Genomic DNA, 72,089 nt, shown 5'->3' with positions numbered 1-72,089 from the left:
GTATGATCTATTTATGATCCGACACAGCCTCTGTCCTGACTCCTGCATGCTTTACGCTGGTTCCAAATGTGCGTACACCTGGTCAGAGCTGGCGTGAGATTTGTGCGTACCGTACGCTCACGCTCAGATTCATAAATGCCGATCCTTGCGGTGAATTTGGTGTACACCCATTTTTTCGGTGTACGCAAGTTTGATAAATGAGGGCCATTGAGAGCTAGTTGAAGAGACTGGGCTGGAAAATTCAAATCTCCTGCCAAATCCTGTGATTGGAGAACAGGGATCAGGTGAGGCGGGAGAAGGGGAGGGGCCTGCAACTCCAGCAGGAAGCAGCGAGCAAACTGGAGAGATGCAGGCAGAAGGCGGAGCTACCCTTGAAAAAGAACACCATAGCAATGATGCCTCCCTCCCCAATGCCCAGTCTGCCAAGAGGCTCTTATCAGAATCGTCCTCTGAGTCTCCAGTAGCCTCAGAGAAGAGGTCGAGAGCTGGCTGCTCCTCAAACAGTTCCTCTGTGGAGGAGCCCAGAGTCTTTCCCTCCGACTCACCAAATGAGGTCTCCTTTTTAACAATAGCTCTGCAATCAACCCCCAAGAACACACAATTAAATGCAAGATTGCAACAGAGGCCAACACCAAGAGCTCGACGGGGGAATGCAGCTCACCCTCCTCCCTTGAGGTGAAGGAAGAGCTCCATTCACACGAAGTGCAATAACTGCCTTGTTTTAAGATTTTTTTACACTGTCACACCCTTTCTGTCTTTTAAAATGTCATACTTGTTGTTTTTAACCATACTCATGACACTCACTTTCTCAACCATCAATGTGAGAAGTGTGAAGTCGAGAGTTAGAGCCCAGACTGTTTTAACCTTTCTTAACTCTTTCAAGTCAGATGTGTTTTTAATACAGGAGTGTGGCCTACCCTTTTTAAACCAATACAGAGAGTGGGAGGAATTGTGGCCGCGGACGTCAATTTGGACTGGATCAAACGAAAATCGAAATGATGGAGTGGCCATTTTAATCAAAAACCCCCATGTCTTGGTGAAGGGCAGCACTGTGGTGAGAGAGGGCCGAGCACTTTTAGCACAAATTACTTTTATGGGGAAGGATTTTAACCTCTTAAATATTTATGGCTTTACTGACAAAAATGACAGGTATGACTTTTTAGAAGACTTGCAGTCCCGCATGCTAGGTAGGGCACCATTAGTGGTAGGAGGAGATTTTAATTGCATTTTAAGCAGGACAGATAGGAAGGGGGCAGGGAATGGTTTTAGAGTAGACAAAACATCAGTTTTATTACAGGATATATGCAGGGATTTTAAACTGTCAGACTGTTTTAAAACCATGCATCCTAGAGAGGAGGGCTTCACTTGGTTCAGTAGTGATGGCACCAGAGCCTCTCGAATAGACCACTTTTTATCACGAGATTGCCCACCAACTGATGCTAGATTGGAACCTGTTTTCTTTTCAGACCACGCAATGCATTCCTGCACTCTGTCACTCTCTTCTGGTGTGACATCAGGGAAGGGTCTGTGGAAACTCAACTGCTCCCTTTTAGAAGAGTTAGTTAGTCAATATCAGGAGCAGTACCAAGAGTGGCAGACCCTCCAAGACTTTTACGATACACGTGCACACTGGTGGGAAATGGTGAAAGGTCGGACCTAGACTTTCTTTAGGCAGGCAGGTAAGAAGAAGAAAGATAGGGACGACAGACGCATGTTGGGATTGCAGAAACGCCTCCAACGGTATTTTAAACTAAACCAACAGGGAATAGATTTAAATGAAGAAATAAAACAAATCAAAAAAGAAATGTTGGTTTTAGCAGAAATTAAAAGTAAAGGTGTCATTTTAAGAAGCAAGGAACAAGAAATAGAGGAAGGGGAAAAGTGCACAAGATATTTTTTTAAGAAAATATTAAGTAAAGGGGGGGGGGGGGGGGGCATTTTAAGGCTAATAAAAGACGACGGGTGCACAGCAAATACAACACAAGAATTAATAGAGACTGTTGAACATTTGTATGAAAATCTATATCAGGAGAAAGTAGTACACAGTGACACCATAAATTAAGTTTTAAAATGTATAGACAAAACAATAAATGACAGCGTGCTTTTAACCCAAGATTTTACACTCCTAGAGACAAACAAGTGCTTGAAAAGTTTTAAGGTGGGGAAGTCCCCAGGGGAAGATGGGCTTCCCTTGGAATTTTATCGGACCTTTTGGGATATTTTAGCACCTGACTTGCTCACTGTTTTTATGGACTTTGAAAAACTTGACCGACTACCTGATAGTTTTAGAGTAGGGATAGTGACACTGCTTCACAAGGACAAAGACAAGACCGACTTGAAGAATTGGAGACCCATCACACTTTTAAATTTTGACTGTAAACTTTTCAGTAAAATTTTAGCATCACGAATGACTTTGTTTTTAGAAGGGCTGATTCACCCGGATCAAGCCTGTGCCATCCCGGGGAGGAAGATCACCGACAGCCTCATACTGATCCGGGACACCATCTGTTATGCGAGAGACAGAAATATCCGGCTAGTAGTCTTAAATTTAGATTTTGAGAAATCAGTGGGCAACGGCCAACTCCTTGCAATTCCCGTACTTACCAGCAAGGGGGTCCTCACAGCACAGTTGGTGCTGTATGGGGTGAGCCAGAACAGTCAAGTACCACCACGTGACTTTGCAAAACAACTGCTCACCCTCGCCGCCATCAAAGACGCCATATGGACCTCCAGGAACTTGCTGGTAAGAAAGCACATGCAGATCCCCCCGTGGCTGTGATCCGGATGGCCGCAGCAACGGCCCAAATGGCCGGAGCTGCAGGCGGCAGGCCAAGGACACAGCCACAGAGAAGAATCGCCTCTGTGCCCATTCGGACGAAGGAGTTGGAGCCACACGAAATAAGGTCAAAGCAGCGGCGGCCTGACTCTCCAGGTGAGGCAGGTGGGAAGGAGCAAAGGGGAGAGATCTCCTCTGAGCACCACGACAGGATCCCGAGAGACCATTTCTGTTTGGGGGTGCAGGATGAGTCCCCTTGTTTATAGACTCACTGCGCTCCTGCACAAGAAGGGACTTTGAAAAAAGAGCTATTTTCTTTTACCAATGCACTCCCTTTTAAAAGACTTTTAACATGAACACTCAACATGTATGCCACACAAATATATCTTATGTACACCTTTTAACAGATGACAAATTGTATCTGTATTGCCTCTTTTAAATAATTGTTTTATTGTTTAGATATGGTTTTACAGATGTCTTTGTTGTATTTTAAGAGGTTACTTGTGTTTTTGCTTGATGTTTCAATAAACATTTTCGAAAGAAAAAAATCTGTTCTTATCAGTTTAATATCTGATACGTCCCCTACCCGGGCACCATATATTAAATTGATTTTTGGAATAGGGAGATGGAATAGGGGCTTGCTCCGTCCACTCCACGCATCGACCTGGTATTGCAGTACCTCCAGGAACGGTGCACCCCCTCTACTTGTCAAAAATGAAAATAAAGTTGATATAGATAATATTACTTTAATTGATGTTGTCGACATCTGTATTTGTATATCAAGTATATTATCAAGAGCTGTGTGGCTGAGAAGAAGAATGGTGACATTTAAAGTCCTTGATGTACAGTACGACAAAATGCTCAAGACGGACTTCTCTGAAGTTACTCAAATTTCCAGACGATAAGTGCACCCAGGCGTTAATGGTGGTGACGATCGACATCTATAAAGGGCTTTTGTCCGCATCCTTCTTTCGCTTACGGCCATACCACCCTGAACACGCCCCTTTTTTTGTTGCAAACCAGGAAGTAGCTCAAAAAGTTTGGTGCATGTGTGTGAGGGAGTCTGTCTCATTTTGTTTGTTTTTTCAAGATTGTCATGAGAGTGAGTGATATAAGTTTGTTTTGTTTTTGTGACAAACTTTACAAGTTTTTTTTTTCTGAGGACGGAAAGAATGGCAATGACACGGAACGGACAAGGACAACGAGAAAAGGACAACGGACAAGGTATGGCAGTAAACAAAAGCAAGTACTCAAAAGAATTAACGGTGCGTGTGGAGATGGAAGGAAACGAAAACATAACTGTGATGGAACTGATGAAGAAGATTAAAGAGGTGTGTGGAGATCTGGTGGCATGCAGATGCACAGGAAATAGAAGCTTCGAAATCACGCTGAGAGAAGAAGGGGGAAAAAACAAACTAATGGATGGGTTAAAAATAAAGAACACGAACATAATAGGGAGAGAGCTAACCAATAATGAAATGGTGGTGTCTTTCTTGAGCCTGCCGGCATATATACCGGATGAACTCATAAAGGCTAAACTGGACATGTGGGGGGTGAAGGCAATGACACCAATCAAAAGAAGGATGTGGCCCGGCACTGATGTTGCAGATGGGACGAGGTATCTTAAGGTCCAGTTTAATGAAGAGGTACAGTCCCTGCCGTACTCAACCCGGTTCGACACAGCAACGGGCCCAGAGTATTTCCGTGTGATTCATGACAGGCAGGTGAGAGTGTGCAGGATCTGCATCCAGCCGGGCCACATCCTAAGAGACTGTCCTGAATTCAAGTGCTTTAAGTGCAAAGCACAAGGACATTACGCACGCGAGTTGCGGCGGTGGAGCTGGAGCCGGAGCAGAAGGAGCGGCTGGCAACCGAGAGGAGCGACAGCAGGCAGGAGAGAGAGGAGGAGACGGCAGCGGAGACGAGGAGCAGAGACAAGTGGAGGAGAGAGGAGACGAGGAGGCTGGAGGCGAGGAGGTCGGAGAGGAGGTCGGAGAGGAGGACTGGGAGGAGGCGAGAGCAGGAGCGGAGGAGACGGAGAGCATGGAGGAGGGAGAAGGACGGACGAGAGAGGAGGAGGGCACGGAGGAGGTGGTCAAGGAGACGCAGATGGACGAGGAAGGTGAGGGAGAACGCATCGGCAGCAGCATGGACAGCGGGATGAGGGAGCTGAGTACTGCGGCTCCAGCTGAGAGGAGAGGCGTCGGGGGAGAAGGGACAAGTGCGACGGGCACTTTCTCTGACATCACTGACAGCGACGGGGATAAGTGGAGCCAAATAACAGAGACAAGAAAAAGACCCCAAAGGAGGAAAGTGACGAGGGCTCAAACGAGATTGAAAAAGTGAGTGACTGATAATGGCATTTTGTTTATTTTTACTTTTAGTTTTTTCTATGATTCAGTTAATTTCATTTAATGGAAATGGGCTAAGGAGTACTCTAAGGAGACAGCATATCTTGAGAGTCTGCTCAGCCGATATTATCTGTTTGCAAGAGACACATTGGGATATGGAGTGTGTGAGGACAGTGGAGCAGGAGTGGATGGGAGAAGTGTATGTGAATAATGGGGGAGTGAAGGGTAGAGGGGTGGCCATATTAACAAAGAGGGGAGTGATTGAGAATGTGAGAAAGTGTGAGGATGATGGGGAGGGCAGAATCATTGGGATTACTTTTGAACACATGGGGAAAACGATCAAATTAATCAATATTTATGCACCAAACGAGGAGAAGGGGAGGAGGGATTTCTTTAAGAAACTGGGGGGGATGTGTGGTGAGGAGTGTGTTGTGGTGGGTGACTTTAATGTGTGGTGTGGGAGATTGGATGCGTCTGCGAGTGCGTGTTTTAGGAGTGATTCTTCGAGGGGTGTGTTGAATGATGTGATGAAAAAGAGAGGGATGAGTGATGTGTGGAGAGGAAGGAATCCAGAGGGGAGAGTTTTTTCTAGAGCACAAGTAGTCAGAGGTGAGTTAAAACAGAGTAGGATAGATTTAGTTTTGAGCACAAAGGACATAGCGGAGAGGATAGGTAGCATAGAATATAGCACAACTGCACTTAGTGATCACAAGATGGTAGGGTTTAGTATAGGGAGTGTAATGCAGAAGAGGGGGGGAGGGGTGTGGTGTCGAATGGTGAGGTGTTGAATGATGTGAAGTATAAAAGGAGAGTGAAAGAATGTTTAAAAAGGAGAATGGATGAGAGTATGTATGAGGAGGACATAGGGAGGTGGTGGGAGAGCGTGAAAGAGGAAATAAAGAGGATTAGTATAGGGTATAGCAGGCAGAGGGGCAGGTTAGAGAGGGAAAGAGAGAGGGTAAAGGGAGAGCTAGAAAGAGAAAGTAGGGAGTTAGACAGGGGAGCAGGGCATGATTTGGAGAAATATTTAAGACTGAAGGATGAATTAGGAGAGATAGAACAGAGAAAGTGTAATGGGGTAATAGTTAGGAGTAGGGCAAGACAAATAGTTGAGGGAGAGAGGTGCACAAAGTATTTTTTAGGGCTAGAGAAAGTGAAACAGAAGAGGAATTATATAGAGAAGGTGGTAGGGAAAGACGGGAAAATACAGATTTTGTAGACATAGCAGATAGGGTACAGGAGTTTTACAGGGAATTATTCAGGGGAGAAAAAACTGAGGATAGGGACATCGAAGAGGTATTAGATAAGGTGAGTGCTAGATTAACTGAGGGAGATAGGGACAGTTGTGAGGGTGAGATAGGGACAGGGGAGATAGAAGCAGCAATAGCAGGGTTAGGAAGGAACAAAAGTCCAGGGACAGATGGGTTAACGGGAGAATTTTATAGAGAGTTTAGAGAGGAATTAGTGCCAGTGTTAGATAGATTATTTAGACGTATAGAAGAGACAGGGGAGATGGTAGAGAGCATGACGATAGGATTAGTTAGTATCATATCGTCGCTGTCCGATAAAAAACACGTATCTCCACTTTTTACCATTTTGACTTTCTACTTCCAAATCAATATCCGCATTCTCCCCCAGCAACAGGCAGCATTCGGTGCCCAAGTGACCAATGGAAAGACGTTTTATTACGTCATGTATGTAACACGTATCTCCATTGGGTGTCAGAACTGCCCATCAATGCGCGTACCTCCCACCTCTCCCGCCTCTCCTGCCCTCTCTTTGTTGAGGAATAGCGTCTGTGGAAGTCCAGCGCAGCAAGAGTCCCAGCTAACGTTAATGGTGATTAGATGGCTAACATTAGCTAGAGTCCTGTTGATACTGATAATTATGTTTCGATCCAAAAAGAGTTTTGTTACTGCCAACATCTACTAACGTTGCCTGTATATCAGATGATTTGTCATGTCCATAAACAGACTGTATACCGTCAGTACTTGGCAGGCTTATTGTAGCATCTAGAGCTAGGCTAATGTTGTTGTCCTTCATCGACGTCTGATGTGTCTGTTGTGTGCACTGTTTTCTCCTTTTCAGGCTAGACATGTCTCTCAATCTAGAGGAGCTATGTAAAATAGCAAATGTAAAATACAGTAGAGCAGTTGAGGCCTTGAGGAGGGTCAGCAGCAGTGAAGAGGAAGGTTTGTGGAATAAATAGGGTTAAGTCAGCCACAGCAAAGGATGCAGAGTTTTTACAACATTGAATTATGTCAATATTGCATTCGCTGTTCTAAATCTGTGCCTCCTTATCTTTTCAAGATTCACAAAGTGAAAAAGATTCTTCACAGGACTATGTTCCTAATGAATCAGAAAATGATGGTAGGTATTATTATTAGTAATATTACATTTTTTGTTTAGAAACCTTCCCACTAAAAACTGTACCTCAAAAGGGATTTCACAGATCTCACAATGAACACAGAACAATATTTCACAGTTAATGTATGTAATGTATTTTAATGTATGTTAATGTGTTTTTTTCTTTATTTTTCTCTGAATCAGAAGGACAAGATGAGGTGGAGTCTTCAGGTGGTGAGGGCCGTCTGGGAAGGCGGAGGAAGAAGGCTGATCCTGAGACCTGGAAGATCAGTGTCCAGAAAAGGAGGAGAATGAGGGGTGAATCCTATCTCGGAAAGAGAGATAAAGAGCCTGCGTTGAAGGAGGCAAGGCATATGGGGGTGCCCTGCCAATCTGCAGCCTGCCAAAGGTCCTCTAAACTGCACTGCAGACAAGTTGTTGAGTCAAAGAGGGAGGAGATTTTTAAATACTTTTGGGAGAAATTAGACTGGAAGGAGAGAAACATTTTTGTCCAATCTTTAGTGGAGGTAAGCAGTGTGAAGACAGAAGCAGATGAGTCCAGGAGGTCAGCATCCATTTTTGTCACCTTGTTGTGGATGGTAGAAGACTTTGAGTGTGTCAACGCATGTTCCTGTCAACATTGGGAATAAAGCAGTGGTGTTTTTTGAAGTGGGTGGGGAGAAGAGGGAAGAGTCCTGAGCAGACTGAAAGCGTAAATGTGAGAGTGAGGGCAGGGACAGAAGAGAAAGAGTTCTTGAAGACCTTCCTTCTGGACCTGCCGAAAGTCCTCTCACACTACTGTAGGTCCTCCTCCACAAAGATGTACCTGGAACCTGTTTTCAAGTCGGTCAGCCACCTCCACACACAGTACAAGCGCTCTTGTGCAGAACAAGGTTTACAGCCTCTGTCAAGACAAGTTTTTTCCACTGTTTTTCATGACTTGAATCTTTCTCTTTTTCATCCAAAAAAAGATCAGTGTGATACCTGTTGCACATTTAAGGCTGGGAACCTTGACGCTGCCACATGGGAGGAGCATTGTATTAAAAAGGACACTGCACGAGCAATGAAGCAGAAGGACAAAGATGAGGCAGGTGAGAAGACCTTGTTGGTGTGCATGGATCTTCAAGGGCTCCTGCTCTGCCCTAAGCTGCAAGCCTCCGCCCTCTATTACAAGACCAAGCTCAGTGTCCATAACTTCACCATCTTTGACATGATATCACACAGTGCAACAAATTACCTGTGGCATGAGGGTGAAGCTGGTCTTTCTGCAAACGAGTTTGCTTCGTGTGTCGTGCATTATCTTGAAGCCCACCCATTGTATGATGAGTACATCCTGTGGAGCGATGGATGCGGCTACCAGAACCGAAACCTGCTGTTAAGCAATGCCCTCCTCAGGTTTGCTATGGAAAAGAAGAAGCCAGTGACACAGAAATACCTTGAAAGAGGCCACACCCAAATGGAGTGTGATTCTGTGCATAGTGTCATAGAGAGAAAACTGAGGCACAGAGAAATCTGCGTACCAGCTGAGTATGCAGCAGTGATCCGTGGTGCTCGCGCCAATCCCAGGCCATACGAGGTGAGGTACGTCAACCATGCCTTCTTCAAGGACTTCAAGCAGGTGAACCTCTGCAAGTCCATCCGACCAGGACAAACTGTAGGCGATCCTACAGTGCATCAACTCCGAGCAATCAGGTATTTTATCATACACATACATTCTCACACAAATGTTGCCTAATGTATTGGCTCTGAAAATGCCCACACACACACACACACACACACACACACACACACACACACACACACACACACACACACATTTAAAGAAATATGCTGAACCAGAGGGTTTGGGCAGAAGCAATAACTTACTGAACACACACCATGGATTTATCTCTAAACATAATCTCCGCCTTGTATTTATAACAAGAATGACATCACAATTTAGCATAAATACTTGAAAAAGGAATTCTGCACACCTTCTATGTTAATACACTGTGTAATCTCTGTCCACTGTCTGTCTTTTCTCATCCAATTCTTTCATCCATCTCTCATTCTATTAGGTACAACGTGGATGGCACTATGGCCTAGCCTGATGCATCAGCCGCTCACTTCATTACATTTCATATAGCGTCTGAACACGAGCCGTAGAGATTCGTTTGCTTCCGGGAGGCGGTTGCTTCCGTTTGCTTCGACTAATCGCTGCTGCTTGGCGGTGACGTATGCTATGCGCCGGAAGCCGGGTGGTTTAGCATTGTAGTCTTTTTGAGCATATTGAAAACATGTGTAGGCTATTGACATCCCACCGCCGTAAAACAACAACAAGAAGAAGAACATGTGTATTGACGAGTGTTGTCGTTTCTGTTCCTCAAATCTACGCATCAAAGGAACAATAACGCATTCAAAGATTATATTTGACAGTAAGACAGAAAGTCTGCTTTCAAAGTTCGGTTTGAATCTGATCAAAACACCGCTTCGCTCCAGTCGGATGTGCATGAAATGTTACCGAGTACTTGTCCGATTACAAAACGACACGGATATAATTATAATATATAACGTCTTTGCCCTCCAAAAAATTCGTCAAACATGCTTCTTGTTCTGGCTTTAAGTCTTTAATATCCTGAATAGTTTCAAGCACAGAGCGTATAGCTTCGCCGACATCCATCTCGTCAACTGTTTACCGCAGCTTGGGAACTACACCGGTATTTCAGTTTGGGCGCTTCAGTTCGACGTCATCGCCCGTCATCGCCCGTCATCGCCACATCTGCTCGCTGATTGGTCCGTCCGCTCTGGCGGACGGAGCAAACCGAAACGCATTGCTAGTTCCCTGACTATATGGTTGAGGCAAATTAAATTTGCCGGAACCAGTAGGCGGCGCTAGCCTGGCTAACTATGGCCTACAAGATTTGTCACTCAGATGACTGGGAACCCTACCCGTGCTCGTCTCTCAGGAGGAAGAGTGTCACCACAGTGACCCCGCTGTATGCATCCAGCCAGAAGATCAAAGAACTCAAGTTCAGGCACCTCCAAGAATTGAAGAAGGTTTTGCCACAAGACTTCCATGCCTTCTACGATGGACTTCAACATGAGTGATTGCCATCACCAGCTGCACACACACAAATGTACACAGTTGTGCCAAAGTGGTTACAGTTTCCCCTACCCTGGTCGTCAGGGCTCACTGCCCTGCATGTTTTAGATATAGCTGAGGTATACCTGATGAAGGTCGTTCATTCAACGTTGTTAAATAAATCAGTAGAAAGCGAGAGTTTATAAGCTTATAACTAGTGTGCGGTCTCCTTTCTCCTTACCTGTGTCTTTCTTGGTGGTCCAGCACCTAGTCTTTAGGTTTTTTGTGCGTGTAGCTGCCTCTGTTTTCCCTGCTCCAACACACCTGATTCAAATGGTCAGCTCGTCATGGAGCCCCTGCAGAAGCCTGATAACGAGCTGACCATTTGAATCAGGTGTGTTGGAGCAGGGAAAACAGAGGCAGCTACACGCTCCTTCCTTCCTTTCTCCTTACCTGTGTTGGAGCAGGGAAATATCTTGAAAAACAATTAGGGAGACTCCCGCACCCCATCTCGCTTTCTACTGATTTATTTATTTGTTTATGTGTTTGTTTGTTTATTAATTAATTAATTAGTGTGCGGTCTCCTTTCTCCTTACCTGTGTTGGAGCAGGGAAATGTTTTTAAAAAATGGAGGACAGTGAGTTAGTCAAGCAGCTAAACAATGTTACTTACTGTAAATAGTATTTTGTCATCTAAAAACATAACTTAATATTTATTCATTCTTAACTTCATTAACATAACTTACTAGAAAATTCCCCCGCCGGGAAATTTTGAAAGGGCCACGGGGGCTACTGCCGGAGTGTATATACATTACGATGAGATTCTTCGAGATTTCAAACGAGACGGAGTTGTTTTAGAGGCAAATACAGAGACTGCTTGCTGACTTAACTGTCAGAGCAGTCCGTTTTGAGTATTTTGACGTACTGTAATTCAAAAACTTTAGATGTCACCATTCTTCTTCTCAGCCACACAGCTCTCGACAACATACCTGAAACATGAATACGGATGTCTGACAACACAAACCAAGCTGATTAATTAAACAATAACTAGTAACTAGAAAATTCCCCTGCCGGGAAGTTTTGAGAGGGAGGCAGTGGGCCGCCGCCCGGGGGTGTGTCTGTAAAAGTTTAAAGTTTAAACGGAGTTTCTAGGTGAAAGTATGCCCCAGCAGAAGACGTTTGACTAAAAAAACTACATTTCCCACTACTAAATGTAGTTTTTAGTACATTCCTGTCCACCAATCAGAGCACACCACTCGTGTCTCCATTGTAAAGTTTAAATGGAGTTTCTAGGTGAAAGTATGCCCGAGCAGAAGACGTTTGACTAAAAAAACTACATTTCCCATTACTAAATGTAGTTTTTAGTACATTCCTGTCCACTTATCAGAGCACACCACTCGTGTCTCCATTTTAAAGTTTAAATGGAGTTTCTAGGTGAAAGTATGGCTGAGCTGAAGACGTTTGACTAAAAAAACTACATTTCCCACTACTAAATGTAGTTTTTAGTACATTCCTGTCCACCAATCAGAGCACACCACTCGTGTCTCCATTTGAAAGTTTAAATGGAGTTTCTAGGTGAAAATATGCCCTGAACTCAGCTGTCACTACCTAGTCACTACCTAGACACTACGCTAGTACTACCGAGTACTAGCGAGTACTACCGAGTACTACCAAGTACTACCGAGTACTACTGAGTCTCAAGTACTGAGAACTACTAGGTACAATGTATTGTCAAACAGTTGAGTGCTTCGCACTCAACTGTTTCCCGGTACATGTCACTGAACTCAGCTGTCACTCAAGTACTACCGAGTACTACCGAATACTACCAAGACTCAAGTACTGACAAGTAGTAGGTACTATGTATTGTTTGAAAAACTACAACTCTGCCAATCAGAGCGCACCTGCTATCACTTCTGAGTGAGACGGAGACAGATAGACTCCATTTTAAAGTTTAAATGTAGTTTCTAGGTGAAAGTATGGCTGAGTTGACGATGGACTACATTTCCCACGGACTGCACCTTCCTGTCCACCAATCAGAGCACACCTGCTGTCAGTTATGAAGATCAGTGCCCCACAGTGCTGTCACCATGGCAACGGCCCTTGCTGCGTGTGTATGACTGCTTTGGAGCCTCTCTCTGCTTCTTTCTATCGCTCCATTCCCCCTCTGCGGAGGGTCCGAACAAAAGCTTGCCACGCTCACACCGAAACTCCTATCGCCAAAATGTTTGCACCGTTAGCGCCACAAGACTCGGCTGAAGACACTGCTGACTTTTATTATTTCCCAGTGTCAGAAATGTGGTGAAATGGTGGTGATTTCAGCTTTCCTTTGAAAATCCTTTTCTCGATTTGTATTGGACTCAATGAGGAGAAACAACAGACGTGACCGCGCTTAGAGGCTCCTAATTCAAATTGAAAATATCACGTGTGTAGAGTGAAAATTGTGGCCGGGAGGAGTTTGAAAAGAGGAAAAGATCTGAAGTTTTTTGGGGTGCCCTCACACTCTAAGCGATGGTGTCATCCACTCTAGCCAGGAAGTTCCGCGCAATACACACCCATTATAATCTGATTTCTCCCAAAACGATCATGTTCATTGAACAGTGATTGATCAAAAACTATATGACCTATTGAAACATGGATTGACACACCAATACACAAGACTTGTGTCTACATTTTAAAGTTTAAATGGTGAAAGTATGCCTGAGTACGTTTGAAAAACTAAAATGACTGTTCCTTTTTTTTCGCCCGTCCCATTCATTTCAATGGGAAATTTTCGGTGTTTTTTTGCGAAAAATGTACATTACCCTTAGAAAAGTCATAGCTCCGGCCAAGCCACACAATTTGATACCTTTTTGTGTATGTGCGACCAAAACTGCGGGAGGAGTAGTCGACCGAAGAAAACACGGAAGAAACGGAAGAATAATAATAAGCCCGAGGAATAGTATATAGTGTGCTTTCAGGCACACTCAATTAGGTCCTGCAGCCTATATGGTCGTACTATATTTTCCTCCAAAGAACGCCAAGCTACTTGTGCCCCCGGATTTAACCAGGTATGAAGAGGTCGAAGAGTTGAGGACCAGAAATAAAATTGGAAGTTTGGAAACCCAAGACCACTAGAGAGTTTTTGCCTCTGCAAAATGGACATTTTAATCCGTGGACGTTTCCCCTTCCAGACATACCTAGACACTAGTTTATGTAGATTCTCCCAGTGTCCAGCAGGAGGTGCTAGGGGTAACATTGTACAACAGAAATTGACTCGTGGTAGGATGTTCATTTTAATTATAGAAGCTCTTGCACGAAATGAGTTAGGTATGGAGGACCAGCGCTCCAGATCAGATTCCACCTGCCTGAGGATACAGTTGTAATTAAAAGAGACTGCAGTTTGTATTGAAGGAAAGATTGATAGTCCCAAGTATTTAAAATTGTCAACCACTGGAATATTGTTTGGTAAAGGTGCTTGCCTCATGGTATCGTTAAGAGGAAGGAGAACCGACTTAGACCAATTTATTTTGTACCCCGATATATTCCCGAAATGATTAAATATAGACAAAATAAGTGGCGTAGAATTAATTCAATCCCCAAGATAAAGTAAAATGTCATCACAATAGAGAGAGATGAAGTGATCCGTTCCGTGAACCATAATAGGAGTATGGGGTGACTGACGCACTGCCTGGGCCAGAGGTTCCAGAGATAAAATGAACAAAAGTGGCGAAAGTACGCAGCCTTGCCTGGAGCTGCAGCCCACTGGAAATGACGACAAACAAGTTTTACCTGTCATTACCATGGTTGAAGGAGAAGCGTAAAGTGTTTTTATCATGTTAATGAAGTTGGTACCTAATCCCATCCCATGATAGATGGCGCTCTCTGTTCAACAAAGGGTTGAAGGCTGATATATTTCCATTGCTTTCAACCTTTTGTTGAACAGAGAGCGCCATCTGTTGGGCTCAGAAAATCAAGAAAATGCTTCACGAAGCTTCATTTGGACATCACTAGATAAAGGACAGCCCATAAGTAGTGCCATTCAAGACGGTCAAAAGCTTTCTCGGCGTCCAGAGATAACACCGCACAGGGCGTTTGGATCTCTGCAGAAGCTTCTATTATATGTAATAATCTGCGAACATTGTCTGAAGATAGGCGAGATTTTACGAAGCCAGTTTGGTCAGGGTGGATGAGTTTATTCATAAGGGGCTCAAGCCGTAATGCAAGCACTTTAGCAAACAACTTTATATCAGCATTACAAAAATGAAGTCTATTCTGGAAAATGACTGATGTCTTGCCGAAAAAAAAAAGAAGTCTTGCCTATCATAATTGGTAGTACGCCATATATCAATGACAGAAAAATCCTGAGCCCATTTTCTTAACAAACCAGACGTCGCTTTCTGATCACTGCCCTCTACTACAGCCAACCTGTCTACAGAGTGGTCCCATACTGCGTTAAAGTCTGCCCCAATAATTAAACGGTAATCTGTCATGCATAGTATCGGATAATCTCGAATGGAAAGCAGAGTCGAAAACGTTAGGCTCGTAGATAGACAAGAAGGCAATTTTCTTGTTTTCTATAATGGTTTTCATAACAGTGAATCTGCCTTCTGAGTCACTCGCAACACCTAAATTGGTGAACTGAAAATTGCGGCGGACAACAATTAAAACTCCTTTCGTTTTATTAAGGGCTGAAGCACTTGCCTTTACACAGTAATGTTTATTCTGCAGATTATGGACTTCCTGTGACGTCATGGCTGGAGTAGCAGCCTGATTCTTGAGCTCCCCGAGGAGAACTCTTAAAAACTAGCCAAACCTCAATTAAACATTTTATTTTCTGCACAAATTGCTCACATTAATCTACCGCAATGGCCAGCGGTCGAAAAGAGACAGAGAAGAAGGGCAAACTACCGAAAAAAGACGAACAACCGAATTCAAAGGAGGCGGAAGAAGAGAATATGGCGACAGTGTTAGCTGAGCTGCGCACGCTAAGAAAGGAACACGCCGAAGCCTCTAAAGAAACTAAAAACTCCTTAGCAAGAGTAGAATCCGCACTTGCTGAAGTGGATGAAAGGACGACGAAATTGGAACAACGAGTGACCGAATACGAACAGAGGTTGAGCGACGCAGAAGATAGAACGCAAAGAAACGAACGAGCCCTCCATTACATGTTGCAAAGAGATGCTAGCTTGTCAGCAAAATGTGACGATCTAGAGTCAAGAGCCAGACGGAATAATGTTCGAATATATGGGGTGAAAGAAGATGAAGACACTCATGGAGACATGCTGAGTTTCATAACTGATGTCATTCGAACCTCACTGTCACTACCAGAGGAGCCCAATTTGAATATAGTGAGGGCACACCGCTCACTGACTATGAGACCGAAAGACCCAGCCAGCCCCCCGAGGTCCATCATCGTTAGATTTCTGGACTATAGAATCAAAGAAATGGTAATCCAGGAAGCATGGAAACACCGCGGAGGAGTGTTATACAAGGGACAAAAGATTTTCTTTGACCAGGACTACACATCAGACGTCCAGAAGAAACGAAAGCAAGTAAGAGACGTGATGAAACTGCTTAAAGAAAAGAACATCAGAGCTCAGTCGCCTTTCCCCGCTAAGCTGAAAATTCACCTGGAAAATGGAACGAAGACCTTCGCGACTCTGGCAGATGCGGCCACAACACTCGGAGAGTTGGGCATCCAAGTTCAACTGGACGAACGGGAGACGCTCCGGGCAGAACTTTTGGAGAATAATTGGTCTGAGGCTTCAACATCCAACAGGAAGAACTTAATGACTAACGCAGATTTGAAGAGCATTGTTTATGGAGGCCGTTGATCAGACGAAACTGAACTGTGAGTAACGATTACAAAAAAAAAAAACGGTATATTGTCATTGTGTTTGGCTAGTATCACCATTTAAATTCACTCAATAAGGAATGAGGGGTTCCCCTCAATTGAGCTCCCACCCCCCCCCCCCCTTTTTCTTCCTTTCCTTTTCCCTCCGCGTTGGCAGTAGGCCATCTCATAGGCGACATTTCAGCGTAGGCTGTAGTTGCAAATGCACTGTGTGCGCATCCCCGGAGAGACTGGTCACAACTCTCCGTCCTTGTTGGGACTGTTCTTATGTTTGTTAGAACAGTCGGGCTTTTGGAAGTTTGTTCTTTTCTTGTTCTGTTTGTGTGTTCTTATTTTCCACAATGGTGGATGTTATATTCAGTTTTTACAAATAAGCAGTCACAGAAGGTGCTTTGTAAACATGGGTATGGACCTACAATTGGAAATGTCATGTTAACTCAGAAGGACAATACTATGGGATATTGTTATCCATATGGATAATCTGACTATAGTGAGTTATAACGTCCATGGATTAAACCATCCTATCAAAAGGAAGAAAATATTCTGTCAGCTAAAAAAAATGCAATGCTCAATTGCATTATTACAAGAAACCCATTTACCAGAGAGTGAGCACTTAAAATTAAGAAGGGAATGGGTCAGTTTAGTGTATAGTGCATCAAATGGGAGAAATAGAGGAGTGGCTATTTTAATTAACAGAAATCTGGCCTTTTGTACAGAGAATGTGATACAGGATAAAGCGGGTCGGTATGTCATGGTTGTTGGGACTGTTGGAGGGACAGAGGTATCTATATTGAATGTATATGCCCCAAACGAATATGACCCAATGTTCTTTAGAGACATCGCTAACATCATTGCAGGCAACTCAAAAGGGATATTAATAATAGGAGGGGACTTCAATGCAGTGCAGGACGGGAAAATGGATAAGACACCCATGGAAAAGGGATCTCGGTGCCCCAAAACAAAAACCTTAAAAAACTTTATGTCTGAACTGGGTCTTACGGACCCATGGAGATCTAAAAACCCAAAAGAAAAAGATTTTAGTTTTTTCTCAAATGTGCACAATAGCTATTCAACGATTGACTTCTTCTGTCTCCCCCAACAATACATATACAAAGTGACAGATTGTCTCAGTGCACCTATAACTCTGAGCGATCATGCACCCATTGTGCTGAAAATAAACCTAGGTAAGCACTTTTTTTTCAGATACTGGAGGTTAAACGTATCACTGCTGAACAACTCTGAGACAGTAGAAGAGATAAGTAAGACTCTAATAGAATATTTTGAGATTAATGACAATGGTGATGTTGATCCTTCAATTCTGTGGGAGGGAGCAAAAGCGGTTTTAAGAGGAAAAATCATACAGATATCATCAAAAATAAAGAGACAGCGACTCAAAGAACAATTAGATCTGGAAGAGAAAATAAAGCTTTTAAAGACACAACACAAAATCACGAGAACTAATAACATAGCCTTGGAACTTAAGGAGGCCAGAAAAGCTTTGGACAAACTCTTGTCATATAAAGCAGAAGGGGCTTTAAGATTTTCCAGGCAGAAATATTACGAGATGGGGAACAGGGCCAGCCGCCTTCTGGCCTTCCAACTCCGTAAAGCTCAAGCCAATCGTACTGTCTCCAAGGTTTATCATCCTACACAGAGTAAAACAGTATCTCAACCTAAAGACATAGCAGATGCCTTTGCATCATTTTACCAAAACTTATACAAAGAACCCAGATTACAAACATTAGGAGAGGATACTGAAACCTTCCTCACTGGTTTAAATCTCCCCAAATTATCAGAGGAAGCCTCAAAACAGATGATAACACCAATTACAGAAACCGAAATAAGAGATGCTATAAACAAGTTAAAAAGTAACAAATCTCCAGGAGTCGATGGATTTCCTGGAGAATTCTATAAATGCTTCATAAATGACTTAGCGCCTGTACTAACTAAGGTATTTAGATACTCCCTATCCAAGAACAACCCTCCGGAGACATGGTCACAGGCCATTATTTCAGTCATTCATAAAGAAGGGAAGGACCCAACACTCTGTGAGGGATACAGACCTATTAGTTTGATATGCAATGATCAAAAATTACTGACTAGTATTTTAGCACATAGAATTCAGAGACATATTACTACTTTGATCAATCCAGATCAAACAGGGTTCATTCCTGGCAGGCAAGGTGCTAACAATATAAGGAGAACTCTGAACATCATTACTTGTGCTAAAAGAAACAAGAAAACGTCAATGTTAATAAGCTTTGACGCACAAAAAGCTTTTGACACTGTGAAGTGGGACTTTCTGTACAGAACGCTACTGGTCATGGGATTCCACCCAAAATTTGTAAATTGGGTCAGGGTTATCTACAGAAATCCTAAATCACGTGTCAGAGTAAATGGATGCTGCTCTGAATTCTTCAACCTACAGAGGGGGGTGAGGCAGGGCGATTGTCTCAGTCCCCTGCTTTTTGCTATAAATATTGAACCCCTGGCAGCTTCTATAAGACAAAATGAGGAAATAAAAGGCATTAATGACATGGGTAATAAGGAACACAAGATATCTCTTTATGCAGACGATATCCTGACTTATATAAGTGATCCAATCCTTTCTGTTCCTGCACTGATAGATGCCCTGAAGACATATGGAGAACTTTCTGGTTACCAAATCAACCAATCAAAATCAGAGGCAATGATGTTAGCTGGACATTGGCCAGTTCAATTGTCAGGAAGGCTTGACTTCCGCTGGTCGCAAGAGTTTAGATATCTGGGTATTATTTTAACAGCAGATCTATCAAAATTATTTAAAGCCAACTATGGGAAATTGATGGGCCACATAAAAGCAGACCTTACAAGATGGGAAATCCTACCTCTATCCCTGATAGGCAGAATAGAAACTATTAGAATGAACATTTTACCTAGGCTGCTATTTCTCTTTCAATCACTACCTATCTATGTTCCTGCTTCCACCTTTACTATATTGGATAAATGGCTGTCTAAGTTTATTTGGCAAAGCAAGCGACCCAGACTTAAATTTAAAAGACTACTTTGTCCAAAAGAAAATGGAGGCCTGGACTTGACTAACCTGATGAAATATTACTGGGCAGCCCAACTCAGATCAATGGTGGCTTGGATATCCCAAGACACTGACACTATTTGGGTTGGAATGGAACAGAATGAATGTCCAAATCTGTCATTAAGTTCAATTCCATTCTTAAACCAAAATATATGGGGGAAAAATAAGATTGTTAATGTATGGAGTAAGAATACCTTAAAAATATGGTCAATTGTGAGGAAAAAACTACAACTTCCCATGACCACTTCCAGAGCTATCATGATAGCAAACAACTGCGAGTTCTCCCCAGCTAGACTGGACAAGGGATTTCTGAAATGGAAGGAGAGGGGTTTGGTGGTTTTGGATCAGTTGTTTGACGGTCCAGTCCTAAAATCATTTGAACAGCTTAAAGAGGAATATGATTTACCAAATCAGGACTTTTTCAGGTATTTACAAATTAGGCACTATTTGCAAAAGCATCAAGAATGGGATAAGCTCTGCTCCTTGCCAACAAAAATAGAACACTTCTTTATATCAGTAACTAAAGGAACAGTGAAGACAAAGCTCATATCACATATTTATAAGATACTGCAAGAAGAACTTAAAGAAAATAACTTAGATATTAAACAAAAATGGGAACTAGAAATGAACACAATAATCCCAGATGAGCAGTGGGAGACGTCATGTAGTCAAGGACATAGGGCAACCAGCAGCCCAAACTGGAAGGAATTTGGATGGAAAATTAAAATGAGATACTTTAGAACTCCATCTTTAACATCAAAATGGAGCAACACCTCAGATTGTTGCTGGAGAGGTTGTGGCTTGGTGGGAGATCACACGCATATATTTTGGGACTGCCCAAAGGTACTAGACTACTGGCATAATGTACAAGAAGAAATAAGAAAATGTCTCTGTATAGATCTACCTCTTGAACCATCATACTTTATACTGGGGGTACTGCCTGTCGATCTTGAAGAGCATAGCCAAGTATATTTGCTGAGAGTCCTTCTTTTAATAGCAAATAAGGTAATCACAGCATCTTGGCTGAAGCCACACCCTCCAACAGTTGTTCAATGGAGAGACAGAATCCAAGACGTTTATAAAATGGAACATATAACAGCATTGTTACAACTGAAAGAAGATGTATTCTTAAACAAATGGTCACCCATTGCCTTACATTTTCACTTTATATGAATGATATGCAGAATATTATTATTTACTTATTTTTCCCTATGTGGGTTTCTGCAATGTTGTGGGTGCTCTTGCCTTTTTCTTTTTTTTTTTGTGTGTGTGTCCCCCCCCAACCCCCCTTTTTTTTTTTTTTTTTTTTTAATCATTATTATTTTATTTTAATTTAATTCATTTTTTTTTTTTTGAAGACAATGGTCATTTGCACTGTAAATCCAGTTGTAATATATGTAGATATGTGATATCACTGAGATAAACATCTCTTCTCACATCATGATTAGGAGGAAGGATATCTGTGGACAAATCACCATTCTGTAGACTTACCTGTGGCATTTTACTGTATCATCTGTGACATACTGTATGACTGCACTTGATAAATGGAATAAAAAAACAAGTTCAAAAAAAAAAAAATATTCTGCAGATTATGGACGTCTCTATGAAGCATGTGGGATTCACCGACCATGGCTATGTCAACTCTCTCTCTTCTTAATACCTCCAGAAAACGTATGCGTTTATGGGGTAAATTAAGACCAAAAACAATTATTTCTGTTTATTTATTTATTTTATTTTTTGTAGTAATTGTGGCCCATCCAGTCATTCATTTGTTCAATGCAGTTAAGGAGTGAGTCTATTGGGTCATAGTCATCAGTTGATAAAGCAATATAAATCTGTGTATTGGCTTCATCTGCAGTTTACAAGGTCCATGGGAAGATAAAAGGAAACTGTTGACTAAATGCAATACATCTGAAGTAATACAATCATAAACATGCTTTATAAAGTTTATTGGTAAACTGTCAAATCAACAGTTAGAGGACTTTGGATGCAGCAGCACTTCTTCTAGTGTTTTGTAATCGACTGGATTAAAGTGTGACATGTTCACTTGGTTTATTTATTTTAACACAACGGAGACGCAGATGTTTGACTTGTAGTGGAGCTGCACTTTTTTTTATATTTTCAAATATTAATCTGACAGGACCCAACCACTTATCAAAGTATAACCATATTTCTTTCTCTGGCATTCTTTTTCTGACGCCCATGGTTTACAGATTAATTATTAATTATCATTCTGAAATATTAGTCTTTGTTAGGAATTATTCATATATTGAGGATAAACATAGTTTCTATTATGTTGTTGAAATGTGACATTAAATATGAATAACTAGTCAGGAAAGGAAGAAACAAAGAGTCAAACAAGTGTGGGGTCCCACAGGGGTCAGTTCTGGGTCCAAAGCTGTTTATATTATACATAAATGATATATGCAAAGTGTCAGATACTCTGAAATTAATATTATTCGCGGATGACACAAATATTTTCTGCTTGGGGAGTGACTTGAACCAACTTGTGGAAACAGTAAATCAGGAAATGGCCAAGCTTCAAGTGTGGTTTAATATAAATAAATTATCACTAAATCTTGGAAAAACTAAATACATGCTATATGGTAAAAGAGGCTGCAACAACAGTCCCAACATTCAAGTAAACGGAGTTAATATTGAGAGGGTCCGTGAGAATAAGGTTCTGGGAGTGATTATCGATGACATGTTAAGTTGGAAGCCACACATAGCACAATTAAAAAGGAAGTTGGCCAGGAGTGTGTCCATACTTTGGAAAGTACAAAAAATACTAAACCAAAAAGCACTTCATCTGTTATACTGCGCACTAGTCTCTCCGCACCTGCAATACTGTGCAGAGGTGTGGGGACACACATATAAAGGGTCCACACAGCCCTTGTTAATTCTCCAAAAAAGAGCCTTGAGAATCTTACACTACGCCAACTACAGGGCACACACCAATCACTTATTTATCGAATCAAGAATACTCAAACTATATGACTTAATAAACTATCGCACAGCACAAATGATGTACCAAGCTTCTAACAGAACTCTCCTCCAGAACCTGCAAAAACTTTTCTAGACAGAGAGAGACACAATCTTAGAGGGAACATGATTTTCAGGCAAAGGAAGGTACGAACTACGTTAAAATCCTTTTCCTTATCGGTCACAGGTGTTAGACAATGGAATGTGTTAGAAGAAGAAGTAAAAAAAACAGCAACACTAAGTGGCTTTAAGAAGAAGTATGTCAATTCAACTGTTGACCGGTACAGATTATTGCATGAGAGTTGAAAAAGGTCTGAGGCACGAATCAGCAGACATGGTGTTGTGACGCGATGGGAGCATAACAAATGAACATTCTGTACCCAAACAATAAGTTGAACCTGAGAGCTTGTATGGTCCGATGTCAGTTGTACGTAGCAGGGAGTATCAACAATGTGGAGATAAATGAGGTATGAATACCAACCGTGACTGTTAATCCTACAGTTCACGATGGAGTTACTGAGCTGGTCACTGAATGCTATCGACAGAGTGTTCTCAACACGGCGTGCTGGTTCTGGTGAACCTGCGTGCCCGGACGGGACCTTCATGTCCGGCTACATCATGGATGGTTGGGGAAAGTGGAAAGTCATCTGCCTTGCCACTCTGGATGTGGAGGACGTCGAGGACGTGTACGTGTTCGCGTTCATGGCAATTGGAACGATCGCCTTGGGATGTGGACCTTTCATGCTACATCGGAAATTGAGAAAGATCGCCACTGAGCTGACCAGTGTGAGGGCGGACAACGCCACCACTCGGACTGCTGTGTTCGGGATGCGCTCTGACATCTCCGCAGTTCGCGAGTTCACGGCACTGATGCGAGTTGAAGTGGCCACTAATCGGGAGGAAATGGCGAAGTTAACGGCGGCGAAAGCTGCAGAGGAGACTGATGAATAAAATAAAAATGGCAGAAAAAAAAGGGCTTCCACACCATCCCAACAAATAATTACTACACTGGACTTTTTTGTTCTCTGTCGATTGGACCCCCTTCAGACTTTGTTACATGATGAGATTGTTGTTTACTCATGACGAACAAATATGGACACGTGTGCAGACACACGTAATCTGTATGCACTGGACTTCAGCTCTCTGTACCACCTACTGCTGTAACATGTTATGTCAAATGTCACAAGTAAAAGAAAATGTTATGTCAAATGAAAAATGCAAAAGATAAGATAATATTCCGAAGACGATTTTATCCTGTGGGTAATGGGGGCGGGACTAGATAAGCCTTGGCTTCTCCCGCTTTCCATTTCGGCCATGTGTATTATATTATTTGAACAAAGATGTGTGATGATGATGATTTAACTGACATGCCCGAAATAAATAAATAAATAAAAAATAAAAAAGTATAAAAACACAAAGTATAAAATAATGCCACCAAATATATGTAATTATGAACATAATATATATAAAACACTATAGTGTAGTAGTGTATCTGCTGTCGAGGTAGTAGTATCATAGAATGTAGTTCACATAAGTAACATTTGACAGTTAAACTCTATTAAATGTGTATTAAAGGTGTTTTTTTTCATGTCTGCTTCTTAAAGCACACTGTAGGCTAACTTCTTGTTTTGATAAAAACAATATAAATAATCTTTATTATGATGATGATTATTATGATTATTATTATCAACCACACAATATATGTTTGTTAACAGATTGAACTTTTATTGAACAACATGAGTTTAATATTAGAATCCCAGTAAATCTGCATTTTCTACTAAACGTGGTGTTTGTTGACAAAACTGAGAGCCAATTGTAACAGAGCTCCTGGTCTGTTAATTTCAATACAAATTTAGGGTTGGGATTCCCAGCCACACCAACACATGCAGAACGACACAAGAATTCTTATAAAAATATATTTTTTATTACCCTTTATAAAAACAAGCTCGTCAAGGTAATTGCTTCTTAAAAAGGACAGAATTATTTAAAAGAAAAAGTATTTTCGATTGTCCAATGTTCTATACCAAGGGGGGAAATACTCAGTTCATTCCGGTCTCCAGTTGGCTCCTGGTTTTCCTTTTGCGCCCGCTTTTGCCGGACACAGGAGATCCAGCCAGCAGAAACACCGGGGGAATAGAGGAGGCCATCCAGCCCGCGACAGCGTGCAGCACGTTCATCCGAGCAGAGAGTCCTCTGGTAAGAGATCTAGCATCCTTTTATTGGGAGGATCTGCTCAACTGGCAATCAGATGCTGATTGAAGCGGGTTCAACAGGTGTGTCACTTAGTGGAATGATGTCCGTGTTCATGCAGTTCATGGGAGAGGTAAACAATATAAAAAGTCCAAAACAATAGTCCACAGCAACTAATGAAATCACAGCAAACAATAATATTCAAATGCAGAAAATGAAGTGAACCCTCAGCCACACTGCTCACACTAATTGTTTTCATTATATGACACAATCAGTTGTCCACGTGTTCATGACGTCGGAGCAAGTCAGGATCAAGTCGGACACAAAACTACCCAGCATGCATTGTCCGTCGAGATTGATTCTGCGCCGGCTGGCTCATTTCATCAGCCCTGTTTTCATTTTCATGACGAGGCATCTTTCAGATCGTCACACTGGTTTTTAAATATAGTTTAATTAAACTTTTGCTAAAATATCAGTTCAAGAACAGTTTATTCTCTTTTAAATGCAATTTTATTTATTGTTCCATATCATAACAAAAGTTATGTCATACATGTTTTCACATACAGCAGGACTAGAACACCCTCATGATGTTCAAAGTCCCAACATCACCCAAGAGCAAGCGTTATAAAGCGTTGATGAATGGAAAATCACAGCTGCAGCATCATCATAGTTTATCATTCCTTAGTGGATTTAGCAGGAGCATTTTCTCCAACAATGAAGAAACAGTTTAATATGTGTTTTTATTTGTAATATGTTAAATACATTATGTTTTCTATTCTAATCTGTGTGTGCTCTGTGTTTCATGTTGATGGTTTTCACTGGACAGCAACTATTTGCTCCAGTCACTAATGCATGTTCCTCAACACGACAAGGTCCAGTCTAAAGACAAAGCCATCCCGATATACTCCATTCATTTAAGTACATTTACACAAGCATTAATACATTAACAACAAGTACAAGGAGGAATGAACCTGACTGATTACAAACTGCAATGTTTTCATTCACATCTTTGAATTGACTCTGAATGTAATCGCACCGCTTTGTGTTTGTTGTGAACAGTTTCAGAGACGCAGAGACACTGATCCATCCCAGACTGTAAACCCAGGATAAAGAGGTTCAGTGAATGTGGTGTTGAAGGTGTGGAGGTGGATCAGTTTGTTAGAGGAGACTCTGTAGAAGGTCAGAGTGCCAGCAGGACAGTCCAAGTACACTGCTACCACACCAGAGGAGGAGGAGGAGATGTATGTTTGTTGTCTTTTGTGACGGACATAGTAACGACCATCAGAACAAAGCAGACTCCAGGACTGATCATTCCTTCCAAACCCAGAGTCTTTTCCTCTCCTCTTGATTCCTCTGTAACTCACTGATATATGAACATCTCCTCTCCACTTGACCTCCCAGTAACAGCGACCAGTCAGACCATCTCTACACAGCAGCTGAGGATATGAGACAAATCTGTGTGGATGATCTGGATATGACTGGTCGTCTGACACACGTGTCACCTTCCTGTTGGTGTCGTCCAGTTTGAGGTTTCTGCTGACTGTGTTTGTGTCCAGTTCCAGTTCACAGACATCTGATGGAGAGAACAAACACAATGCAGCTAAAGGTTATTGTTGGAGACAGTTGGGTGTTTTTGGTTTGTGTTTTGAAAGCTTAATAAATATACTTTGGGTATTAGTATATGACATCACAAGGGGGCGGTAACTTGATGGTGATTGGTCACGTCATACATTTCATTGATAAATAGGACACCGGTGTGTAGTGGTGTGTGTTTTGTTGGATGGCAGAGAAAAACACAGTGTTGGGGAACTAGCAGGAGCAGATTCAGTTATTAATAGATAATTATTAATATCAATACTCAGTCTCAATATAAAGGAGTTTGTACTCAAATGCTAATAATTAATAACTATTAGAATATGAGTACAAACAGTTGAAGGATTTGTGAATTCTTCACAGAGAAGAGGTTGATATCATTCATTCTTATACAACATTAATAAACACAGCAGTATGTTCATAAGGGGTTTATTAACAATAAACAAAGAAACATACACTAAGTCTAAGTGGCCTATCTAACTAAATACTATACAAGTGTGTGTGTGTGTGTGTGTGTGTGTGTGTGTGTGTGTGTGTGTGTGTGTGTGTGTGTGTTACAAGATGGCGGCTGTGGGTGTCGACCAGTCAGCCATGTGGAGTGGGGGTGTTCTTTGTGGGAGGCCGTGTGGTCCTGCCTGGAGAACAGGTTTCTATATATGTGTATAATTAGTGTAATATATGTAGAGCCGTTAGAAAAGTTGGATTAGTGAGAACGCAACCTGTCTGTTCTGGATCACTGACGATCAACAGACAAAACAAAAACACGACAAAATGACATCGTTGGTCCTAAAAATATCACAGTTTGGCCTTAAATTATTAAAGATTGAAACCAGACCAACCTGTAGTCTGGTCTCTGGACTAATGTGAGCTACTATCTAGACCTCTAGGGGACCACAGACCCAGGAGACAGTCTCTGGTTCCTCCACATAGTCTGGTCTGGTCTCTGGACTAATGTGAGCTACTATCTAGACCTCTAGGGGACCACAGACAGTCTCTGGTTCCTCCACATAGTCTGGTCTGGTCTCTGGACTAATGTGAGCTACTATCTAGACCTCTGGGGGACCACAGACAGTCTCTGGTTCCTCCACATAGTCTGGTCTGGTCTCTGGACTAATGTGAGCTACTATCTAGACCTCTGGGGGACCACAGACAGTCTCTGGTACCTCCACATAGTCTGGTCTAGTCTCTGGACTAATGTGAGCTACTATCTAGACCTCTGGGGGACCACAGACAGTCTCTGGTTCCTCCACATAGTCTGGTCTGGTCTCTGGACTAATGTGAGCTACTATCTAGACCTCTAGGGGACCACAGACAGTCTCTGGTTCCTCCACATAGTCTGGTCTGGTCTCTGGACTAATGTGAGCTACTATCTAGACCTCTAGGGGACCACAGACCCAGGAGACAACATCTGGGTCCTCCATTTAGGATTGAGGGACGTCAGGACGACAGGAGGACCATCTCAACGCTGAGACGCTTTAGAGACACAGAGTCTCAGGAACTTCTCTCTTCACTTCAAATATTTAAACTCACACAAACAACCACAACAACGGGAATGTTGGGTATTCGCCTCCGTTGCCGTCCGGCAGGAATTGCCGTCCGTTTGTGTCTCTGCGTTGACTTTGTGTGTAATTGAGTGTGAAAATGTGGCGTTTGGTGTGAACACAACACGACATCTTTACAGCCACGAAGAAACAAACGCTACATCCTGATAAAAACCTGATCATCGGATTTCAGTCATGAACACGTTCAAATCTGGAGCAGCTGAGTTACTGAAAACATACTCACACTTCCTTAGACCAGGTCTCAGTCTCTGCTGTCCCCCATGGTCCACCCTGCAGGAAGACATGCAAACACCAGTAAACATGAACCCCAGCTCCTCAGTCAGAGACGGTTGTCCATCTGTCCTCACCTGAGAGTCCAGTCTGATGTCTGTCCATCTGTCCTCACCTGAGAGTCCAGTCTGATGTCTGTCCACCTGTCCTCACCTGAGAGTCCAGTCTGATGTCTGTCCATCTGTCCTCACCTGAGAGTCCAGTCTGATGTCTGTCCATCTATCCTCACCTGAGAGTCCAGTCTGATGTCTGTCCACCTGTCCTCACCTGAGAGTCCAGTCTGATGTCTGTCCATCTGTCCTCACCTGAGAGTCCAGTCTGATGTCTGTCCATCTATCCTCACCTGAGAGTCCAGTCTGATGTCTGTCCATCTGTCCTCACCTGAGAGTCCAGTCTGATGTCTGTCCATCTGTCCTCACCTGAGAGTGTCCAGTCTGATGTCTGTCCATCTGTCCTCACCTGAGAGTGTCCAGTCTGATGTCTGTCCATCTGTCCTCACCTGAGAGTCCAGTCTGATGTCTGTCCACCTGTCCTCACCTGAGAGTGTCCAGTCTCCAGTGTGGACCCTCCAGTCCAGCAGACAGCAGCTTGACTCCTGAGTCTCCTGGATGATTGTAGCTCAGGTCCAGCTGTCTCAGATAGGAGGGGTTGGAGTCCAGAGCTGAGGCCAGAGAAGAACAGCCGTCCTCTGTGATCAGACAACCTGACAGACTGAAGACACACACTTCTGTCACTTCTGGGGACTTTACATAGACTAATGTCCATTTGTCCACTTTTTAAAATGAGAAGAAGTGATATTTGTCTTTTGTTGTGTTGATGTTGTACTGGGTGGGATAAGCGTGGCTGAGTGATGGACAGAGGAGGAAGTTAAAAGAAAGAAAAGACACAAGCTGAAATGATTGAGAGAGAAATTGAAGCGTTAGAACTCAACTCAACTCAACTTTATTTATATAGCACTTTAACACAACCGTAGTTGAAAACAGAGTGCTGTACAGAGACATAAAACAATTAAAACACTCAAATAAATAAAACAGACAGTAAAACAGGTGTTTCATTGTTTTTAAAAGCAATTAGAAACAATAAAACAATAAATCAAAGCAGGGCCATAAAAACACTAAAACAAGAGTAAAGTCTCATGTGGAGTTGAAAGCCAGGGAGTAAAAATGGGTTTTAAGACTGGTTTTAAAAATGGACAGTGAGGAGGCTTGCCTAATGTGCAATGGTAGCTCGTTCCAGAGTTTTGGGGCAGCAGTGGAGAAAGCTCTGTCCCCTCTGAGCTTCCTTTTGGACCTCAGTTCCTCCAGGAGCAGCAGGTCAGCTGACCTGAGGCACCGAGCAGGAGGGTAGGGTTGAAGGAGCTCAGAGAGGTAAGGGGGGCGAGACCATTTAAAGACTTAAAAACAAATAAAAGAATCTTAAAATGGACTCTAAAGTGCACAGGCAGCCAGTGGAGGGAGGCCAGGACTGGAGTTATGTGCCCCCTCTTACGTGCTCCAGTTAGGAGGCGAGCGGCTGCATTTTGCACCAGCTGGAGACGTGCGAGGGAGGACTGGCTGACTCCAAAATAAAGTGCATTACAGTAATCCAGCCGAGATGTTATGAAGGCGTGGATTACTGTCTCAAAGTGCTTTTGTGCAAGGAAAGGCTTCACCTTTGCCAGCTGCCTAATCTGAAAGAAGCTGGACTTCAATACAGAACTTATTTGCCGATCCAATTTTTAATCACTGTCCATTTTAAAACCCAAGCTTGTGACTGTTGGCTTTCCATAGTCTGTCAAAGGGCCCAAGTCAATGGGCGAGGGTTCACGAGAGCTGCTGGGGCCAAACACCATCACTTCTGTTTTATTTTCGTTAAAATTTAAACAGTTCAAGGCCATCCAGGCTTTGATGTCTTCGAGACATGACAGAAGTGGTGTGAGGGAGAAACCATTTGTTAGAAAGAGAAGAAACAACAGTTGAAACAGTATATGTGGTCTGTCTTCAGACCTGGTGTGCCAACAAAGATATGGTATTGATTTTAAACCATCTAGCAAAGAAAAAAGGCTGGAATTCAATAACATTTCAACAATGTTTATAGTTTTCATATTGAACTGGAGGAATTATGAATAACAAGTACTCTGATAATAACAGTAAAATACAAAACACAGCTTTGAAAATGTGCTTCTTAAGAGTCTCAGAACATATGAGGCATTCAGGTGTTCAACTGCCAGTTGGAAGAAAAGAGTCTGTCTTGATTCAAAGCTCTGTTTTCACTGTCAGCGTTCCTCTTTGAGAGCAGCCGTGTGAACTTATCTATCGGCTCTAGATTTCACCGACCTGACTGACGTTTATCACCTCCACTCTCTGATCCATCTGTCAGCTGTCAGTGAGTCTCCTCAGTTGTCACCATAGAAACGTCACTCACAGAAACTCCAGTTTGCACAGATTTGATTAAGTTCGGAGTTAACGTTTCACCCCGTTGCATTACTGGGTAATTTAGTGTTTGTGAGTAGCAACCAGTGAGGTGATTTAGCCTCCAACCATCTGAACCAGTGTAGTGATGCTAACGCTGCAGCAGTAAAATGGAAACGCTCCGTCATCATTTAATAATTCTCAATGATCTATCAGTTATGGGTCTGGGTCCAGATAGGACGGGGTCTGGGTCTGGATCTGGGCCAAGCTCCACCTCTTAGTGACCCTTGCTATAGAGCCTTTTACAGTCATTGTCATCATAAATGTGTGTGCACATGTTGGTGTTAAAATGGCGTTTTGTCTCCGCCGTTCAGACGAGTTAGAAGCTTTAAACTTTGAATTAAAACTGTCAGCAGCATCAAAATGTCTGCTTGGTTCATGTTCAGTTGTCAGAGTTGATATTCCAATCAGGCTTCAACCTCTGGTTCACAAAAGTGAAGTCAAGCCTGAAGGTCCTTAAAGATGCATTATCTCTGCTGGCCACTAGGGGGTGTTTTCATGAATAATATGTCTTCATTGCATCTGCATAGCTTTGAGTCTGCATGTGGGTCCTCCCTGCTGCTTCAGCCACCATGACAAGAATATTAGTTCATTTCATATAAACTCAATAAACTCAACTTCAAGACTCTCACTGACTCCGTTTCACCAATCAAACGCAGCCAGGCAGTCACATGACGGCACACAAACTCTCCACGCCCGGTTATAGATAGAACTCTTTTAACGTTTTTTAATTCTAAATCCTTGTCATTCAGACAAATGTGCATAAATATGCAAGTGTATGTGCAATCATTTATGGAGGAGTCACAATATACCGCCCACTTTTTGAAATCCCCCGACTTTTACCGTCTAAAGTCAGTGAATCTGTCGATCCTATTTAAGTTTCACTTTCAGTTGTGAATCAGTTCATTTCTGAATGTTTCTGATGTGAGATTCTGTTTGTAGCTGCTCATCACGCAGATTCTTGTGGGTCGAGTCATTCTTATGTCGACAAAACTCAGAGAAAAGTTAGAATAAATGTCTTCAACATGACTATCCATCACTGTGTGTGTGTGTGTGTGTGTGTGTGTGTCGGTGAAACAGACAGAGAGGAGAGACGCTGGATGAAGCGGTGAGTTGTGTTTTTTCTTTTCTTTCAGCTGAGGTGACAAACGCCTCATGTTAGAGAAAGCATTGATTTTTATGTAACTGGGGGCGTTAGCTGCCCTTCCAACGTCTATGCCTCCTGGTAGTCTCTCAGATCACCAGGTGCGGGGCCACAATAATCAGAATTCACTCAGAAGTTACTCAGTACTCGAGTAGTTTTTTCACTAAATACTTTCTTACCTTTACTCTTCAGTAACTATTTGGAACTACTTTTTACTTCTTTACCTTTTGCAGTTTGGAAAACCAATCAAATGGTCCAGAATGCAGATAGAACCTTGTAATTCCAAGATGGTTTGTTGTTTTCTGAATGAAGAACTATATTTACAGAGCTTTGCTGGAGGCTTGGACCACCGGCAGCAGCCTCAGAAGAGCCTCCTCTGAAGCAGAGTATTTCTTCAGGTCAAACACGTCCAGATGTTTATCTGATGACAGTAAGATGAAGACCAGAGCTGACCACTGACCAGGAGACAGTTCATCGGAGGAGAGACGTCCTGAAGTCAGATACTGTTGGATCTCCTCCACCAGAGAACGATCATTCAGTTCATTCAGACAGTGGAACAGATTGATGCTTCTCTCTGGAGACAGATCCTCATCAACCTTCTTCTTGATGTACTGGACTGTTTTCTGATTGGTCTGTGAGCTACTTCCTGTCTGTGTCAGCAGACCTCGTAGGTGTTTCTGATTGGTCTCTAGTGACAGACCCAGAAGGAAGCGGAGGAACAGGTCCAGGTGTCCGTTTGGACTCTGTAAGGCCTTGTCCACAGCTCTCTGGTGCAGATGTGTTAGTTTAGGTTTGTCTCTGGAGACTTTAGACCACCAGGAGGTTGTTGGTTCTTCTGCCATCAGATTGACACCAGACTTGACGAAGGTCAGATGGACATGAAGAGCAGCCAGAAACTCCTGAACACTCAGATGGACGAAGCAGAACACCTGGTCCTGGTACAGTCCTCTCTCCTCTCTGAAGACCTGTGTGAACACTCCTGAGTACACTGAGGCTGCTTTGATATCGATGCCACACTCTTTCAGGTCTGGTTCATAGAAGATCAGGTTTCCTTTCTGCAGCTGCTCAAAAGCCAGTTTTCCTAGAGACATAATCATCTCTCTGCTCTGTGGACTCCAGTGTGGATCCGTCTCAGCTCCTCCATCATACTTGACGTTCTTCAGTTTGGACTGAACCACCAGGAAGTGGATGTACATGTCGGTCAGGGTCTTGGGCAGCTCCCCTCCCTCCCTGGTCTTCAACACGTCCTCCAGAACTGTAGCAGTGATCCAGCAGAAGACCGGGATGTGGCACATGATGTGGAGGCTCCGTGAGGTCTTGATGTGGGCGATGATCCTGTTGGCCTGCTCCCTATCTCTGAACCTCTTCCTGAAGTAGTCCTCCTTCTGTGGGTCAGTGAACCCTCTGACCTCTGTCACCATGTCAACACACCCAGGAGGGATCTGATTGGCTGCTGCAGGTCTTGTGGTGATCCAGAGGCGAGCAGAGGGAAGCAGTTTCCCCCTGATGAGGTTTGTCAGCAGCACTTGGACTGAGGTGGACTCTGTAACATCAGTCAGGATCTCGTTGTTGAGGAAGTCCAGAGGAAGTCGACACTCGTCCAGACCGTCAAAGATGAACACAACCTGGAACCCTTCAAACCTGCAGATTCCTGCTTCTTTGGTTCCAGGGAAGAAGTGATGAACGAGTTCCACCAAGCTGAACTTCTTCTCTTTCAGCAGGTTCAGCTCTCTGAAAGTGAATGGAAACGTGAACTGTATGTCCTGGTTGGCTTTGTCTTCAGCCCAGTCCAGAGTGAACTTCTGTGTTAACACTGTTTTCCCGATGCCAGCCACTCCCTTTGTCATCACTGTTCTGATTGGTTCATCCCTTCCAGGTGAGCCTTTAAAGATGTCTTCTTGTCTGATGGTTGTTTCTGGTCTGTCTGGTTTCCTGGATGCCGTTTCAATCTGTCTGACCTCATGTTGGTCATTGACCTCTGCAGTCCCTCCCTCTGTGACGTGGAGCTCCGTGTAGACCTGATTCAGGAGGGTTGGGTTTCCTGCTTTAGTGATGCCCTCAAACAAACACTGGAACTTCTTCTTGAGGTAAGACTTGAGTTTACGTTGGTACACTGGACCAGCGGTTCCTGGATAAACAACAAAGGAACCCAGTTAGTGGATCCTACAGACCCTTTTACAGTCTATGAAAAAGCCATGTGTTAGAGCCATGTATTCCTATAGTCCTCAGTAGTAGTGTCTTCATGAGCTTCTTTCCTGATTAAATCAGAACTGTTGGACACAAAATCAATCAGGTTCAGCTGATGAAGTGAAAATATAATATATAATCCTCCACCCTGAGACATCACCATTGAAAACATCAACAGAACATGGAGGTGTCCTCGTAGAAGCCCATTTTAAATACACCTTTGCTTTTCATCTACCAACAATTTAGTTATATGAGCTGAAAGTCACCAGTTAACACGGTCACTGGGTGAAGTGAAACACCTGTTCCTCTGAAACGGTCGTGATCCTGTCTGAACTCTGTAGAACTTGAGTCTATTGGAATATCGATTCTGACAACCGAACACGTAACAAGCAGACATTTAGATGCTACTAACAGTTTAAATTCACTGTTTAAAGCTTCTCACTCGTCGACATAAACGTTGACAACATGCGTACGCATATTTATGATGACATCAGCTGTAATCGGGTCTGTAGACAACCAGAGAACCTAAACATTGAAGTTGTGTGCAGTCTATTAGGAGAAATATGAAGTTCTTCATGTTGAATCCTTCTCTTCTTTCCACCATGTTAAATCTGTTAAAATCCTCTTACTGATCTGCAGACAGTCAGCCAGCTCCTCCTGCTTCATTCTCCTCAGGAAGTGCACTGTGATATTCTGAAACGCCTCTCTGCTGCTCCTCAACTCCTCGTCCTCACTCTCCAAGCATTCTGGGTGATCTGGACTCAGGACCTTCTGGATCTTCTTCAGCTCGTTCTTCACAAAAGTGCTGATGTTCTCCTCCAGCAGCTGTAACAGAAGGATAAACTGAACATGAACTCTAAAGAACCCAACATGGGATTCATGTGTGGGTCTGAGCAGCATGGAGACCACTAGAACCTGTTCAGCATTGAGTCTGTAGTTGATGTGGTTAATAGTGAAAGGTGAGCTTGTACATGTACTCACCATAAATATGGAGTCCAGGTCTGTTTGATGCTGCCGGGTCAACGGAACCTCTGAGATCTGCTGAACTCTGTGGAGAAAACCAAGTTCAAAGAGTCACTGAACCACAGAATGGAGATCAGAAGTGGACGTCGTCATGGTGACATCACCCATTGTGTTTGTGGACTACGGTTTTGAAGCCTCAGGTTCGGCATTTTGCCGTCTTGGATTCTTAGAGCGATCTGATGAACACTAGCAGCAGAGCGGCACCCCAAGCAGCAACCTTACTGGATCTGGATCCATCTGGATTCTGTTGTGAAGCTGCTCTCAATGTTAGCTTCATAATTAAAGGTCAACTTTACAGCTAAGTGTTAAAGTCATCTTAGTAGATAACTGCATTGGTAGCGTGGTAAAGACCTGTCAATCAGCAGATAAGCCCCGCCCCCTAAAGCCTCCCCTGCTTTCTGGTCCGTTGGACTCTAAATGGACCATAATGTACTAAATGAACATCATGCTGGATTGAAGAAGACTTGAAACTAGAGATTGAGACCATAAACTCATGTTTACAATGTTTACTGAGATAATACATCAAGAGAGAAGTAGGACCATTTTCTCATAGACTTCTATACAACCAGAGAGGAGTCGCCCCCTGGTGGCCAGCAGAGAGAAGTAGGACCATTTTCTCATAGACTTCCATGCAATCAGACAGTGTTGGGAGTAACGCGTTACAACTTTTGTAAACTTTTGCAAAAAGTAATGCATTACTGTAATGTATTACTTTTTGCTGTAACGCGGTAATGTAAGGCATTACAAAAAACAATTGGTAATATTTTACTCGGTACAAATCTCAGTAACACGCGTTACAATGCATTTTAAACCCGAAATCAATTGGTTTGTTGTTTTTATACAAATTCGTCATCACCGCGAGATCCGCAGAGGAGAAAAAAATCTGCGCAAATGTTTACTTCCTCTTACTGCTAGCGATTGAGGAAAAGATGACGGCAGCAGCAGAGTCGGACTGTACATACGCTCATTATTTTCAATACATCAGAGACAAGGATACGAAGAACATTATACGTTGCGTTCACATGGGCGAGCTTTATACGATCTTAAACCCATCAAAATCCGTATCAAATTCATGTGTACAGGATAAGAAACGTGTAGGGATAGGATTTCTGAAGCCGATTGCAACCCCTGGCTTGAGTCGTTGTTTAACTGACTTGTGCCGCCTTGTGAACGAGATCGAAACGTGTTTGTGCCCTGTGTATGCGCGAGAATTTTCACCGGGGATTTCACCCGGAAGTGGAAGGAAGCGCCGACACCGTCATAAATGGCTGCGTTTCGGATCGCATGCATTTGCGCCGATGCATGCACGAGACTTGAGAGGATCCGTCGGAACTCGTCATAAACACGTCAAGTTCCCACCACATCAAGTCGGACACAGGTGCACTTCACTGATTTTTTTTATTTAAACTTTATTAATAATTGTATACATAACAAAAACTGTCGTGCCAGGGGAAACTTCACAGACTTTGCACAAAGAATATGGTCTACCCAGTGGCGCTGTCTTTCTTCGTCGCTGACGAATTTTAGCCGAGGCATTTGAACTCCCCTTGTTGACGGAGGCTGAGGAATTTTCTCATGTGGGAAATACCACGTGGTAATTCTAACCAACTAGGGCAACGTTGAGGGGAGTGTCTTATGTCCGCACTTATTTCAGACCATCTGCACAGAAAAGCATGCGGAGGGAGGTACCCTGGAGATCCCGCGAGTTTTTGAAGCCATGTGACATGTCGCAAAGGGAAGTTATCGCCAGCATTTGTGACTTTTTTTCCCAGAATGCCTGGTTTTGCGAGGCAAATGCATGCGCATGCATGATTGGAAACGCGCCTATTAGTAATGTTGTTGCCAGAACAGTCAAACGATACCATGGCTTCGAAGAAATCAACAACTCATTTTCCTTGAACGTCATCTTTGTCTGTATGCCGCCAGATTTGTTATTGTTTTTAAGTAGCCGTGTACCGGAAGTAGTTCTAACACCGTCTTGTAGAAAGCGCTACAACGCCATCTAGCGAAGCGGAGTCAGCCAGGTCACTGACCATTATCGGAATTATTCAACTGATTGTTAAGTAAATAAAGGGATAGAAATGTAAAAAGGGTTGTGTATCTTGTCATGACATTTTTTTTTACAATCTACAGTAGTAGGCTCTAGCTCTATTGATTTCATTATGAATACCTAAAGTTACAGTATTTCTGTTATAAAATGTATTGCACCATGAGCCATAACTGCAACATTATATTGTACTTGTGTTAGCCTTAAGCCTAGCTCAGTCATTGTGCCATACCACATCACCTCCTGCTGTGTGAACACAAGAAGATCTATTGAGAACACCAAATCCATAATTTCTTTTATTTTGGCGAAAATTAATGCAAAAGTAATGTAAAAGTAGTGTAATGCCTTACAATTCAAAGACAGTAATATTGTAATGTAACTAATTACTTTGAAATGACAGTAACAAGTAATAAATAATGCGTTACGCTTTTGAAGTAACTTGCCCAACAGTGCAATCAGAGGAGTCACCCCCTGGTGGCCAGCAGTGAGAATGACAGTGGAGCTGGAAATTCCATCTAGATTCAAACCAGTAGAGGGCATATTTGTACATGCATATTTTATATTTAAATACTTTGCACTTAAATGTCAAGATCTGGACCTGAATCCACCAACAATTTAAGATTCTCACTCGTTAAGCTCTTCATTAATGGAGCGAAGCCTGCGAGCTAGTTCAGGCAGACAACTCGAGCTGCACCGTCATACTCATGTGACATGCCTCATACTCCAATAATATTCTTCCTTCACATCCTCCCTATTTGGCGGTTAATTTAAGCTATGCCACTTCCCATCTCCCCCTTTTGGTTGTCAGTGCCTCTGCTGCCACGTAGGTTTGCGGTCTGCTTGTTGCTGTCTATATCACCGCTAATGCGATTGCTAGCTTACCTCTCTCTGTCGATCGCTATGTCTCTCGCCGTTTCGGATTCGATGATTCTTGTTCCTATGTGTTTTAGAACTGTGTTTTATCACCGATACTCAGGCCTGTGTACACACTACACCTTTCTGTTGACGGCCCGTTGATGGACCAGGGAAGGCGTGTCTGGTCCATGGGGGAGTTGCCTTAGCGGAAGCAGCCATCAGCCATTAAAATTGCTTCAAGCTAGCCGGCTTATTCAGGCTACTTCTGTCTTCTTTATTATTATAGTGCAAAATAGATGCTGCTATAGCTAGAAGAGGGCTGCTACGTGTTTCAGTAATTCAGTCCCTGTATATATACACAGGGACTGGTCATAAAGAATCGGTCTGTTCCCAAACGCAATTATTTACCATTCCTCCATGTTTTGTTTTCATCGGCATGTGCTTTCCCCGATCATACCAAAACGGCAATTTTATTTAAGAATTTGTCTATTGATGGCAGATGAGATGATTTTAATCCAGGTTACAAAGCTCTGTCAAAGCAACCTAATAGATGCTTCATTTATTACCTTATCACTGGCTTTGTGCAATGTATCAGGTCGATGCCAGAGCCAGAAATAGTAGGATATATGATAGTTCACTGTATAAATCCCCCTTTTCCCTCATCTAAGTAAGCCCGATAGGTGTTGCCACTGGGAAATGCTATATAAAAAATAAATAAATAAATAATTAAACAAATAAATAAACACAAAATTATCGATTTTAGCATCTCTCGATTCTCTATCCCAAGTATAAACAGTTCAATTCCTCTAGAGCATGGGTGTCAAACTGATCCAGTAAAGGGCCGTGTGGCTGCAGGTTTTCATTCCAACCAAGCAAGAACACACCTGATCCAACCAATCAAGGTGTGAAGGCCAATCAGGTAGGTGAATAAGTCGAGTCAGGTGTGTTCTTGCTTGGTTGGAATGAAAACCTGCAGCCACACGGCCCTTTACTGGATCAGTTTGACACCCCTGCTCTAGAGCCATTTCTATTGTTGTTGCAAATTATCATTGCTAAGAATAATACTGCTTTCTGTTCCTTTTCTTCCATGACCAAATTCCTGAATCATCGGTCCTCAATCCATCGGTTGACTCCCCTCTTCATCACAGATGACTGTAAACCCAAAGAAGAGATCCTGGTCTCCTCCAAGCTTCGAGATCTCTGTTTGAGCTGCAGCCTTCCACCCGTACACTATTCCCCTCACTGTGTGAGAACCGGTGGAGCCACAACAGCAGCCCTCCACATGCCAACCTAATCTTAAATCCCTGGGCTGCCGATCATCATCAGCTTTCTATTGCTATGTCAAACTCCATAACAAAGAAATATTAGCCGCTCAAAAGGTTTTCTCCTCACAGGTGTATGTCAGGTTAATATTTAATCCGAATGTCTTTTTATTTGACTTATCATCAAACTTTACTGCTTCGTCTTCTCAGACAACTAAAAGTACAGAGGTCAATTAAAGCTTCTGGTCTCAGTGAGTGTTCACCAAAGTGAAAACAAATGGATTCAAAAGGAGTCAGATCATCCCTGTTGGGACCTAACCGTTAGGCCTACAGAATGCGGCCTACAAAGCCTACACAATGCGGCCAGACAGTGGGACAAAGGAGATAAAAAACTACAACCACCATTTTAGTGTCACCTCCACCTGGTCACGAGATCTGACGTCACACAGCCGGCGCCCTATTGGCTGGCAACTGCATGGGACTCCAGGGGGTCCCCCGGACCAGCCGTGAGCTATAAATCCCGCGACCACCAGAAAAACGTTCTCTCTCCAAAGTAACTCGCGTTACGCCAGGAGGTGAAGATTACATCTGCAGCGTTTTCCTTTGTCCTAGGCCGCAGTCTTTCCCCCAAGCTCGCTGGACGAGCAACAGACTGTTTTACCCCTCTTTTTCTCTACTCGTTTTATTTTTCTTTTGTTTATCATTTTGGATCCCGAAGAGACCACCGCGACAGCGCGACTCTCCCGTTCCCCGCGGTAAGAAGAAAAACTTTCTTCGTCCCAGCTGCCAGCAGAACGGATAACTCGACCAGTCTTTGTCTGAAATCAGCTGACTAAATCGCCGAGCCCCGCGATTCATCGTTCCCTGCAGAAGGAAGAATAACTAACGGTTATTGGTCTTCAACCAATTGGATCCGGCGCTGAACGAGCGCCCCACGAACTACCGTCCGTTGCCGGCGTCAAGGAACGCCATCCCCGCACGGGACGAAACCCTCACATCGACGCATCTCACATCGACAAAGTAAGAGGCTATTTGTCTGGGCAGAAGCAGAGATTCGATAGTGTAGGACATGCTTGTAATTCTTGTTAATGTGTTTTAAGTTCTGATCGCGGATCGCCGAGTCCGTTTGTTCATGTGCTGCTGTATGTGAATGCTGATCGTGTACCCACGCAGCTGGGTTGATTTCTGTAACAGTGTTTCCCACTAACCTCAGCCATATTCGTGAGCTCAGAAAGCCTCTACTATCAGTTAAAAGACCGGTCTTGCGGAATAAACGCCAGTTCATTCACGCGAGCCCGTGTGATAGCGGCACGGCTTCTGGGCCTCAGAATATCGCTCGCGCATTCTCTCTCTCTTTGTTTGTGTCCCGCTAACACACACACACACATACACGCCGCACACACGTGTCCTAAGCCAGCTGTTCCCGGCGGACGCTAGGGACATAGCTACATCTGGTGGCTACATACGGCTATCTCTCTATCTCTCTCTCTCGCGCTACTCCATCGGACGCCAGTGGCTCCGCCCCTGAACGCTGCGAGGAATAGCTCCACCTCTCTCTCTCTCTCGCTACCCCATGGGACATCAGTGGCTCCGCTCCTGAACGCTGCGAGGAATAGCTCCATCTGGTGGCCGCACATAGCTATCTCTCCCTCTCTCTCTCTCTCGACACGCACGCACACGCACATGCACACGCACGCACGCACACACATACGCACACACACACTCCACGTGTGTCTCTCCTTCTGTTTAGCTTAGTTTTGTGTGTTAGGTAGTTAGGTAATAAGGCTTTGTTAATTGCAGTGTTATTGATTGTGATCATTATTACTGATTTTAATAAATCTTATTATACTATAACTAGCGGTCTCTTGTGCTTGTTGTGTATATGTCACTGGATAACAGCAGGTTGTGAAGGCTAGTGCTTGAATTTCACGCCTTTTTAATTGTTAGATTGTTTTTATGCTTCCATGCCAATGATCACGATGATTGGCATGTGAGTATAAAACCTTTATATTGAGACTGAATACAGTTTTAGGTTATCTTTTCCCTGATCCCAGGGTGGTGCCCCGTTTATTCATGATTATATCATGATAATATATTAAATATAATTATTAATACCGATAATCATATTGATATTGATAGTTAACTGTTGATAACCAAATCTGCTCCTGCTACAACCCCAACATAATTGGTGCCCCGTGTGAGGCCTTCTTAAACCAGCTTTATCCAGAGATTTATGCACAATAACCTGAGAGGTATAGTAATAATAATAATAGCAAATATTATTATTATGAATATGATTGTTTAGAAATCGATTTTCAAAGATCGATTTGTTTGTTCCCCATTACTATTTGCCAAGCAAGTACAGTTGAGGGTTGCATATGCATGTTGTGATTAGCCATTTATTGTTTAACAACAATACTAACAAACACAGGGTTAGGGATACTAAGACGCGTTATAACACTGTTATCACTCACCAGAGGTGCTAGAGACACCTCACTTACAGTCCACAGACTGTAGAAGTGTATTAACATTTCCATTGTAAGTCACAGGTCGACGCCGCTCACCTGTGCACCCACATCAGCATAACAACATACATTCTTTCTCGCTGTTAAAACCAAACAAGTGAAGCCACCGGGTTCTGCCTTTTACTAGAGGTCAAATGAGCAACTACGGCCCGAAAGAACAATGAGCTGAGACTCCCCAGGTATCAGTCGACGCAGACCTGCAGGATGCAGTCGCTGGTCTCCTCCACCTGTCCCTTGAGGACAGGGAAAACCTTGAGCACTACGATGTAGTGGCATGCAATGATCAACTGCAGGAGCTTGTTGATTATGTTAATCACCCGGCAGGGAAACCACAACGCACAATCGCTGACGTGGTGGGTCGAATCTTCCTCCTGTCTCAGGGCAGAGCACAACTGCAGAAAGCTGAGGACGAGGAGTTAATCAATCGACTGGGTCATGCGACCACCTCCCTGCGACAGGAAGTGGCCGAACTGAAGGTGGAGAGGGAGGAAGTGTTACCGGCGCCAGACCTAGGGGGTATCTGGGCAGGTAAAAAGACCACAGGCTGGATTGCGCTGTGGGTTAAAGGAAGTGGAGAGCAACACAAGTTATGTCTTTCTCAAGTAAACAGCGTTTATATTCTGAGTTCTTGATCAAGTAAATATTTGAACATCATTATAGTAAATATCAACAACAACCATTATATATACTGTAAATGGCAGTGGAAGATCATAAAAACAAATACACAAGTAGATCAATAATATATATCCTACACAATACATCTCACACACAACAGAACCCTTTAAATAGAGAAGATCATGAAACTCACAGCAGTACAAATACAGAACAAACATCATAGTATAATAAATTAATAACATGCTTCAAAGTGGCACATAGAATACGATGCCGAACGAACATCACGTCTTGTGTTCACGTGAATGCGCACACCAATTGACGACACTGCCGGCAGCCGGCGCTCACATGAACGCGCACACCAACTGACGACGCGAATGGCAGCCGGCGTTTACATGCATGCGCACACCAACTGAAGACACTAACGGCAATAACTGCTACATTGACAGTGTCCGACAAACGAAACTGACATAAGTCGGCACAGAGCACTGGCTGGACAAACAAAACGATACAAAGTACAGGAAAACTTCACATACATTTTACATACACTTAAACATTAACATGACAAGAGAACGGAACCTTCACTGACGGCGGCTCGCCAACGACAAGCAGCCTCTGTTAGCTCGCCGGCAACAACCTCAGCAACAACATCCAAAACACTTAAAAATCACCACAGAGCTCTCCAAGCATTACAAGAGCGAACGTATTGCTTACAGATTTGTTTGCTATATTAGTCACAGTTAAAACAGTTCAAAAACATACCTGTGGGTTAAAGGAAGTGGAGAGCAACACAAGTTATGTCTTTCTCATGTAAACAGCGTTTATATTCTGAGTTCTTGAGCTACGGTCTCCATGACAACCCACTAGGTGCCACCGCACAACAGTGCCATCTAGTGGCATGAAGATATAACTTCGTACCATTAGGTTTATATGTAATAAAACAAAAAAATGGGATGGGGTAACTGTTTTACATACAAGCCATTTTTCAATGCCTGTTACACTCTCCCCCACTTTAAAAGATGTCTCCTGACATCTACAACTACCTATGACGACAGTCGGAAAGTCAGGTACAGTATCTACGGGACATCAGTATGAACAGGAGGTGAATCTGTCCAATGTCAGTCACAGGTAAGTAGTGTGCAAGTAAGATTGTCCATTTCAATGTTCTGGCCACTGTCAATTCCTCCGTATGTCCATACAGCTTGGAGAGGGTAGTAGCACATCTCAGGAAACACTGGGTAGGTTGGCATGGGATGCGGGACACAGTACATGGCATTTGTTCCCATTCTCCAGGGCTGGTAGGAAGGTTCTCCTGACTGGTCATACATGAAGATGTTTCTGGGTTTCACTGGTCTGGTGGATCTCCGCAGTTGCTGTTTTACTACTTGCACTGGCTGAGGAACAGGCACAACGTATGTCTCAGGATCCTGAGGACTTCCACTCTCCACAGCATCATCCCTCTGTTGTTCCTGTCCTTCCACAGCTGGGGACGGATCCGCCCTTGGTGGTACAGGTATCGGCTCTGCTGTCGTCAAAGGGTCAGATGGTTCTGCCTGCCAGACATCCTCAGACTCCAGCGTTCGGTTCATCGGCTGATATGCTGGAGCCACAGCCCTCAGCTTGCTGCGTAGCTTTCGTTGAGGCAAGTGGTGTTCGACATCCTTCCTCTCATACACAGGCAATGGTCTGAGGTTGTATGAGCACTCGCCCTCATCACCGAAGGTGCTGGAGTCTGACTTGGTGGTTTCTCTTGGCGGCACATGCTGTCTCTGTCCTTGTGGCTTCTTCCTAACGCCAGCGTCAGGTTCCTCATGGCTGACTGGTAAGTCACTAACAGGCAAGAGGAGGTTGCGGTGGAGGACACGAAGGGTTTGGTCACCTGTTTCTGCTTTGACACGATAAACTGGACCATCTCCTAGCCTCTCGATGACACGGTGGGTCTTTCCTTCCCAGTAAGATTGGAGTTTGCCTGGGCCACCTCTCTCGGACAGGTTCCTGACAAGCACCCGATCACCTGGCTGCAGCAGAGCTCCCCTTATACCCTGGTCATAGTGCCTTTTCCCTTTCTCTGATGACTTCTTGCTGTTTTCTGAGGCAATCCGATATGCCTCCTGCATCCGGGAAGCCCAGGTCTGGGCATACTCCTGCCGTGTCTGTGCTTTCCGATCTGGGTCAAGGTTGAAGATCAGGTCAATGGGGAGCTGAGGATGTCTTCCAAAGAGGAGAAAGAAAGGTGAGTAGCCCGTTGCCTCATGTCTTGTACAATTGTAGGCGTGGACTATGCTGGGGAGATGGTCTTTCCACTCTGCCTTCTTTTCCTCATGGAGCGTTCTCAGCATCTGGAGAAGCGTCCTGTTCAAGCGTTCAACAGGGTTCCCCTGCGGATGGTAAGGAGTAGTTCGAGAGTGAGAAATTCCTGCCAGCTGCTGGAGTCTCTGAAACAGGGTGTTCTCAAACTCCCGGCCCTGGTCATGGTGAAGCTTTTGAGGGTACCCGAAGCGTGGAATGAAATCATAGAAGATCTTCTCAGCCGCTGTTTTGCCAGATTTATTTCGAGTTGGGTAGGCCTGAGCAAAACGGGTGAAGTGGTCTACTACAACCAGGATGTACTCATAGCCTCCTTTACTAGGATCCAGGTGCATGTAGTCAACAGAGAGCAGCTCAAAAGGGGCACTAGTTGTGATTGAGCCCATTGGTGCCTTCTCATGGACAGCGGGCCGCTTTTGCTTAATGCATGAGCACTGGTGGATGACGTAGTCTTCAATGTCCCGCTGCATAAAGGGCCAGTAGAATCGCTGCCTTGCAAGGTGGATGACTTTGTCAGCCCTGACTTGCCCCATATCATCATGCAGGTGTTTGAGCACAGTTGACTTGAGTGCTTTGGGAAGGACTAGCTGTTGATTCTGTCCTGACTGCCTGTACAGAATTCCTTGTTCCAGTTTGAGCCTTTTCCATTCATGTATGAGCCGTTGTGTTCCTGGTTGTATTGGCCTCTGGTCTTTGTCTCTAGGATTCCATCCACTTCTTTTCAACTGGATCACCTCGCCAATAGACTCATCCCCTTTCTGGGCATTTCTGATGTCCTCTGGTGTGAACATGGGCGTACTCACTGCAGGAACGTCACTGGCGGAGATCTGAAGGGCAGCCGCCCACGGCACATCCTGATCTCTCTCAGCTTTGTTCCCCTGCCAGATGGCAGGGTGTCAGCATCAACATTTGCCTTGCCTGGCCTGTACTTGATGGTAAAGTGGAAGTCAGCTAATTCACCAACCCAGCGGTGTCCGACAGCATTCAACTTGGCCGTGCTCAGAACATAAGTGAGGGGGTTGTTATCGGTATACACAGTGAAAGTTGGTGCATAATACAGATAATCACGGAATTTATTGCAGATGGCCCACTTCAGTGCAAGGAACTCAAGCTTACTTGAATGGAGGTGGTAATTCTTTTCAGCAGGCATGAGTGACCTGGACCCATAAGCGATAACCCGGAGTTTACTATCCTGTTCTTGGTAGAGCACAGCCCCCAAACCTTCATTGGATGCATCGGTGTGCAGGACAAATGGCAAAGTGAAGTCGGGGTAGGCCAAGATGGGGGGCTTGATCAACATGTCCACAAGGTAGGACACAACAGCACTGTGTTCAGGGGTCCACAGAACTGGTGTCCTGGATGGTAACTGGCCACTGTTCTTGCCTTTCTGGGTGGACTTTGCGGTAACAGGACACTTGTTGGACTCAGCAGGCTGTTCTTGGAGCTTAAACAGTGGTCGGGCTATTCTGGAAAAGTCCTGGATGAAGGATCGATAGTATCCCAAGAACCCTAGTAGAGCTCGAACCTCTCCCACATTCTTTGGCTGTCTCTCCTTCATCTGCAACACCGCTTCCAGGTCTTTGGGGTCTATCTGAACACCTTCGCTTGTGACCAGACGTCCCACATACCTCACTTGGCGTTTAAACAGCTCACACTTTTTCGGGCGCAGCTTCACACCATGCTCTCGTAGGCGACACAGCACTCGTCTCAAGTCCTCAACATGCCCATGGAGCGTCTTGGAAAAGCAGAGGACATCATCCAAGTACGGAGAACAGCATTCATCTCTCAGACCAGCGAGTATGTCTTCCATGCAGCGCTGAAATGCTGCTGGGGCGTTGGTGAGGCCAAATGGGAGGCGTGCCCACTCGTAAAAACCCCAAGGTGTACTGAAAGCAGTGAGGTGACGGCAGCTCTCTTCAACAAAGCCTTGGTGGTAGGCACTGCCCTGGTCAAGTATGGAGAACCATGAGTTGCCTCCTAAGTTGTCCAGAAGGTCTTGGATGCGTGGAAGTGGATGACGGTCGGGGATGGTCTTGCTGTTCAGCCCACGGAAGTCAACACAGAGCCGCAGGCTCATGTCCTTTTTCCTTACACAGACCAACGGAGAAGAGTAAGCTGAGGTGGATTTCCTAATCCAACCACGGTCAAGCAAGTTCTGAACATAGTCTTTTACCTCTCGGTACAAGGGCTTTGGAATGGCATTGTAAGACTTTTGAACAGGTGTATCATCTGTGAGGTTGATTCTAAGTTGTAGGTTAGGAATACAACCAATGTCAGCATCGTCTTTGGCAAACACGTCTGACTCCTCGAACAACATTTCCTTCACTACTCTCTGTTCATCCTCTTCCAGATGGGATACGTCAACAGGGGGGTGCCATCTGTCTTTGATTTTAGGCAAAGTCTGTCTGTTTTGCTCATCATTCAGGTAAGTAGCTGGATCTGTGTTTATCTGAGCTGAAAAGGTTTGGACAACTTCACACTGAGTGCGTTCAGGGCTCATGATCGGTTTCACAACAGCCACCTCTTCAAGAGTGCCGAGAGCGGTTCTCTGGGTGAGATAAATGGCATGTCGGGCTGCATTCTGGATGGGAATTTTAATGCATTTTGTTGGCCCACAAGGAATGTCAACTAGAGCAGGAAACAGTTCAAGACCCTCAGGGCAGTTGTTCTCTATGAGAGGCTGGAACAGCATGGTACGATTCTCTGACAACCCCCTGACCCGGCATCTGATTTCGTAGACCTGACCAGCAGGGATAGTGACACCTTTCCTGCCGGTACGCACAGTACACAAGGCTGTCTCGTCAGTGTTTGGGATCTGGAGGGCACAGACTAAAGCCTCAACGGTGTTCTCGGGGACACTTAAAGCATCTGTCAGGATCGCAGTCACATTAAGGGTGTTATCATGCTCTTTGACGATCTCGGCTATTACGTTGCTACCTAACAGGGGACAGTGACAGCTTGGACTGACAAGTAGGGGCACTCTAATTGTCACAGATCCGTGGTGCTCACTACAAATCTGGAGGTCAACCTCAGCCCAGCCATCCAGGGGAACTTGTGTACCATTTGCTGCTGAAATTTCAAGAGGCTGATCGGCAAAGAGGGACTGAAGTGGTTGGATTTTGACATGGGGTGATGCACTGTCTATCCAGGTTTTGCTGACCATCGTCACCTGAGCGCCTGAGTCTAGAAGCATCTCAATAGGTAGACCGTTGATGTTGCAGGAGACGGTACAACGTTTCCCTATGAGCTGTGCAATACGTTTCTTTGGGTCTGATAGGCATGGTGAGACTGACGGCTTGAGCTTAACTGAGGGCATAACACTGTTCACGGTCACTGGCTGCCCTTCTCCTGTGACCTCTTCCCGTTTCCCGATGACCTTCTTTGTAAACAGCCAATGGCTCGGTGTCCTGCCTGGCCACAGACAAAGCAATGGGGACAGCTCATGGTTCCGCTTGATAAACAGTCCTGGCATCTACCCTTTTTGTCGACTGACAGTGGCTGGAGACGACTAGATGAGGTATTATGGCTGCCAGACTGCATGTGTTCTGCCGACCTGTCAACTAGAGTCATGTGTCTGGTCAGTGAAGACACTTGTGCAGTCAGTTGCCTGATAGCTTCACGGTTAGCCTGTAACTCGGCATCAACTAGAGTCGGTGTAATCATGTCAGTCTGTCCACCGTCATGTTGAGCAACGCTTACCGTCACTGGTCTACACTTAGCTACAGCACCCAGTCGCTTTAACCTCCCCTCTTCCTCAATCATTGACCTAGTCATTTGTTGTAACAGAAAGTCATCACTAATCTGCTGGTCAGTAACAAACGTTTTGATGTCATGTCTGACATAGCTGTTTCTCTCGTTTAGACCTTGGTAGAGTGTGTGTAGAAATGTACCCTGTACAAGCCTTTTGTCGTAGCTAAACTCTACACCAGGCTGCTGTGACTCAAAAAGAACTCTCTGTTTCAACCCCATAAGCCTATACAGTATTTGCTGTGGACTCTCCCTGTCGTGCTGTCTAGCATTGCTTAACTCTTGGAAGAGCTCACTTACACTTTGATCTCTGATGTGAGAGCGGAGGAACCTTTTTAACCCATTAACGGTTAGGTCATCATGGTTAGTTAGCATTTCTCTAAGTGTACCAGGTTTAATTATTTTGAGAACTGCTCTAATAACCTCAGCCTCAATAAACCCTTCTTGTGAAGCAGTATCAATCTGCTTACAAAGACCCTTAAAAGACATGTCAGAACCTGTATCAGATATCTGACCACCATGCATTTTACACTCTCTGCGTGGGAGCAGAGCAGTAACATCAGACAACCTTACAACCTGATCTGTTACACTGGAGGACAAGCTTGACCTACCATGGTGGACACTGCGGTTACCAGCGAAACTCGGCTGGGCTGGCATCCCCAGAGTGTCTGGTGCCTGAATGTCCATGGGTGATGTGTGTATATGCATGTCCTTGGATGACGGGTGTGTGTGAATGTCACCTGTGCCGTCCATGTGAACGGTGGAAACAGGAACCTCAGAAGGCCCAGCGTCTGTCGATGTCAGTTCATGCAGCAGGTCCTGGAGGGAGAGGAGTTGAGCCATGCCTTCATCTTCCATCGCTTTCAACCTCTCGCTCTTGGTGTAGTCGACGATGAAGTCATACAGCTCTGGTTCACTGAAGTCCTCAGTGCTCTCGCTGCCGTCTTCAACCGAACTGGCAACCAACTGCAGTTGACTGGAATTCAGCGCTGGAAGTCTTTTGTGGATCTGGAAGATCAGCATCCGCCGTGGAGTAACTTTGGCCATCGTGATGTCTCACCGGTGACTGACGCTCTCTGGATGACGCTCAACGCAGCAGCCTTCCCTGAAGCTGGGACACCTGGTCTCACTGTCACAGTGACCGCTCACCCTGCTCTTGGATGCTAAATCCCGGACGAGCCCCCAATTGTTACCGGCGCCAGACCTAGGGGGTATCTGGGCAGGTAAAAAGACCACAGGCTGGATTGCGCTGTGGGTTAAAGGAAGTGGAGAGCAACACAAGTTATGTCTTTCTCAAGTAAACAGCGTTTATATTCTGAGTTCTTGATCAAGTAAATATTTGAACATCATTATAGTAAATATCAACAACAACAATTATATATACTGTAAATGGCAGTGGAAGATCATAAAAACAAATACACAAGTAGATCAATAATATATATCCTACACAATACATCTCACACACAACAGAACCCTTTAAATAGAGAAGATCATGAAACTCACAGCAGTACAAATACAGAACAAACATCATAGTATAATAAATTAATAACATGCTTCAAAGTGGCACATAGAATACGATGCCGAACGAACATCACGTCTTGTGTTCACGTGAATGCGCACACCAATTGACGACACTGCCGGCAGCCGGCGCTCACATGAACGCGCACACCAACTGACGACGCGAACGGCAGCCGGCGTTTACATGCATGCGCACACCAACTGAAGACACTAACGGCAATAACTGCTACATTGACAGTGTCCGACAAACGAAACTGACATAAGTCGGCACAGAGCACTGGCTGGACAAACAAAACGATACAAAGTACAGGAAAACTTCACATACATTTTACATACACTTAAACATTAACATGACAAGAGAACGGAACCTTCACTGACGGCGGCTGGCCAACGACAAGCAGCCTCTGTTAGCTCGCCGGCAACAACCTCAGCAACAACATCCAAAACACTTAAAAATCACCACAGAGCTTTCCAAGCATTACAAGAGCGAACGTATTGCTTACAGATTTGTTTGCTATATTAGTCACAGTTAAAACAGTTCAAAAACATACCTGTGGGTTAAAGGAAGTGGAGAGCAACACAAGTTATGTCTTTCTCAAGTAAACAGCGTTTATATTCTGAGTTCTTGAGCTACGGTCTCCATGACAACCCACTAGGTGCCACCGCACAACAGTGCCATCTAGTGGCATGAAGATATAACTTCGTACCATTAGGTTTATATGTAATAAAACAAAAAAATGGGATGGGGTAACTGTTTTACATACAAGCCATTTTTCAATGCCTGTTACAGAAGCCCTCCGCAGGCCATGCAGGGAGGAGGAGAGAGAACTCCAGCGTGAGGAAACTCAGGCTGCCCAGGTAGGTACACCCCCAGACACGGATATGCCTGACCTGTCGGACCTTGAAACCGCGCCCCCCACGGACGCACACCGCCGTCCCATGCGCAGGGAGAGACTTGTACAGTCGGAAGAGGCCGAACGTCGGCGCTACCAGGCGCCACCATCCACCCACCCACTGGAACGAGAAGCCCCACCTCACAAGTGGAGCTACTCCCAACGGGACGAGTCCCCACGCCGAAGTCTGAGCCATTTCCCAGTGGCTCGGAGCTCGACGGGGGATTCCAGATTCCCACGTACCCACCACCGACACTCGTTAGGAGAGTCACGCATGCCTCGGACTCCATCCCCACCTCCAAGGGGGAGGGGTCACTCTGTCCGAGACAATTACCGTGGTGATAACAGGTCGTCAAGTGAATCAGATGGCCCATATCCAGCCGCAAACCATGGCCTGCGCACCCGACAGTTAGAGTCCCTCGCCAGAGACATCGAACGGTTTGATCCGACTCAAAAAGAGTCGGATATTGATGGCTATCTCAAAGAGATAGACCACTGTCTGCGTGACCTACCCCATTCCTCCTCACGCGAGAAGCTCAAGCTAATCTGGAAGACCACTACCAGACATGTCCACAGTTTCATAGAAACACTCGCACCCAGAAACCGGGACCGATACTCCAGACTTTGTGAGGCACTCAAGGAGGAGTATAGCCGGTACAGGGACCCCGCCTCCGCCACGCTCGGCGCCCTCGCTGTTCTACACAGGAAGCAGGAACCACCCAGGGAGTACTATAGGCGCTTCAGGGCCGCCTATGCTCAGGGCCGTAACTCCCCAGGAGTGGAGGAAGAGCCTGCCTTCAAGGCCCTCTTCCTGCATAACCTACACGAAAGTGTGCGCTACGATGTCACCATGCACTGCAGGACGTACCGACTCACCATGCAAGAGGTTCGTAATTTCGCACAGATGTCATGGGAAACCCGGATGCGACCCACAAGGTCACCCGGGGAGGACGCCAGAGTCCTGGGGATCCAAACTGCGGAACACACAGGCCTAGGGCTGGAGGGAGATGAAGTGCCTCAGCCAAGGGTAAGTACCAGACCAGTACAACAGACACACCGGGAACCTAACCAGCAACAATGGCGACAGAACCAAGGGGGTGGGCGGAACGCACGCTCCTGGAATCACACAAAACCCAGGAACGAAAATAACCCCAGGAATAAGGTCCAGTTTGAACGCAACCAAGAGGGTAAGTATAATTCCGGGACGAAAAACTCCCGAATGCAAGAAAGAGACATGGACGACCTGGTCGACAAGCTGACAAAAGCGATAGGGTTAGCGGCTCAACCCGGCCCAATGGTCACAGCCGGCACCAAGCTCCCCACAAAAGCCCGGCAAGAACCCGGACACGAAGCCTCCGCCTACATGACTAGGCCGGGCCGTTCCCACTTCCACCGCCAAGGTTTGCTTGGTAGGATGGGCGGGGGAACCAAAATCAGACTCGGCAACCAAGGCCATCGACCCGTCGCAACCCCCTTTCTTGACTTTCCTAGGAGATCTTGTTCGCAAAGGCCACGCTAGACGCATTTATACCTCGTGGTGGTAGGGGGGTGTGTCAACATCCTCGCCCTACTCGACTCAGGCTCTGAGATCAGTCTAATGTGCCAACGCACCTTTGCGGAGGTGACCCGAACCATGCTCTCCCTAGGTAAACCACTTCAAATTGAGCCCTGCCACGTTAGCATCACCAGCTACACGCAGGACAGGTCACCCATCACAGAACGTGCGTGGGTGGACCTCACGTTTCAGGGAGTCACTCTTGTGGACCCCATCCACATTTGTGCCATTGACACCGAACCACTTCTCATTGGTCAGGATCTCCTGGACCGGCTGGCACCGCTTATCGACTGCCATCAGGGGCGCATCTGGGCTCAGGTCGAGACGCCAAAACCGCTCCACCCCTCAGGTGGCCTGATGGCCTCCGACGAACGAGTCGCCGTCATCCAAGAGTCCAGAGACCCTCTACCAATGAGGATGCCTTTTCCAGAGCCTAATCCTGGCTCTGCTCGAACCGCACCGCTTGCGAGCCCACAACTCCAAGCCGGCGACTTGAGCGCTTTCCGACACCACGGATCCTTCCTGTGTCCACTGGAGAACCGAAACCCAGCACTGTACAGCCCCCAATGACACCCATGTCCCAGAAGCGATCCTGGGGCTTTGGTCAGAGAAGACAGCCGTCAGTCAAGATCTGTACCACCATCTGTGCCAGCATCAACCTCTCCCAGTTTTCGCGCCTCTCAACCACCACCTCCTTTCTGCAGAATCGCCGCAGATTCACCTTAAGGCGGTGGGAGTGTGCGCCCTCTTGATCCGTATTGGGAAGAAACAGGTTGACCATTTCATAAGCGTAGTGCCCAAACTACATCCACCATTCCTTTTAGGTGCTGATATTCTGGTCAGACTTGGCACCAAACTGGACACGGTCAATCAGATTCTTTGGTCCCAGGCTAATGCTAAGAGCGAGCCCCTGCCCATTGAACTTGAACACCTGACATCAGGCCAAACCATCCCAGAGGCATGTCAGGTTGTCAGCGAAGTTGACATGATGGTCCCTGCCAGGACCGCAGGTGTCCCCATCCGGCTCGCCATCCTTAAGGGACAGAAGATGCCTGGCTCCCAAGCATTCTTCCAGCCCTTACCCCATTTCTGGGAACTTAACCTTACAGTCTGTGGCATGCCCCTGCTTGAGTTGAACAATCGTTCAATCTACATCCTGGTCCAAAACTTGACGCATGCCCCAATCCAGGTGGGAGCACGAAAACCAATAGGGATGCTGGTCGACAACTCTTTCCATGACTTTGAACTGACCATACCAGTCATAGGAGAGTTACCTCCCTCCCTAGCCAGGAGTAAAAACTTAGACAATGTCCTTTTCACGTTCCCAACCGCAATGATCACCATGGCCCGCCATGAAACCCTTCATGGGGAAGCCATTTGTGGCACAGCACTGGGAAAAGGGGGTGATCTGGTCGTCTACGCGTTAACGACTCAATCGACCGAAGCTACCTCAGGTGAGACACACCAACCACCTGAGGAACCCTATTCGGGCTTTGAGTCTGAGATAACCCAACAGCTTGCCAAAGCAGATGCCCTCACTACCGAGGACCAGAGAGACGCGCTACGGAAGTTGTTCCACGACTTCCTGCCGATCTTCTCCTGAGACTCGCAGGACTGTGGGGAGACCCAACTTCACACGGTCCGCATCCCCACTGATCCGAATGCGCCACCGACCTTTGTACGCCAGTACAGGATCCCATTAGCCGCATACGAGTCTATCCGAGACATCCTGGACAAATTGCTGGAGAAGCAAATCATCCGGGAATGCAACTCAACATATAATTCTCCAATCTGGCCGGTCTTGAAACCCACTGGGAAATGGCGTCTCACCATCGACTACCGGCCACTGAACAAACAGGTTCCTCTCTCCCGCTGGCCCATGATTCACCTGGATCAGGAGCTAGCTAAAGTCAAGGGAGCCCGCTTCTTCTCAACGGTAGACATCGCTAATGGTTTCTGGACAATGAAAGTTGATCCAACCGACCAATATAAGCTTGCCTTCTCCTTTGGGAACCGCCAGTATACCTGGAATCGCTGCCCTTTTGGGTATTCGAACTCCCCCGCCGAGTTCAACATTTTCCTCCACAAGGCGATGAGCGACGCGGCTGCACGCGGTAACCTCATCTATGTGGATGACATCCTCATGAGTAGTCGAACCTTCGAGGAGCACTTAGCTGAAATCTGTCACGTACTGGCACAACTTTCCGCCGCAGGAGCTAAACTGGCGCTTTCCAAAGGCCAGTGGTGCCGCACGAAAGTTGAGTACGTGGGCCTAACAGTGGGTGCTGAGGGCATTGAACCTCTAGCTGGGAGAGTGAGGGCCATTCAAGACATCAAAGCCCCAACCAGTGTATCAGAACTCAGGAGTTTCCTAGGCGTCTGCAACTACTCCCGACAATTCATCGAGGACTATGCAGAGATTGCCAAACCTCTCACAGACCTCCTGCGCAAAGAACAACCTTTCACCTGGGGAGAGACCCAGGAACAGTCCTTCTGCCAATTGAAAAAAATGCTCTGCTGCGCACCTTGCCTGGCTTACCCAGATAAAGACAGGGAGTTTCACCTTGAGGCTAGTTTCTCCTCCAAATGCCTCAGCGCCGCCCTGGCACAGAGATACAACACAGACAAACGTGTCGTTGCTTACGCAAGCCGGCCCCTCAGCGGTGTGGAGATTAAGTTCTCCGACTGCGAGAAAGCCCTCCTCGCCACGGTCTGGGCAGTGGAACACTTTCGTAGCTACGTCGGGGGTCAGAAGGTGATAATCGAGACACATCACCAACCGGTCACTTTTCTAAACAGCCAGCGGCTGAGAGAAGGGCGGGTATCCAATAGCCGTATTGCGTCATGGATGATGGCACTGCAAGGCTACGACATTGAGGTAAAGTATGCCCAAAACCACAAGATGGCCTTGGGACATGGTCTAGCTCAATGCACGCACTGCGACTGTCACCACGCCATCACTGCCCACCTCTCATAGGTACTATGATGAGAATGTATGTAGAGAAGTCTATATCGATGGCTGCTCTTTCCACCATGCTAACCAGCTCCAAGCTGGGGTCGGAGTGGTGTGGACCAACCGTAGCGTTGATGAACCTAACCAGTACCAACTTGGCCCCAAGACAAGTCAGTACGCTGAAATTGCGGCAGTCCTCATAGCCCTCCAACAAGCCTCCAGGCAGGCCATGATACAGGTCGTGGTCTGCTCGGACTCCAACTATGCCCGCCATAGCTTCATAAGCCACTTCCCCATGTGGAAAGAGAACGGCATGAAAAATGCCCGCAACAAGGAGGTCAAACACGCTGAGCTCTTCCTAGCCTGTGACCAACTGACGACAGGTAATGGACTGACTGTCTACTGGAAGAAGGTCAAAGGTCACTCCCAAACTCCCGGTCCTGACAAGGATGGCAACGATGAGGCTGACCGCCTCGCCAAACTGGGGGCAGAACAGGGCATAGTTTGGGAATTCAAGAACGAGTGGCTCCCAAATCTTCAAACTTATGCGGTGAGTGCCATCACTCGTCGGAGGGCAAGAGAGACACAGGAGGATGCCAAGATCCGCACCCAGGCCCTTCACCTAGGTCGCAAACTTGGAGACACCGACTTGGTGGCAATGCAGGAAAACGACCCGGTGCTCTAAACCATCCGTCAGCAAATGACGCACACCCTGCCACCCGTTAATGCACAACTCCCGCCAGCGGAGACCAAAGAGTTGCAAACTCTCCAGTCCCAGCTCAAAAACCTGACACTGGAAAAAGGGTTGTTGGTTTATACCCACGGTGGTCACGGACCAGCCCGCTGGGTCGTCCCATCTGACCACCGGGGGGTCATGCTCGCAAAATTCCATATTCCATATCATCCCCAATCGTCAGGTCAAGTCGAGCGGGCTAACCGCACCATTGTTAACATGTTGAAGAAATATGTCAGTAGCAATGGTAAAGATTGGGACACGAAATTGCCCCTGGTGTTGATGGCCATCAGGGCCACCCCACACCGTTCCACGGGGGTCACACCGTTTGAGATGATGACTGGGAGAGAGATGACTCTCCCACTGCATCTTTTCTACCATCCCGAGGACGTCAGCGTGGCAACCGCCTACACAGCCCACCAGTACGTGACCGACTTACGCAACCATCTCAGGGCCACATTCTCATGGGCCCAGGCAAACCTTGAGACTAGCTCTAAGGGGGCCAAGGCCTACTACGATAGGAAAACATCTCACACAGAATATGAAGTAGGCGACAGGGTATTCTATTTCAGATTCGCCAAGCCGGCCGGGATCTCTAAGAAGTTCCTCCCAAGCTGGTCAGGGCCCTTCGAGATCGTCAGTAAGCTATCACCAGTGGCTAACCGCATCAGGGTCTCACAACCAAGGCACCCAGCCGCATACAAGTGGGTTCATGCGAATCAGATCAAGCCCTACAAACCTTTCACACCCCTTAGAGAGATCACAGTTGCCACACCCGAAAGGGGGAGGCAGTCTGCCCCCCACAAGGGGGAAGACTCTTCATAGTCACAGTAGGATGTAACCGCAAGCACATCCGCCTTCCCCCACGCCTAACGGAGGGAAGGCTAAGCGGGACTCAAACTCACGACACCATGGAACATACTAGGCAGACAACCGTTCACATCCTTGAACAACTGCAGAAGTTCTTGGTCACCGAGGAGGACCTCAGTGCCAAGGAAAGACCGAAACGGTTCTTAGGTGGACTACTCATGGCGGCATCAGCCGTCGGGTCTCTTTTCTCCATTGGCCTCTCCGCGGCCAACTCAGTAAGCTTAGGCACACTCCAAAGACACATGGGTGAACTCGATGAGGAGATGCCAGAAATTCAACAGAGAATCCTCCTTCAACAACAACAATTGCAGGACTTGGGAAAGACCCTGCAGGGGACCATAGTCACGGTCAACTTACACTCCATCCTGCTCAATAACACTGTGCATGCCGTAGAAACCTTATCAGAAATCGTCAGAGAAGACATAACCTATGCACGCGTAGTTAGAGATCTTATGCAAGACCTCATCAGGGAGGTAAGCTCATCCGTTACTAGCCTGGGCGCTGGGAAAATCCCAGCCTATCTGGTCCCGTTAGACCTTGTCGAGAAGGTACTCCAATCCGCTACGACCACAAGGGTGCAACCTTCACAAGTACATTTGGCTTATAGTCTTGGCAGTGCAATCCCGATCTCTGTAGACCCTAAGAACCTGGGCATCGGATTCATCCTCAATCTGCCTATCATAGAGAGACAGAATATATATAAGCTAAAAGCTGTGTTAAATGTTGGGTTTTGGAGAGATGCTACACACATTCACCTCAAAACACCACCAACCGTTGCATAACCCCTCGCTTTACCTTATTCCCAACCTTGACATGTGTACCAAAACCAAAGATATCCATTGGATATGTCCGAGCAATCCTTTCATCCGGGATGTGACTACCTACCTCTGCGGTCTGAGGACTGAATCACCAGAACAAAGGTGCCAGGGAAGCATGTCTGCCAAGGATGAAAGGGCAGAGACAAGAGTACAGCGAGCAGGAAATAAGTGGCTTGTCAACACACCAGCCACTGAAGTCCTACTGTCCCACGATCGCCATGATACCGCCACCAAGCTAGCCTTGCCAAATCAGACGATATTTGTAACAGTTCCCCAAGGAGCTACTATACACATTGATGACATCATACTCCATCATCTCAACCCGGACAGGTACAACGCGGAGATTGAGATCATGGATGCATTCATTGGCCACAATCTAACGATTGATAAAACCCTCCAACAATCACTTTTGGTTGAAGGAACAAAACTAGTGCTGTTCACCCTCAAACCGACGGGACTCACTACCACACCCTTTAATCACATAAGTAGACCGATACTCTACCAAGGAAACCCGGTCAGCGCAACCGCCCTCGGGCTCCTGCTTAGTGGCTGGATCATTACCGCGATCATAGCCTACATTATGTACAAACACCTGCAGAAGCTGCAAGCTACACTGGACTCCCTCCTGTTCGTATCACCACGCTTCACACACCTCCCACAGGCTAACTCCAACCTCCTCCCGGAGTAAGCCTAGCGACCACTAACCCCTTTTCCTCGCTTTCCTTCCGTCTTCGTTCTGTTTTTCATAATAGGAATGGGTCCTGTTTGAAATTTCCCGAATGAAATAATAATGCTGATGTTCGTATAAATTGTGCCTTAGTGATGTTTAATATAGGTTGGATAGTTAGAAATCTCTGCCCAGACTTTGCCTCAATCTCTGCCCAGACTTTGCCTCAATCTCTGTCCAGACAATGCCTCCATCAAGTTATGGACTTTAACCTGAATGACTGTTTAACCTCTTTTCCATGGAATATACAGACTGTTTGGACTTCCACGTGTTTCAAGGAATACATGGACGGTTCGGCCCTTATGTTGCTCCGAAGGTTGCGTCCCACACCTCAACCTTCAGACCAAAAGGGGGACTGTTGGGACCTAACCGTTAGGACTACAGAATGCGGCCTACAAAGCCTACACAATGCGGCCAGACAATGGGACAAAGGAGATAAAAAACTACAACCACCATTTTAGTGTCACCTCCACCTGGTCACGAGATCTGACGTCACACAGCCGGCGCCCTATTGGCTGGCAACTGCATGGGACTCCAGGGGGTCCCCCGGACCAGCCGTGAGCTATAAATCCTGCGACCACCAGAAAAACGTTCTCTCTCCAAAGTAACTCGCGTTACGCCAGGAGGTGAAGATTACATCTGCAGCGTTTTCCTTTGTCCTAGGCCGCAGTCTTTCCCCCAAGCTCGCTGGACGAGCAACAGACTGTTTTACCCATCTTTTTCTCTACTCGTTTTATTTTTCTTTTGTTTATCATTTTGGATCCCAAGGAGACCACCGCGACAGCGCGACTCTCCCGTTCCCCGCGGTAAGAAGAAAAACTTTCTTCGTCCCAGCTGCCAGCAGAACGGATAACTCGACCCGTCTTTGTCTGAAATCAGTTGAGTAAAACGCCGAGCCCCGCGATTCATCGTTCCCTGCAGAAGGAAGAATAACTAACGGTTTTCTTCAACCAATTGGATCCGGCGCTGAACGAGCGCCCCACGAACTACTGTCCGTTGCCGGCGTCAAGGAACGCCATCCCCGCATGGGACGAAACCCTCACATCGACGCATCTCACATCGACAAAGTAAGAGGCTATTTGTCTGGGCAGAAGCAGAGATTCGATAGTGTAGGACATGCTTGTAATTCTTGTTAATGTGTTTTAAGTTCTGATCGCGGATCGCCGAGTCCGTTTGTTCATGTGCTGCTGTATGTGAATGCTGATCGTGTACCCACGCAGCTGGGTTGATATCTGTAACAGTGTTTCCGACTAACCTCCGCCATATTCGTGAGCTCAGAAAGCCTCTACTATCAGTTAAAAGACCGGTCTCGCGGAATAAACGCCAGTTCATTCACGCGAGCCCGTGTGATAGCGGCACGGCTTCTGGGCCTTAGAATATCGCTCGCGCATTCTCTCTCTCTTTGTTTGTGTCCCGCTAACACACACACACATACACGCCGCACACACGTGTCCTAAGCCAGCTGTTCCCGGCGGATGCTAGGGACATAGCTACATCTGGTGGCTACATACGGCTATCTCTCTATCTCTCTCTCTCGCGCTACTCCATCGGACGCCAGTGGCTCCGCCCCTGAACGCTGCGAGGAATAGCTCCACCTCTCTCTCTCTCTCTCGCTACCCCATGGGACATCAGTGGCTCCGCCCCTGAACGCTGCGAGGAATAGCTCCATCTGGTGGCCGCACATAGCTATCTCTCCCTCTCTCTCTCTCTCGACACGCGCGCACACACACGCACACGCTACGGTGGCCCAGAGGTGTCAGGCCAAATACAAAAGCTACAACACAAATACAAAAGCCACACCACAAATACAAAAGCTACAACACAAATACAAAAGCCACAACACAAATACAAAAGCTACAACACAAATACAAAAGCAACAACACAAATACAAAAGCCACAACACAAATACAAAAGCCGCAACACAAATACAAAAGCCGCAACACAAATACAAAAGCCGCAACACAAATACAAAAGCCGCAACACAAATACAAAAGCCACAACACAAATACAAAAGCTACAGCACAAATACAAAAGCCACAACACAAATACAAAAGCCACAACACAAATACAAAAGCCGCAACACAAATACAAAAGCCACAACACAAATACAAAAGCTACAGCACAAATACAAAAGCCGCAACACAAATACAAAAGCCACAACACAAATACAAAAGCCACAACACAAATACAAAAGCCGCAACACAAATACAAAAGCTACAGCACAAATAGGCTACAAAAGCCGCAACACAAATACAAAAGCCACAACACAAATACAAAAGCCGCAACACAAATACAAAAGCTACAGCACAAATACAAAAGCCAAAACGGAAGTGACCTAAAACACGGATAAACTCAACTTCCCAAAATGCATTGCGGCTCGTCTGACTTCTGAAAAGTTCTGGATAATGGCGGACGACTGCGGTGATTCTGGCGACAGTCAGCAACAAACCGCGTACACATGTAAGTATACTGTAACATGATTTTATGTTTCCAGCTGACTTTTAAATCGTATTGATAATGAACGTTACTTTATTGTTGTTGGAATTGTACGTTAACGAATCGAAGGTCCTGCTAGCCGGCTAGCCCACTGACGCTAATTTACCATAGAGGTTAGTGAGCTTAAGCGAAGCAGCAAATGTGCCGTTTTTACCGACGTTAACTAAAAAGATAGTGCTTATGTTAAAACGTGGTGATATATTAACTAACGGTGGTAATTAACACGGCGCATCATTATTCGTTAAAGGGAGGGATGCACACACCGAGCGCCTCATCCGGTGGAGGGAACGATAAGGAGAAGTTCACCGGCAGGCGGAATGCTGCTCTGAGAGGCTTCATTTAAGAGAATGTGGTATTAAATGTTATAATTCTCATATGCAGGGCTTACTACTACTGTTGCATATTTAGCTACTCAATGATATAAGGTTGAACACCAGCGTATATAGATGGGAGATGTGCTGCTCTCCTGAGATGTCTACATGAAACGTTCTGTTGAACAGCAAGAAATCATCAATGAACTGTAACACTTTTCTACGTGCTGTTCTTCATATAGGATGTTTATTGGAGAACATTAGATGGAGGGAAGGTGGAGCCGGATGAGCTAAGAAGAAGTGGGAGACCCTCAAGCAGAAATACAAGGTGAGTTGTAATCAGTTTAAAGTATTGAACTCTACATGCTTGATGTGAAGCATAAAAGAAACCAGATGAAGTTGTCTTTCTTATAAATAACCAGGCTATCTACAATGTGTTAAAACATCAGAGTCCATTAAGTTGATCCCATGTGGAACAGTATTACAGTACATATTATAATATATGACTAGTGGTGAATAGCTGAATCATGATTATGAGAAGTGTTTGTATGTATGTATATGTTGTTTATAGGAACTGAAGATGTCAGCACTGAGGGAGGAGAGGTCACTGCTGCACACTGGAAGTGTTTGTTGTCATGGATGAGGTGATGGAGCAAAGACCTGCTATTACCCCACTACACCCCATCTCCTCAGCCATGATGCCAACCACTGCAGCAGGGTCTCTCCTCCAGAGCAGGAGGGAAATAGACCTGCAGGCCTAAAACATGAGTCAACAATCATATATATATATTCAGATATTTATTATTTAGATTTGTACAGATCATCAGATATATCCCTAAAACATTTAACAGGAAACATTTGTCTGTAAGAACTTCTACCGTGTGGTATTACTTATAAACTGCACTACTGATAAACAAAAATAAAACCCCAACAATAATCATGTTCCTGCAACACAGGGATCTGGACATTTGGAGCAGACACTGCAGCTGCTAGCCTCTGAGGATGTCCCAGGACTGCTGGAGACTCTGAGGATGTCCCAGGACTGCTGGAGAATCTGAGGATGTCCCAGGACTGCTGGAGAATCTGAGGATGTCCAAGGACTGCTGGAGAATCTGAGGATGTCCCAGGACTGCTGGAGACTCTGAGGATGTACCAGGACTGCTGAAGTGGCTTGTTGGCTTTGTTGCAGTCACCCCCATCAAATATCGACATGCACCCATCTGTTTTTTTTTTCTTCAAGTTTTATTGATCACATGTTTTGTAAAAAAACGCATTCTTTACATACAGTGAAATTAAAAGGGGTAAAGCAATCTGTCTGTCACTGCAAAAAAAAAAAAAAACTAAGACTTTTATAAATAGTAATGTATTTAAAAAAAAAAACAGGCATCTACCTAAGGTGATGCTAGAGAAATAGTTGATAAAAAAAGTATAGTATAAAAAATGACTTAAAAGTGCAGGTGTTTTTTTTTCAGACTGTCCTCCTCGAGAAAACGACCACATAGGTCGTGTGTCAAGCACCGAATTACGACCATATGTTACGTTTCAAAATAGCGCGCCCTCTAGCCCCCCCCACACGTCGACCTAAACCTATCCCGATTCCACGACATCTTCCCCCCACACCCTCCCCACCCCCCCCCTAACCCCCCCCCCCCCCCCCCCGCGCGCCCCCCGCGCTACCCCCCCCCCCGCGCCCCCCCGCGCGCCCCCGCGCTACCCCCCCCCCCCCCGCGCGCCCCGCGCGCCCCCCCGCGCTGCCCCCCCCCCCCCCGCGCGCCCCCCGTCAATCATCGGCAGAGACCCCCCCCACACGTCGACCTAAACCTAACCCCCCCCCCCGCGCGTGCATCATCGGCAGAGACCGCCTCCACACGTCGACCTAACCCTAACCTTAACCACTAGGCTACTATCGTTGCGGAAGAATCTCCGCAATACGCTCCCAGAGGTCGTATTCGAGTGCATGGACCAACGACAACTGTGGTCGTATGAGTTGGAGGGCTTGTTGTTTTTTTTTGTGTGTGTGTTTTTTTTTAAGTGCATAAAGTTGCAATTAAAGTCCATCATGGTTGAGAAGTCTGATGCCTGCAGGAAAAAGCTCTTCCTCAGTGTCTGTCCTGGCCTTTATGCAGCGTTGGCGTCTGCCTGACTGCAGCAGGGTAAAGAGGCCAGCATTTGGGTGAGAGGCGTCAGGCCCGATTTTCCTGGCTCTCAGCCTCACCCTCTTGCTGTACATTTCCTCCAGCGTGGTGAGGGATGCCTTGATACCCTCTGCAATGCAGCTCGGTCCCGTGCAGTGCAGCTTCCATAGCAGGCTGAGGTACAACCTGAGAGGATGCTCTCAATGGCTGCGGAGTAGAAGGTCCTCAGGATGGAGGGGGAGACCTTAAACTTCCTCAGCCACCGGAGAAAGAATGTAAACTATATATAAGGTATGTTCTGTTAGTAAGCAGTAGACGAGGTTCTCTTTGGAACGCCTTGAAAGACGGAGGTCCTTCCTTAAATCCCCTCCCCCAGCGGTGGAACATGAGTATTGACCTGCAGTCCGGCCCTCTGGCACCAACCTGTAACAGAAAACACAAGATATTACATTTATTCTGAATGTTTTCCTGTTAATTTGTTGATGAACAGTACTTATTTCTTATCATACACATATTGCAACCCGTATATATAACATGGATTATTTGTCTAATAAATTGTTCACTAATAGTGAATATTATAATAATATAATATCCCACCAAACTCATACATGATATGAAAACGGCTTATATTAACCAACATGTCTGTTGATTTTGTTTATGCATGCATATTCTTGTCTATTGATAATCAAATAACTTATTTAAACCAGATAAGTGATATTACTTACTTCAGAGGGAAATCCAAATGCCATGTATATGAATAATGTACCTCCTCCGACGGCCGATTGCCTCCATCGTCTCCGCGGTGAAGGTTCTGGTGTTCCGTGGTCAGAGGAATAATACAATCTATGAAAATTAATGATCGATAAAAGCTGCTTAATAGTCGCGATATATGGCGAGGGAAAGCAGCTACTAGGGTGGAAGAAAGCGAAAGCGTGAGAGCGCGCATAAAAACGGTAGAAAACATTTGACAATAATACAAAAATATTTTGAAATATTGAATTAAGTGTAATACTAATTATGCTTTATATTTTGATACGTAATGTCCATTAAACGGGAGCTAGAACTGAAATCGATTCAGTTATGTGAGAGAAGATGAGGACGAGATGTCAATAAAGTTTAAAAAAAAAAAAATGTAGTATGAGATGTGTTTGAGGTCACTTCCATTGTGGCTTTTGTATTTGTGTTGTGGCTTTTGTATTTGTGTTGCGACTTTTGTATTTGTGTTGTGGCTTTTGTATTTGTGTTGCGACTTTTGTATTTGTGTTGTAGCTTTTGTATTTGTGTTGTAGCTTTTGTATTTGTGTTGCGGCTTTTGTATTTGTGTTGCGACTTTTGTATTTGTGTTGTAGCTTTTGTATTTGTGTTGTAGCTTTTGTATTTGTGTTGTGGCTTTTGTATTTGTGTTGCGACTTTTGTATTTGTGTTGTAGCTTTTGTATTTGTGTTGTGGCTTTTGTATTTGTGTTGTAGCTTTTGTATTTGTGTTGTAGCTTTTGTATTTGTGTTGCGACTTTTGTATTTGTGTTGCGGCTTTTGTATTTGTGTTGCGGCTTTTGTATTTGTGTTGCGGCTTTTGTATTTGTGTTGCGGCTTTTTAGTATTTGTGTTGCGGGTTTTGTATTTGTGTTGCGGGTTTTGTATTTGTGTTGCGGCTTTTGTATTTGTGTTGCGGCTTTTGTATTTGTGTTGCGGCTTTTGTATTTCGCCTGACACCTCTGGGCCACCGTAACACGCACATGCACACGCACGCACGCACACACATACGCACACACACACTCCACGTGTGTCTCTCCTTCTGTTTAGCTTAGTTTTGTGTGTTAGGTAGTTAGGTAATAAGGCTTTGTTAATTGCAGTGTTATTGATTGTGATCATTATTACTGATTTTAATAAATCTTATTATATTATAACTAGCGGTCTCTTGTGCTTGTTGTGTATATGTCACTGGATAACAGCAGGTTGTGAAGGCTAGTGCTTGAATTTCACGCCTTTTTAATTGTTAGATTGTTTTTATGCTTCCATGCCAATGATCACGATGATTGGCATGTGAGTATAAAACCTTTATATTGAGACTGAATACAGTTTTAGGTTATCTTTTCCCTGATCCCAGGGTGGTGCCCCGTTTATTCATGATTATATCATGATAATTAGGGGTGTAACGGTACACAAAAATCTCGGTTCGGTACGTACCTCGGTTTTGAGGTCACGGTTCGGTTCATTTTCGGTACAGTAAGAAAACAAAATGCAAAATATAAATGTGCTAGTTATTACTTTTGTGCTTTTAACAGTAGGAACATGCACTGGAGCTAGAATGCTGCTCAAAAATATAAATACAAGTATTTAAAATATTTATTTAAAAAAAAATAATAATAATAAAAAAAAAAATAACAGACTGTTTCTTTAAAAAATATTTTTTCCCCATCTGATGTGCAAAATTGAACAGTTGCAACACTAAATAGTTTCAAGTTGTTGCTCAGATTAAATAACATGAATAAGGCTCAGACTGTTTTTTTAAAAACAAATCTTTTCTCCATCTGATGTGCAAAATTGAACAGGGCAGGGAGAGGCTGTTGAAACGCGGTGGGGAGCTGTGTTTGCACTAACGTTACGCTCGTCTTTCTCCCCGTTGTAGCGATGTTCACGTGGGGGTGGTGCCGTTTCAAATGCGTCAACAGGTTTGACGTGTTGCCAGAAATCAAGCGTAGCGTTAGTTCTGGCAGGCCACGACGTCAAGCTCTAAATCAGCAGCAACAGCGTAGCTGTCAAAACCGAGGAGATCAGCTGACGGCTCAGCTGACTCCCCGTACCCGCTTCCTATTGGGAAATTGCATTCAGAGCGCGCTATTTAAACCGCTCTAGCCTGACCTCCCTCATTGCTTCCTCTGCCAGCTTTTTCAACCCACCTCCACCCCAGCTCCTCCTGTCATCTGTTATGTACCTTACCATTGTTCTTGTTGGTCTGCTCTGTCTGGGGTTTTTCTTGCTGCTACGCTCCCTGCTTATGCCGTTCATGAGGGCTCATGAAGGGCAGGAAGGTGCTCTTCCTGCCTCAGGCTTTCCACGCAAGCGCGTGGAAGAGCAGGGAGTCCCAGAACAGTACCATACCGCCAAATGAAACTTGTGCAAATAAATAAAGATTCTTTTTGACAAAGTGGTCCTGACTGAAACATACCCGACCTCACATGAACAATGTCGGCAAACCGCTTTGCCGAAGTGTTCCCAAACGGGAGACCTTAATGTCGCGGGAGGGTCCTCCAACTCTGGCTTGTTGCCAACGCTAGCGGCATTAGCCATGACGTCCGCTACTACTGCTGTTTATTGTGTCGCGGTGTGCGCAACTGCGCATGTGCGGCTGCAGCACGCTCCACAAATGCGGTTCTCTACTTAATATGTCCGTATGGAAACTCGTTCGGTACGCCTCCGTTCCGAACCGAGCACCCCGTACCGAAACGGTTAAATACAAATACATGTACCGTTACACCCCTAATGATAATATATTAAATATAATTATTAATACCGATAATCATATTGATATTGATAGTTAACTGTTGATAACCAAATCTGCTCCTGCTACAACCCCAACATCCCCTACATGGACTACGAAGGTCTGGACCAAGACCTGAAAACGACACTGTCTCTCTCTCATATCATCGTGGCTCAGAAGACCTAACAGGTTGCAGGATTCAGGGCTGGTGGACTCAGAGGTATTGTTTAAGGTGCTAGTCTAGACCTGATTCATCCTGTAAGGAGAGTTCACTTTCATTTCTTACCTTCCATCAGCAGCTTGTTCAGCTTTAAAAAGAATGCGTTGACCCATAGAGCGGTCACTCTTCATGGACACACAGCTGGGTCCAGGTCCAAAGGAGTCTGGTTTCTGCTGCTGCATCCTGATACAATAAATACAATTTAAGGAAATACTTTTTCCAAGATTCTCACTAGTTAAGCTTCATTCATCACAATATAAGCCACAACATGAAATTATCAATAAACGTTATTATCACAGTATGTTTGGAAGTTCAGACCATCACATTATTCATTCAGCAGACTTGACTTAATGTTGATGGACGTGTGTTTTTGTGGTTCAACAGACCAACAGAGAATCTGAATTTCCCTGTTAAACTTTCATTCCTTTCATTCAATATTTGAAGCTGATCAGCTGAAGTGTCAGCAGGTTACATTAGGTGCGTTTCCATCAGCTGTTTAGATGCGCATCTAGATGTATCGCATCGGGAAATGATGATGGAAACGCCGTGATTCGCATTAAAATCCCCTGATTCGCACAAAATGAAATACGCTCGCTATGGCCGGGTTTTGGTTGATTCGAATGGGATGGAAACAGCTGTATGCGAATCAAGTGTGACGTAGCGCACTTTCACCCCGACTGCCCCGAAATGCTGGCCCACCACCACACTCCAAAAGTCCCTCTGACGCCTCCTTTCCCACTCATAGGGGCGTCGGCGGCGGAGACGGTTCTCTCGCTGGGCCAGGGCATTAATTAAGGCAGCTTGCTGTCTTCTCCTCCTGACAGCCCCTCTAATGGCCAGGACCAACTGCGCCGCAAGATCGAGCACCACTTGAGCGAGTGTAATTAATGACTGAAGTCCTCTCTCCATTGTAAAACATCAAAACACCACATCAAAACACCGGCAGGAAGACGACGGAATGTTTACAGGCTGGTTGCCATGCCAACCCGCGGAAAATCTCGCGTGACTTAGAAAATTCGCGCGAATTTGTAGTTTTCACCAAAGTCCGTTCTTTTGATGGAAACACACATGATTCGAATTTCTTTTAATGCGCATTTCCCAGTAATTCGAATCACTTTGGATGGAAACATGGCTAGTGTTGGTCCAGGTGTATGTCAGGTTAATATTTAATCCCAATGGCTTTTTATTTGACTTATCATCAAACTTTACTGCTTTATCTATTAACAGTACAGAGATCAGTTCTTCTGGTCTCAGTGATTGCTCATCATGGTGAATTGTTTTCACTTTGGTGGATTCAATGGATTCAACAGGAGAGTCGACACTAGACGTTATTTTTAACTCAATAAAGCGATCTAGTTAATATTATGTATATTTATGTGTAACTGGGTGGTAAAACCCGGCATGTTTGTGTTTTCACTTTGGTTGTTAAATACCTGAGAAATGTAAAGTGATTTATTTTGATTGTGTCATTTCTATTTGTTAAAACTGTGAAGGAGATTGTAAATGTTTCGCCACAGTCAGTTCTTAAATATGGTCACTAGAGGGAAGCATTTAGCCTGGGGATTTGTTACTGCAAAGTGCATTATGGGTTTTGTTTTGTTGCGTGTGGACCACGGAGAGATTTCAGCCAAGAAGGACAGTGATGTGATGCTGTTATTTTAAACAACACCCTCTGTCAAGATGTGGAAAATGGTGTTCAACAAATAAAACTAAGGCTACAAAAACCCCAGAAGTAATTGTGTCCTGTGTGGCATCAAATTCCACGGGCTACATATGTTGTTGAGTGAGAATCATGATGGTGGAGTGATCTGAGTCCTGGACACTTTGAGATCCTCGTCTCACCTCTGAGCTTTGGTCTGGCTGTCATGTCCCCCATCCTGAGTGGTTTTAGAGGGAAGGACTCCGTCCTCTCGGTCCTCACACTGATTCATAGCAGAGTCTCCACCTGCTGGCAGAGACGCACACTGTCACTACGGCAACACTGACAACAGAGAGGCAAAGTCCCGCCCCTTCCTGTGTCGCCAATGGGATCTCATTTCTAAACGGCGAGACCAAGGGGTGCAGTCGAATAGTCAAAAAATAAGGTCCTAACTCCTATTCCTAACTACTTTTCCTAACTCCTTTTCCTTGACCTCTGGGGAAAAGGTCACAGGGTTAAGGAAAGGCGATGGAGAGCACCGCGGCCGAAAAAGTCGGCCGCGGTGCTCAGAGAATCGGACCAGACTTTCACTAAGCTACGTCATTATAATGCTGCTGATGATTGACAGCTGATGATCGGCACCGGTGATTGACGTGCGTCTGTGTAACCGGCTAGTTTCTGGCATTGTCTGCGTTGTGTTTTAATGAAGAGGCCCAGACCGGGATATCTTTGGAGGCGATCTCCGTTTATTCTCTCTGACAAAAGGTGTAAACAACAACAAAATCCTCCCATCAATCATTAACAGCTTGAGCTCCTCTCTCAAGTACAACAGGAAAAGGGCAGCTGCATTCAATACATTAAAACACGGAAAACATACCTGACAAAAGGCGTAAACAACAAAATCCTCCCGTCAATCATTAACAGCTTGAGCTCCTACACAGATTAAATGACACAGAAATATGTTAGCGTGTTACACACTAACTTTAATGGCGGCTAAAACACGAACATTTCTGTGACTACAGTGTCGCTCACCTCTCTCAAGTACAACAGGAAAAGGGGAGAGGCAAAAGCGTGGGACACATTTATACGGGGGACCCACGAAAGTGAACGTCGGGGTACAGAAACTGAGTCTCAAACGTTCCACATACTGACTTAGGAGGCCACACATGTCAGGTAATAACTATTAGAACAGATTTTGTGTAATTATAATATACTACACATCACTGCTGTATAATTGACTCTGTTACATCTGTGCTGGAGAAACTACAATAATGGCGTCATCCACTTCTCCCCATGTTGTTGGTTTTTATAAGCAGCCGGTTCACTGACCGGCTTCAGGTCCAGCAGCTCCTCCTTCCTGTTTGACCGTTTGCTGTATTTACATTTCATTTGTGGTTTTAGTTTAGTTTTTGTCAAACATTTGTAACATGATTGAAATAATTAAAAATACCATTCAATTATTATCACTGTCCACACATTTATCAACACAATTCCAATTACTATATGTCTGCATGAAAGTAATATGCAATATTAAATATGCAAATGCTATATAATTTGTTTTCATGAACGACCGGGGTGTGCGGCACTTTAAATGTTGCTCTCGCAAAGAATTGTGGGTCGCGTGATCTCCTTTCCTTTCGTATAGGAAGGTCTGTTGTATCCTAAAGGAGCTCTGAAAGGAAGCATTGGAGCTCCTTTCCTTTGCATTTAGAGAATCCGAACGGCTCTTATCATGGCGGCCACTTGTTTACTTCTGGGTCACTTCTTCAGTTAGGAACCTTCCTAAGAGAAGAAGACTATTCCGTTGCACCCCAATAATGTTTTAGTACCATTTAAGTTGCTGAGTCCAGATGACAGGAGTAGAATCTCAAAGGCTTTCAGGACACAGAACGACATTACTAACGCTAAACCAACGTTAGCTTTAGACAACAAAACCAACATTAGCTTTAGACAACAAAACCAACGTTAGCTTTAGACAACAAAACCAACGTTAGCTTTAGACAACAAAACCAACGTTAGCTTTAGACAATAAAACCAAAGTTATATTTAGACAACATAACCAACGTTAGCTTTAGACAACAAAACCAACGTTAGCTTCATACAACAAAAACAAGGTTAGCTTTAGACAACAAAACCAATGTTAGCTTTAGACAATAAAACCAACGTTAGCTTCATACAACAAAACTAACGTTAGCTTCAGACAACAAAACCGACGTTAGCTTCATACAACAAAAACAAGGTTAGCTTTAGACAACAAAACCAACATTAGCTTTAGACAACAAAACCAACGTTAGCTTCAGACAACAAAACCAACGTTAGCTTCATACAACAAAAACAAGGTTAGCTTTAGACAATAAAACCAACGTTATATTTAGACAACAAAAACAAGGTTAGGTTTAGACAACAAAATACTACATAGAAAAAATAAAATACTACATAGACATAGTACACAATGTTGTTTAATGGTTAGAACGTTCTTTTTAAGGGCCTTTTTATCCAGATACATTCTAACTGACCATGGGCCCGTTTCACAAAGCAGGTTCAACAAACTCTGAACCTAACCCTGAACTCTGAGTTGACCAACTCTGAGATGGGCAACTCTGAGTTTTCAGTTTCAGAACAGCAGTTTTGAATTAGTTCAGTAAACTCTGAGTATGTAAACTCTGAGTTACGCGCGTGCCTGCCGACTCTATAAAGCCATCATCAATGAAGCTCCGATACTACGATTCACCATGGCAACGGGGAGAGCATCATTAGATATTACTGAGTGTTTATGTAGAAAACAAGCTCATCCTGAGAAAGCGGAGCAACGTAACTGCAGCAAAGTAGCGATAGTTAGCGTGGCAGACAATTACGGCCCGATCTAATGTGTATAACTGAATGAAACAGTCTATTGATCTAAAGGTAATAAGTCTTTATTTTCAGACTTGAACAGCGACCCTGTGGTGTAATGGTTAGCAACACCGCCCACGGCGCAGGCTACAGAGGTTCAACACCTGTAGTTCACATAGTAGCGCACTGAATGAATTATCATTTTCATCGGGTGTAATCCCCCCAGGCACGGAAAGAAAGTGGCGTCAGTTGAAAATTAAGCATAAGTATATTGCGCAAATACGTTGACTAAGGCATATGATTTTAATCATATTTCACATATTAAACAGTAAATATAAGCAGATATTTCAACACAGAAATGTACTTAAACATTTCATAAATCTCCCGTTCGCAAAAACACTACCTCCGCAAAGAATCTGGTTGCGGATTATGTCCGCGATATGAAATGTTGAAAATGTCGGAGAATATTGTTTAGATAATATCTAATGTGATTGGAAGGAAAGGTAATCAAAATTGTCTCCCAACGCAAAGCTGCTAGAATCACTTTTATTTCCATATCGATTAGGTTGACGATGAAAGGACGGCACATTTTTTCAGAGTTGGTTCAGATTCCGGAAAAAGGCGGAGACATGTAGGGAGAAACTCAGGGTTTGTTGAAGCAAACCTGCTAGCGAGCAGGTTAGGTTCACGGAGTATGTTACCCGGGTAACTGAC

General features: G+C 44.9%; 2 protein-coding genes across 2 annotated transcripts; both read right to left on the bottom strand.

Moving 5' to 3' along the window:
* Positions 1 to 25,108: 25,108 nt before the first annotated feature.
* LOC311009475 (stonustoxin subunit alpha-like) lies at positions 25,109 to 29,867 on the bottom strand (the record flags this gene model as incomplete). Its single annotated transcript, XM_084003673.1, has 4 exons — positions 25,109 to 26,184; positions 27,990 to 28,036; positions 28,574 to 28,790; positions 29,762 to 29,867. 4 exons carry the CDS (start codon positions 29,865 to 29,867, stop codon positions 25,673 to 25,675), a joined length of 882 nt encoding a protein of 293 aa, XP_083859799.1. The 3' UTR covers positions 25,109 to 25,672.
* Positions 29,868 to 31,912: 2,045 nt separating this feature from the next.
* On the bottom strand, positions 31,913 to 67,054 carry LOC311009485 (NLR family CARD domain-containing protein 3-like). The gene is made up of 4 exons (XM_084003687.1): positions 66,971 to 67,054; positions 34,799 to 34,865; positions 34,447 to 34,642; positions 31,913 to 33,758 (listed from the first exon to the last, which is right to left on the bottom strand). The coding sequence occupies exons 1-4, from the start codon at positions 67,033 to 67,035 to the stop codon at positions 31,951 to 31,953; spliced, it is 2,136 nt and encodes a 711-aa protein (XP_083859813.1). The 5' UTR covers positions 67,036 to 67,054; the 3' UTR covers positions 31,913 to 31,950.
* Between the last annotated feature and the right edge of the window lie 5,035 nt (positions 67,055 to 72,089).

This window comes from Eutrigla gurnardus (assembly GCF_963514095.1).
Source record: "Eutrigla gurnardus genome assembly, chromosome: 23".
Classification (NCBI taxonomy): Eukaryota; Metazoa; Chordata; class Actinopteri; order Perciformes; family Triglidae; genus Eutrigla; species Eutrigla gurnardus.
Note: the sequence above shows the minus strand (reverse complement) of the source record. Positions and strands in the feature narration are given on the sequence as shown.

Coding starts and splice junctions, on each gene's coding strand:
- LOC311009485 (XM_084003687.1), bottom strand. CDS start 67,035: ATGAAGAGTGACCGCTCTATGGGTCAACGCATTCTTTTTAAAGCTGAA. Junction 34,643..34,798: donor ACCTGGACTCCATATTTATG/GTGAGTACATGT, acceptor CTTCTGTTACAG/CTGCTGGAGGAGAACATCAG. Junction 33,759..34,446: donor GGCTGACTGTCTGCAGATCA/GTAAGAGGATTT, acceptor TTGTTTATCCAG/GAACCGCTGGTCCAGTGTAC.